The sequence below is a fragment of the Rhinoderma darwinii genome, chromosome 4 (assembly GCF_050947455.1).
Source record: "Rhinoderma darwinii isolate aRhiDar2 chromosome 4, aRhiDar2.hap1, whole genome shotgun sequence".
NCBI lineage: Eukaryota > Metazoa > Chordata > Amphibia > Anura > Rhinodermatidae > Rhinoderma > Rhinoderma darwinii.
The window spans coordinates 52044174-52116262 of NC_134690.1; the positions used below are offsets into that span (position 1 = coordinate 52044174).

The following is a 72089-nucleotide window of genomic DNA, read 5'->3' on the forward strand; positions in this document are numbered from 1 at the left end:
CCGCGGTCAGTCACGGCGGGAGCTACCCGCTACTGGCAGCCTACCCTAGGGTAAGAGTCACACTCTCGGCCCACGGGTCGCGTCGTGGGAATCAGCGACTAACGTACCTACTAGCACCGTCACGGGTCCTTGCGGAGCTATCCGCTACCTTTCATGACAACCCTCTCTCTCCTCAGTCGGTGGTCCGAACGGTGGACCCCCTAGGACGCAACTGAACTGGCGGGCTGACGCTAAGGTTTACACGAAGTCCAGCTAATAGTCCGATAAAGTTCCGTCAACCCGGCCGTTCCTTCTGCCTGCTCCTGTTCCAGCAAGATTCATCAACAACAATTCCATGCAAGTATTACAGGCGGTACTTTGTCAACAACAGTTCCATGCAAGGGTTACATGCGGTGCTTTATCAACAACAGTTCAATGCAAGGGTTACATGCGGTGCTTTATCAACAACAGTTCCATGCAAGGGTTACATGCAGTGCTTTACTCTGGAGGACACGCAGGGACAATGGCGCGGTTAATAAGCTAGCAAGTCTGCCCTGCCTTTGGGCCTAGCTCAGGATGAGTTGTTTGTCCCTTTTGGGACTAGTCTTCTGGGCGTACGGTGGCGGTAGTTAGTGAGGGACGTCACTCCAGGAAACAGTCACTGACAAGGACAAGGGCACTTTCTTTAAGACGGGACTCTAGCTCTTGGTCAGGGGTCTTAAGGTCTGGGACCGGTAACTGTGTCTGTTGCCACACTCCTTGTGCTCCGGCAGATCCTCTGTCCTTCTGAAGGGTTGTAGCAGCAACACCTGTGCTGTTCTTTTGTCCTCTGTCTCCAAGGCTGCAGTGGGGAGTCCACGTGCTGTCGGGCTCCTGCCTCCTCTCTCCCCGCGACCTTCCTTGCAGCTCACTTTCCCTGTCCGGACCCCTGTTCGGCGGTCTCTCTCTCTGGTCCGGACACCTGCTCTCTTAAAGAGGCTCTGTCACCAGATTTTGCAACCCCTTTCTGCTATTGCAGCAGATAGGCGCTGCAATGTAGATTACAGTAACGTTTTTATTTTTAAAAAACAAGCATTTTTGGCCAAGTTATGACCATTTTTGTAGTTATGCAAATGAGGCTTGCAAAAGTCCAAGTGGGTGTGTATTATGTGCGTACATCGGGGCGTTTTTAATACTTTTACTTTTACATTGCAGCGCCTATCTGCTGCAATAGCAGATAGGGGTTGCAAAATCTGGTGACAGAGCCTCTTTAAACTTCTCCTCTTGTCTCTCGTCACCTCTCCGTCCTACTCCTTTTTCGTGCCACTCGCTTGCTCCACCCCCCTCGCTTGCCGCGCTCCCTGTCATCCGGCCGTGTCCCTCCTCTTCTCTCCTCCTCCAAGTCCCGCAGCGCGAGACTTCGCCCTGTTTGCCATTGGGCGCATGCGTCATGGCTGTCGGCAGTGCAGCCGTTGCCATGACGCCCAAGATGCTCCTTCGTCCGGAGCCGACTTCTGAGCCGCCCGACAAGCCCGTATTCCTGCGTTGGCCCCCCAGGGAGAGGTAAGTACGAGTGCACCCTTACACTTCCCCCTTGGTTATCAAGTGCAGTCCTCTGCACTAAACTTCATAGTCTTGCAAATAGGCCGGTTGTGGGTTGCGAGTACACCTCTGGGGGTAACGCAGTCCACGATTCACTTCCGTTGCAGGTGTTTCCACGCACTCCGTTGGGTTCTCTGTCCCTGTCGGTCGTGACGCCCAGGGTACGCTAAGGTCGTCTGATGGAACCACCAACCACCAATCTCAGTCAATATTTGTCGGCGGAGCACTCTGCGGTTCTTCTTGCCTTGATGACGTGACGGATTCTGGTGTCCGAAAGGTACATGGCCGCAATAGGTTGCGATGCAGCCTTCTGCTCGGTCCCTGGTCACCCTCTGGTTTCACTTCATACACAGGAAGCCCGGGGTCAACGCGTTTTACCACCACATATGGTTTCTTCTCCCATCGGGGTTCCAGCTTACGGCCACGTGCCGCCCTGCGATTCCGCACCAGCACCTGATCCCCTGTATGAAATGCTTGCTGGCGTTCTTCCACGAGGGGCAAGCTCTCCGTGGGCTGAGCTTTCTCCATTTCGCCCTTCGTGGCGCTCAACCGTCGTTGATGTTCCTGTACCCATTGTGACGGTGATCGATTGACTTCCACCTCCGGCGTCTCTAACAGAAGATCCAAAGGAACTCGGCTTGGTCGGCCAAACATTAATTGATATGGTGCATACCCGGTAGTTCGATGCACAGTGTTGTTATAGACACATACCAGGACGTCCACATATTCAGGCCACCGTTCCTGTCGTTCATCCCCGATGGTCTTTAGTAGGCCGAGTAAGGTGCGATTGAATCGTTCGCAAGCCCCATTCCCTTGGGGGTGATATGGGGTCGTTCTGGATTTCCGAATTCCATGTAAGATACACAGCTCCTGGAAGAGATCAGACTCAAAATTCGGTCCTTTATCCGACAAGATGCGTCTGGGGCACCCATACGGACGGATGACATGCTTCCACAGTGCAGCCGCGGTAGTCGTCGCAGTCTGGTCCCCCGTAGGAATCACCACGGCAAATTTCGAATAATGGTCCAAGCATACTAACGCATATCGGTTCCCTGAGGTAACTTCTTGGACTGTTAAAAAGTCTATCGTCAGCAGTTCTAGGGGCTCACCCGTCACGATGGTCATGGGCCTCTCCGGCTGTTCCGTCGCTTTGTGCAAGACACACTCCGTGCATTCCTTGTAGACATCTTCCATTATTCTTTCCAAGTTTGGAGCATAGAAGTGATTCCGGATGATCTGTACAGTCTTTTGCACCGTGAAATGACCTCGGTTCTCGTGCATCCACTTGCATATGGGTTTGATGTCGGCGATGGGCAATACCAACTGCCATATGTCGCGAAATTCCCGTGGGACCCACACTCTTCTGTACAATACTCCATCATGGTGTTCCAGTCGCTCCAACTGCCGAACCAATGCTTTAGCTGGTGCTGACAACCTGCTTCGCTCCGCTTTCGTGGGCCTTCCCTGCCGACGCACCCACTTGTCGATGGTTTGGATATCCTGGTCTTGCTGCTGCCGCTTCTTCCACTCGGCCCTATCATACATCTCAATCCCTTGTATTGCTGTCACTACCCGCTGCTGCTGCAGTGGGGGATGAACCACACGTAATGGGGGTATCTCTACTTCTTCTAATTCCTCGTCCACCTCTCCGACCGGGGTCTCACACGGCTGTCGGGAGAGTGCATCTGCGTTGTTATGGTTCTTACCGGGCTTGTAACGAATGGTATAGTTGAATCGAGCCAGTCGGGCTATCCATCGTTGTTCCATCGCTCCCAGTTTTGCCGTTCCAAGATACGCCAGGGGATTGTTATCCGTGTAAATTTCCACTTGACTTCCGACCAGGTATTCGGCAAACCGTTCGGTAACAGCCCACACGATGTCCAATAGCTCGAGCCTGAACGAGCTGTAATTGGTTGGATTGCGTTCTGATGGTCGCAGACTACGACTACCATAGGCGATGACGCGTTCCATGTCCCCTTGCTGTTGGGCCAGGACTGCTCCCAGTCCCTTCAGGCTGGCGTCAGTGTACAGCTGGAATGGCTGAGCGAAGTCTGCAAAAGCGAGGATGGGTGCGGTCACCAGTCGTGCCTTCAATGCTTCGAATGCCGCTTGTTGTGGCTCCTGCCATTGTTCCACTACACTGGGGCTTCGGCTCCCCTTCTTTTGGGTGGGTTGTCCACAGGGGAGCTGATTCAGAGGACTTGCAATTTTGGAGAAGTCTCGGATGTACCTCCGATAGTAACCGACCAACCCGAGATAGGCTCGTACTTCCGTGGTGTTCTGCGGAATGGCCCACTCCTGTATGGCTTTAATCTTATCTGGGTCAGGTGCAATTCCTGTTGCATTCACGACATGGCCTAAGTATTTGATCTGCTGGTGGCCCAGTCGGCATTTGCTGGGTTTTAGTTTGAGTCCATACCTTCCCAATCGTTCCAACACGACCTGTAGATGTGTTCTGGGAAGGTCTTTGAAAAAATGACAATATCGTCCAAATAGATCAAGACTGACTCATAATTTAGATCTCCCAGACAATGCTCCATTAGCCGTTGGAATGTACTGGGCGCATTTGTTAGCCCGAACGGCATCCGATTGAATTCAAACAAGCCTGAGGGAGTGATGAACGCCGTCTTCTCCTTGTCCGCTTCCTTCATGGGTACCTGCCAGTACCCACTTGCTAAATCGAGCGTCGTGTAGTACCGAGCCTCCTGCATGGCGGTTAATGATTCTTCCACTCGGGGCAGTGGGTAGGCATCCCTATGAGTACAGGCGTTCAACTTGCGGTAATCCACACAAAACCGGAGTGACCCATCCTTCTTCCTTACCAGCACAATCGGGGCTGCCCATGGGCTCTGACTCTCTCGAATCACCTGTCCGTCTAACATCTTCTAGAGGAGCTCTTTTACCTCTCGATACAGCGCGGGGGGTATATTGCGATATCACTCTCTGATGGGCGGCGCCGCCCCCGTGTGAATCCCATGTTTGATGGTAGTGGTGCACCCAAAGTCCTCTTCATGCTGAGCGAAAACCCAGCCGAAGCGTTGCAGAAGCGTCCTCAGTTGCTCCTCTGACTTGGTATCCGGGGCTATTCCGTCCAGTTCGAGTTGGCGCCACAGTCGATCAGTCTGCTCGTTCACGTTGGCCTCACTCCCTTCATCTCTCAACGATGTCTCTTTTAACGTTTCGGCCATGTCTGGGTCCGTCACGTCCTCGGGCCTCACCATCTCAACATTAGCTAGCACCGTGCCGGTCGGTATCTCGATCACCCCTTGGGTCGGATTCAGCACTCTGACGGTCGCCATTCCTTTGGTTATCCGACACACCGTTCTTCCTACCACCCAGGGTGGCGTACTCTTGAGACTTCGCATGAGTTCCACCATGACCATGGCATCCTTTAAGCAATGATGAGTCCCTACGGAGAGGGGAATGGCGACTTCCTGTAGAGGTGGTACTTGCAGCACTGCCTTACCTGGAGCCCTCACCGGCCCTGTAGCGTCTTCAAGTCAGCCTGTCATTGGCAGATTTGATGCACCTGAAACAAAGCTTGCCGGGCGGTCTGATCGGTTGCCAGCTCCTCTCACCGGGCACCGCTCGTCTCGTTGAACATCATACCATGTAATTCCTGCAACACATTCATGCCAATTATAACAGGCATACCCGGCCTTGCACAATTATGTACTACCACAATACCAGCACGGGGAAAATTACGATTAAATACTTCTAATTCTAACCACGTAACACCGGCAATGGGAATTGGAAGGCTATTAGCCGCCGTACGTTCAATCCAAGGGGCTTCTAGAGTCTGTCGACCTTGGAACTATTCATGGAACAACTGATAAGTCATGGTGGTTACCTCCGACCCAGTGTCGATAAGGCAAGGAACGTTAACCTCCCCGATCATGGCTGTAACTACGGGGCATATTCCTGTCAAAAGTTCCACCCTTTCTTTTGGGTCCGTCGATGGAATGCCCGCTGCTTGGCCCTCAGCGAGGGGGTACCTTAGTTTAAAGGTGGCTGTTCCCGTCTTGGGTAGCGTCTCATCCTGCAATCTCTGGCGAAATGACCCAGCTGATCACACTGCCAACAGCGTCGAGGCCCTCCTTGTGTCGATCGGGGTGGACTAGAAAGATGTTCCTGTCGATCGGCCATTACTCTTAATTGAGCGACATCGGTCTTCAATTCCCGAATAGCCTCCTTGACATCCCGGGTGAATTCTATGAACACCGCTTCTGGCCGTCCGGTCTCCCTTGCAGATGGCTCGGGTGCACCCACTTTTTGCAGGGCCTTACTCGCTTCTCCCAACTCCTCTCGATGAACTTTGAGCGCTTCTCGTAACACCTCACTCATCGTGGCGGCGGGGGTTACCCGGACGAGGTCTCTTACGGCGCGCCTCAGGTTTCGGCTGTCTAGTCCGGATACAAACTGGTCTCGCACTATTCGGTCCGGCTCTGTTAAGGCTGCGCACCCCGCGGGATCCTTCCGTACTAGTCGACTCCACATTCCTTGTAATCCTACCGCAAATTGCTGGAGTGATTCCCCGTTCCTCTGTACCCTGGTATAAAATTTCTTCCGGAGGTCGGCGGCTGAGGTGACATCTCCATAGAGGGATTCCAATTGGCTGATGATTGCTTCTAGAGTGTCATTGTGTTCTAGCGGTAAAACCAAGACAGCTTGTCTCGCGTCCCCTTTGAGTGAGTTGAAGGCCAGGTCGGCTTGGTGGGTCACCGGTACCTGGAATAACCGGGCCTCAGTACGAACTCGTTCCGTCCAGTCCGCGATCGATACACTCTTCCCGTCAAACTTGGGAATGTTCATTAGGGCTGCCCCCATGGGTATCATGACAGTCGGGGTCGGCGGTAATGTCCCGCTGCTGGACGGTTCCATCGCGGCGAGGTTTCGGATCCTGCCGACTAGGCAATTTTATGTAGGAGGAACTACCGCTGTCGCTACGAAATGACAGAGACACACCTTCTTTTATACTTCTTTACTTCAGCGAGCAGATAACAGTAAATCTTCTTCTATGGAGCAGACAGGAATTCTGAGGTTGAGGACTTCGATCCCGCTGGAAGTCCCCCGGAGAGAGGTTGTGCCTAACCCCACGTTGCCGGCTTGGCTAGGGACACGCCGCGGTCAGTCACGGCGGGAGCTACTTGCTACTGGCAGCCTACCCTAGGGTAAGAGTCACACTCTCGGCCCACGGGTCGCGTCGTGGGAATCAGTGACTAACGTACCTACTAGCATCGTCACGGGTCCTTGCGGAGCTATCGCTGGGGCTGTCATCAGCCCCTGGGGCGGTCATCTGCGGCCCGCGGGACACAGAGCCGCTAGTATCGGCTCTGCTCCGAGACTATGGAATTCCCTGACATCGTTGTCCACATACGAACATCGATGTCTGGGGTTTCCCCAGAGCCGGAGTCCCGGGCAGAGCGCTAGCGTACAGGCTCTGCTCGGGGACTCGGTGGAATTCCCTGACATAGCTGCTCATATATGGACAGTGTGGGGAAGCCCCAGACATCCCCCAGACATCCGCTACCTTTCATGACAACCCTCTTTCTCCTCAGTCGGTGGTCCGAACGGAGGACCCCCTAGGACGCAACTGAACTGGCGGGCTAATGCTAAGGTTTACACGAAGTCCTACTAATAGTCCGATAAAGTTCCGTCAACCCGGGCCGTTCCTACTGCCTGCTCCTGTTCCAGCAAGATTCATCAACAACAATTCCATGCAAGTATTACAGGCGGTACTTTGTCAACAACAGTTCCATGCAAGGGTTACATGCGGTGCTTTATCAACAACAGTTCCATGCAAGGGTTACATGCAGTGTTTACTCTGGAGGACACGCAGGGACACTGGCGCGGTTAATAAGCTAGCAAGTCCGCCCTGCCTTTGGGCCTAGCTCAGGATGAGTTGTTTGTCCCTTTTGGGACTAGTCTTCTGGGCGTACGGTGGCAGTAGTTAGCGAGGGACGTCACTCCAGGAAACAGTCACTGACTAGGACAAGGGTACTTTCTTTAAGACGGGACTCTAGCTCTTTGTCAGGGGTCTTAAGGTCTGGGCACGGTACCTGTGGCTGTTGGCACACTCCTTGTGCTCCGGCAGGTCCTCTGTCCTTCTGAAGGGTTGTAGCAGCAACACCCGTGCTGTTCTTTTGTCCTCTGTCTCCAAGGCTGCAGTGGGGAGTCCACGTGCTGTCAGGCTTCTGCCTCCTCTCTCCCTGCGACCTTCCTTGCAGCTCATTTTCCCTGTCCGGACCCGTGTTCGGCGGTCTCTCTCTCCGGTCCAGACACCTGCTCTCTTAAACCTCTCCTCTTGTCTCTTGTCACCTCTCCGTCCTACTCCTTTTTCGCGCCACTCGCTTGCTCCGCCCCCCTCGCTTGCCGCGCTCCCTGTCATCCGGCCGTGTCCCTCCTCTTCTCTCCTCCTCCAAGTCCCACAGCGCGAGACTTCGCCCTGTTTGCCGTTGGGCGCATGCGTCATGGCTGTCGGCAGTGCGGCCGTTGCCATGACGCCTAAGACGCTCCTTCGTCCCGAGCCGACTTCTGAGCCGCTCGACAAGCCCGTATTCCTGCGTTGGCCCCCCAGGGAGAGGTAAGTACGAGTGCACCCTTACACGCGGGACACAGAGCCGCTAGTATCGGCTCTGCTCCGAGACTCTGTAATTCCCTGACATCGTTGTCCACATACGAGCAGCGATGTTTGGGGCTTCCCCAGAGCCGTAGTCCCGGGCAGAGCGCTAGTATCGGCTCCGCTCCGGGGCGCTGCGGAATTCCCTGACATCGCTGTCCACATATGAACAGCGATGTCTGGGGCTTCCCCAGAGCCGGAGTCCCGGACAGAGCGCTAGTACAGGCTCTGCTCCGGGACTCTGTGGAATTCCCTGACATCGCTGCCCCTATATGGACAGTGTGTCAGGGTCTTCCCCAGAGCGGAGTCCCGGGCAGAGCGCTATTATCGGCTCTGCTCCGGGACTCTGAGAAAGCCTCTGACATCGCTGTCCATACATCGACAATGATGTCAGGGGCTTCCCCAGAGCAGGAGTCCCAGGCATGTTAGGAGCCCAGCTGGAGTCCCAGGAAGAGCCTACTAGCGCTCTGCCCGGGACTCCGGCTCTGGGGAAGCCCCAGACATCGCTGTTCATATGTGGACAGCGATGTCAGGGAATTCCACAGAGTCCCGGAGCAGAGCCGATACTAGCGCTCTGCCCGGGACTCCGCTCTGGGGAAGACCCTGACACACTGTCCATATATGGGCAGCTATGTCAGGGAATTACGCAGCGTCCTGGAGCAGAGCCGATACTAGCGCTCTGCCCGGGACTCCGCTCTGGGGAAGACCCTGACACACTGTCCATATATGGGCAGCTATGTCAGGGAATTCCACCGAGTCCCGGAGCAGAGCCTGTACTAGCGCTCTGCCCGGGACTCTGGCTCTGGGGAAGCCCCAGACATCGCTGTTCGTATGTGGACAACGATGTCAGGGAATTCCAGAGTCTCGGAGCAGAGCCGATACTAGCTTCTCTGTGTCCCGCGGGCCGCAGATGACAGCCCCAGGGGCCGCATGCGGCCCGCGGGCCGCGTGCTTGAGCCCCTGATTTAAATGCTGAGAAGGAGAGAAATGGGTGCACAGCACCAAAGCCATTCGTACTCACGCCAAACTCCCGCCAATCACAGGCTGCCGCTACAGCCAATCACAGGCTGCCGCGGCGGGAAAGGTCGGACTGGAGGAAGAAGAGGGACTCGTCACCAAGACAATGACCGGGTACGTATGAAATGCTTTTTATTTTATTTTTAATCAGCAGCATGGAATTGTTGTTGATGAATCTTGCTGGAACAGGAGCAGGCAGAAGGAATGGCCCGGGTTGACGGAACTTTATCGGACTATTAGCTGGACTTCGTGTAAACCTTAGCGTCAGCCCGCCAGTTCAGTTGCGTCCTAGGGGGTCCTCCGTTCGGACCACCGACTGAGGAGAGAGAGGGTTGTCATGAAAGGTAGCAGATGTCTGGGGGATGTCTGGGGCTTCCCCACACTGTCCATATATGGGCAGCTATGTCAGGGAATTCCACCGAGTCCCGGAGCAGAGCCTGTACGCTAGCGCTCTGCCCGGGACTCCGGCTCTGGGGAAACCCCAGACATCGCTGTTCGTATGTGGACAACGATGTCAGGGAATTGCAGAGTCTCGGAGCAGAGCCGATACTAGCGGCTCTGTGTCCCGCGGGCCGCAGATGACAGCCCCAGGGGCCGCATGCGGCCCGCGGGCCACGTGCTTGAGACCCCTGATTTAAATGCTGAGAAGGAGAGAAATGGGTGCACAGCACCAAAGCCATTCGTACTCACGCCAAACTCCCGCCAATCACAGGCTGCCGCGGCCGCTACAGCCAGTCACAGGCTGCCGCGGCCGCTGCAGCCAATCACAGGAAAGAAGGTCGGACTGGAGGAAGAAGAGGGACTCGTCACCAAGACAACGACCAGGTACGCATGAAATGCTTTTTATTTTATTTTTAATCAGCAGCCTATTTTCTCTATCAGTGATTGATAGAGACAAGTGGCTGCCGATTAGTATAATATTTTTGTAATGTTTTTTCTGCCCGCCCAGGTTCGGTCAAAACGTGTTCGGCTGTACCCGGTGAAGTACGGATTCGCTGCGAAGCGAACTTTTCGCGATGTTCGGACCGAAACCGGGTCGGTTGTCCCGATTCGCTCATCTCTAATTCCATGTATTTGCCTTGACCTGTATAATCAGTGTATTATGACATCGGAAGGCACCAAATATAGAATTATAAATAGAATTGTCACGTTACATACGATTTTGATCAATCTCACAGTTCTCAACTTCATCTTCAGCCGCTCGTCCAGATCTCCTCCCTGCAATAAAATAATAAGGGCAAAATTTGTGCCATTTTAACATAGTTTACTTTAATAAATGGGACTTAATCTATGTCTCCTTGGAGACCACGCCCACTTTTTAGTCACTTTTTAAATTTGTCAAGTGACGAGAGAAGATACATTTTACACCAAATTTCTTGCATGTCACCGTTTGCAACTTTATTTGGTTAACTTACAAAATAAACTGACATAAACTACCCAGTAAATATGGGCCATAATGTATAACAAACCCCCAAATTCTCAAATATCCCACATTTTCAGATTAAATGAACATATATATTATGTACATACCTTCAATGTTTGGAGACTGCTGGCATCATGGTGGCAGATTTTCCTCCACATTACTGTTTTTCTTCTTGGTCCCAAAACCTGAAAGTAAATGACTGAACCTCCTATCACCGTGTATATAAGCCCCCGGTTTTCCTGTTGTTCTTCCCCTGCCATGCGTCTCGTGCATGAAGTTCTCCTCTTCCAGTGTTCCGGATTCCGACTGGTGACTTCACAAACATCAGAAGCTTCCGCTATTCCCTGTGAGATCCTCATGGTGAAGTATCTTGTGTCTGTTTATCTTCATATCCTGGACTGAGCAGTCGCCCCCCCCTAAACCCCAGTTCTTATAGAGTCACAGTCATTATGACATCATGCAGTGAGGTAACAATGGCCTCCTGTACTTTATCTGATGATGTCACAAATATGACCAGAAGTGACATCTCCTGCTATAGTGTTAATAATAAGTATTTACAATATCACAGTGCAGATTGGTTAGCATTGCTGCCTTGCAGTGCAGAGTCCTTAATAGTGATAAGCGAATTTACTTTTAAATCGGCCGTTCGTTTCGGTCTAAATTCGTTTTGCGTATCGCAGGTCCCCCGATAGGCCTATCAGACTATTTAACGTCTTCTAGGACTGAATCTAAGTTGGTTACAGTCCTTGAAAACATCAGAGGGTCAAACAAGGCAATCAGGGTACATGCGATTTCACAAAAATAAGAACAATCACACTCAACACATACGCTGTACTACAGTAGCGACACGTCGCTACCGGCAGGTGAGATGACGTAGCTGTCCCATGTGATCACTGCGGCCTGGGATTGGCTGCAGCGATCACAGCTACGTCATCTCACTTTCCGGCAGGGACACGTCTGGAGACCAGGGAAGGTGGTGAGTATGTTTAGTTTTTTGTTTTTTTTTTAATAATCCTCTTCTCCCCTCTTTTTTTTATATAATTGGCAAATTGGCGGAGAGCGCTCACCGGTGGCCACCATTTTGACAATTCTTGCGCTGCGAACACCAAAACTTTCACATTTTGACGAATTTTAAGCTTTTGGGAAATTTGGACCTAATGTGATAATAGGTTTGCTCATCTCAAGTCCTTTATTCTTTCATGAAACAGTTATTTTGGCCTTTAACTCCTTAGTGACCAGCCTATTTAGGCCTTAATTTCCAAGCTATTTTTTTCGTTTTTCCATCGTCGCATTTGAAGAGCTATAACATTTTTATTTTTGCATCGACATAGCCGAGGACTTTTTTTTTGTGGAATTAGTTGTATTTTTTAATAATTAAATAATTAAATAATTATTTAACGATGGAGCAAACAAGTCATTTGTAATTTTTAATGGCACCATTTCGGGTACATATAATTTTTTGATTAACTTTTATTGGAGGGGAATAGAAAAAAAAACCAGCAATTCCGCCATAGTTCTATGCTGTTTACCGTGCGGCATAAATAACATGTTACCTTTATTCTATGGGTCAGTACGATTACGGTGATACCACATATGTATAGGTTTTTTATGTTTTACGACTTTTGCACAATAAAAACACATTTGAACTGAAATTATTTGTTTTTGCATCGTCACTTTTTAATTTTCCGTCAATTTAGTAATATGTGGGCATGTTTTTTGTGGTACTTTTTGGGGGTACATGCAGGGGCGTAGCTAGGGGGGACAGGCGGGGCATGTGCACCAGACGCAACTAAGGGGGAAAGTGGGGGGGTTGCCAGGACTTCACTATCCATGACAGCGCCCTGCTACCTCTCTAAGAGGGGTGGCGGCGCCAATGTCACCAGCATCCCCTCCTGCACTGTAGGAGATGAATGGATGGGTACGTTCTGTGCCCGGCTATTCAGCGCCTTTCAACGACTCAAGCGATGTGGTTACTTCTTTGCGCCGCTTGCATTGTTGAAAGGCGCTGATTGACAGGGCAAGTCATAGTGCCCTGCCAATCACGGCCTTTCATAGACGCAAGCGGCGCGATGCTTGCGTCTATGAAAGCAACTGATTGGCAGAGCAGAATGACTTACCATGTCAATCAGCGCCTTTCAACGACGCAAGCAGCGTGAGGATGTAACTCCAGCAGACCTGCTCAGAAGATATCAGGTCTACATTGCCACTGGACGGCGTGGGAGCAGGAGTGTGTCAAGTTTTTTTTTTTATTCTAATAAAAATGTGAGTGATATTATCTACAGGGGGGGCTTTATCTACAGAGGTCAGCTCTATCTACAGGGGGGCTATATACAGAGGTCAGCTCTATCTACAGAGGGGGCTATATACAGGGGTGGGCTATATGCGGAGCACTATATGGGGAGCTATATGTGAGGCACTATATACAGGGGTTGGCCATATGCAGGGGTGGGCTATATGTGGAGCACTATATGGGGAGCTGTTAGTGAGGCACTATATACGGGGGTGGGCTATATGTGGAGCACTATAGGGGAGCTATATGTTTGGCACTATATACAGGGGTGGGCTGTATGTGGAGCACTATTTATAAGGGGTGATATATGTAGGGCACTATCTACAGGGATGGGCTATATGTTGGACACTATATGCAGGGGTAGGCTATATGTGGAGCACTATCTACAGGGAAGCTATATATGGGGCACTATCTACAAGGGGGGCTACATGTGGGGCACTATTTTCAGAGGGGGCTATATGTGGGGCAATATCTACAGTGGTGGCTATATATGGGACACTACAGGGGGCTATATGTGGGCACTATCTACAGGGGTGGCTATATGTGGGACACTATCTACATGGGGCTGTATGTGGGGCACTATCTACAGGGGCTCTACGGGATCACTATCTACAGGAAGTTCTATGTAGAGCACTATCTACAGGGGGCTCTATGGAGGGCACTATCTACAGGGGGCACGGTGTGTGTGTGTGCGTGTGTGTGTGTGGGACACAATGTATGGTGCTATTATAATTAGAGGTGCAGTGTATGGTGCTATTATAATCAGGTGCAGTGTATGGTGCTATTATATTTAGGTGTGCAGTGTCTGGCACCATGATAACTTTATCTTTGTTTATAGGTGCAGAAATGTTTGAACAGTAAGAAGCTGGAGACATGGAGTTGCAAACTGCAGAAATGGGCTGTGGCCGGGAGAAGTCATCATAGAGGTCTGGACCAGATGGGGAATAAAAGTGAAAAAGAACAACTAGAATCTGAGATCGTCACTGGTGAGTTACTTAATGTAAATGTTTATTCTGCCTCTAATCTACTGTAGTCACTGTATGATCTGCTGCAAGATGATGGGTGGTATGTTTTTTTGTGTGAAACAGCCACTCCCAGCATATCGTTAACATTGTTTGGGCCAAGCTGGGAGCTGTATACAATTTAGTGCAAACCTATACTGCAGGGGTTGCAATTAATTGAGCTGTATTTGTGCTGGTGTTGTATTTATGTACTAAGCTTTGTTCTGGCACTGTATATATGTACTGAGCTTGGTTCTGGCACTGTATATATTTACTGAGCTTGGTTCTGATGCTGTATATATGTACTGAGCATGGTTCTGGCACTGTATTTATGTACTGAGCTTGGTTCTGACACTTTATATATGTACTGATCTTGATTCTGATGCTGTATAAATGCACTGAGCTTTGTTCTGGTGCTGTATATATGTAATGAGCTTTGTTTTGGTGCTGTATATATGTAATGAGCTTGGTTCTGGTGTTGTATATATGTAATGAGCTTGTTCTGGTGTTGTATATATGAAATGAGCTTGTTCTGGTGCTGTATATATGTAATTAGCTTTGTTCTGGTGCTGTATATATGTAATGAGCTTTGTTTTGGTGCTGTATATATGTAATGAGCTTGGTTCTGGTGTTGTATATATGTAATGAGCTTGTTCTGGTGTTGTATATATGAAATGAGCTTGTTCTGGTGCTGTATATATGTAATTAGCTTTGTTCTGGTGTTGTATATATGTAATGAGCTTTGGTTCTGGTGTTGTATATAGAACAGTATTGCTTGTAAAATGTACAAATGGCTTTATGCTCGAGTTACATAAAAAAAATGTGACACCTCATTGATTGTTAGGGGAAACAAACATTGCGAGGGAGAAGGATATGTCGGGAAAGTGGTTCGGTGGGGGGGGCAAACTGAATCTTTGCCCCGGGTGCTAGAGAAACTAGCTACGCTTCTGGGTAAATGGGACTTATCTTTTCTTATCACCTTTTTGGGGGGCAATGGAAAAAAATAGCAATTCCGCCATCATTTTTTCCGTTTTTTTTTTACGGTGTTCCCCTTGCAGTTTAAATTTCATGTTAACTTTATTGTTTGGGTCATTACGGTCGTGGCGATCCAATATATGTGTACTTTTATTTCTTTTTTACATCTTTAATAAATAAAACCCCTTTTAAATGGAAAAAATGGTTTGTTGTTTTATTTACTGTAATCTTTATTAATAATTGTTATTTAACATTTATTACTTATTTTTTTTAGTCCCACTAGATCTTTTGATCGCAGATATAATGCTTTGGTATAGTCAGTATTGCATTTGCGGGTGACAGAGGGAGCTCCCTCTCTCTGTAAATGACTTGAATGCCGTGGTCGCTATTAACCGCAGCATTTAAGGGGTTAAACGGCCCCGATCTAAGTAAACTTCGATGGCTACCGTTGGAGCAAGATCCCGGCAGTCATCAGGACTTAGACTAGGCTGCCGTGAAAAAGCGGCGGCGGCCTAGTCTAAGACCCCTTAGTAGCCGCCATGAAAAGGCGTATTGGCGGTCACTAAGAGGGATGCAGTAATTATTTTATTTTTTTATCACTACGTTCCGTGGGCCATAACTTTTTAGTTTTTCTGTTTACGTAGCCATATAAGGGCTTGTTTTTTGCAAAACAAATTGTATTTTTTTATTTTATTTTTTTGATTTATTCTTTACGATATTCTTTGTGCGACAAAAATAACTATATTTTGCGGCTTGTTATAAGTATAGCGATAATTAATTTGTGTATTTTTTATTTATTTTTTAATCTCTGTTGCATATTACAACATTTTAAACCTGCGCCATTCACCCTGCTGCATAAATAATATGTTACCTTTATTCTATGGGCCAGTAAGATTACGGCGATACCAAATATGTATTTTTTTCTACTATTGCAAATAAACCCCTTCCCGCCACAGCCATTTATCGGATTTTCATTTGTGCTTTTTCCTTTCCCTCCTTCCTTAATTTTCACCATATAATGTAGTAGAAATGGAATGGAAAAAAAACAGTGATTCCTCCGCTGTTTTTTGGGTTTAGTTTTTACGGTGTTCACTATGCAATAAAAACGACATGTTAACTTTATTTTGTGGTACAATTACAGCAATAGCAAACCTATGTTGTTTTTAATGTTTTTCTACTTGGATAAAGAAAAAACGTATTGTTAAGAAAAAAATTTTTTGTGTTGCTATGTTATGAGAGCCATAACTTTTTTATTTTTCCATCAATGAAACAATGTGAGGGCTTGTTATTTGCGAAGCGAGCTATAGTTTTTATTGGGACCAATGTAGGGTACATAAATCTTTTGATCACTTTTTTTCCATTTTTTTGTGGGACATGAGGTGACCAAAACCAGTTATTCTGGCATTTTTGTCTTTTTACAGCGTTCACCCTGTGGATTAATTAACGTGAAATTGTAAGGGCATGACCAGACGTGGCGGAATTGCTCTGGAATTCCGCTGCGGACACTCCGCAGCGTAAATCCGCAGCGTACACGTTTCTCCATTGCCTTCCACAGCTTTTTAGTAGGGTTCGTTTACACGTTGCGGACAATTCCGCTGCGGAGCATAGGCTGCGGTGCGGAATTTGGTGTCCGCAGCATACAATGGTTGTTGCGGACGTGTCGCGGACTTGTTGCGGACTCATTGCGGAATTTCCCCATTGACTTCAATGGAGAGTAAAAATTCCGCAATGAAGTCCGCAGATGTTATGTGTGCTGCGGAGCGTATTGGTTTTACTAACATGACATTTCTTCATTCTATCTGGACCTATGTATTTCTAGGTCTACAGCCAGACTGAGGAAGTCAATGGGGCTCCCGTAATTATGGGTGACTACGTGTGTGCACCCGTAATTACGGGAGCGTTGCTAGGCGACGTCAGTAAATAGTCACTGTCCAGGGTGCTGAAAGAGTTAAACGATCGGCAGTAACTGTTTCAGCACCCTGGACAGTGACTTCCGATCACAATATACATCAACCTGTAAAAAAAATAGAAGTTCATACTTACCGAGAACTCCCTGCTTCTTCCTCCAGTCCGGCCTCCCCGGATGACGTTTCAGTCCAAGTGACGGCTGCAGCCAATCACAGGCTGCAGCGGTCACATGGACTGCCGCGTCATCCAGGGAGGTCGGGCTGGATGGCGAAAGAGGGACGCGTCACCATGACAACGGCCGGATAAGTATGAATTTCTTTTTACTTTTACTAGGGAAAGGACTGTAACTTCTCTCTATCCTGCACTGATAGAGAAAAGGGAAGCCCTCTTCCCCTCAATATGCAACGGCTAGTCCGCATCAACTTAATGCCCATTTTAAGCAAAGCCGCAACAGAATCTGCAATGCAGATTCTGTGCGGCATTGATGCGGACAGAGGCGGAAGAGATACGCCACGCCTGGGCATGCCCTAACAGTTCTGACTTTTACAGATGGTGATAATACCAGCTGTGTTTTTATAATTTATTTTTTACATGGCTTTTTTTAACTTTTAATAATTTTTTATACATAAAAAAACGTTTACTGCTTTTTTACTTTTTTTTATTAGTCCCCGTAGGGGACTTGAACCAGTGATCATTGGATCGTTTGCATTATATAGTGCAATAATAACCAGGGGCGTAACTAGGAAAGACTGGGCCCCATAGCAAACTTTTGACTGGGGCCCCCCTCCCCTGGGTGTCACACAACCCCCCCCCTTGTAGATAGTGCCTTTTTTACAGCCCCCCTGTAGATAACGCCATAAAGCGCCCCCTAGTAGATAACGCCATACAGCCCCCCCTGTAGATAACGCCATACAGCCCCCCCTGTAGACTGTGTGGCGTTATCTACAGGGGGGACTGTGTGGTGTTATCTACAGGGGGGACTGTATGGCGTTATGTACAGAGGGGGACTGTATGGCGTTATCTACAGGGGGGACTGTGTGGCGTTATCTACAGGGGGGACTGTGTGGCGTTATCTACAGGGGGGACTGTGTGGCGTTATCTACAGGGGGGACTGTGTGGCGTTATCTACAGGGGAGTTTGTGTGGCGTTATCTACAGGGGGACTGTGTGGCATTATCTACAGGGGTGACTGTGTGGCGTTATCTACAGGGGGGACTGTGTGGCGTTATCTACAGGGGGGACTGTGTGGCGTTATCTACAGGGGAGACTGTGTGGCGTTATCTCCAGGGGAGACTGTGTGGCGTTATCTACAGGGGAGACTGTGTGGCGTTATCTACAGGGGGACTGTGTGGCATTATCTACAGGGGGGACTGTGTGGCTTTATCTACAGGGGGACTGTGTGGCGTTATCCACAGGGGGGACTGTGTGGCATTATCTACAGGGGGGACTGTGTGGCTTTATCTACAGGGGGACTGTATGGCGTTATCCACAGAGGGGGCTGTATGGTGCTAACGCCATACAGCCCCCACTGTAGAGAACGCCATAGAGCCCCCCTGTAGAGAACGCCATACAGCCCCCCCTGTAGGGAACGCCATACAGCCCCCCCTGTAGGGAACGCCAAACAGCCCCCCCTGTAGGTAACGCCATACAGTGCCCCCCCTGTAGGTAACGCCATACAGTGCCCCCCCTGTAGGGAACGCCATACAGCGCCCCCCTGTAGGGAACGCCATACAGCGCCCCCCTGTAGGGAACGCCATACAGCGACCCCCCTGCAGGGAACGCCATATAGCGCCCCCCCCCCTGCAGGGAACGTCATACAGCGCCCCCCCCTGCAGGGAACGCCATACAGCGCCCCCCCTGCAGGGAACGCCATACAGCGCCCCCCCCTGCAGGGAAGGCCATACAGCGCCCCCCCTGCATGGAATGCCATACAGCGCCCCCCCCTGCAGGGAACGCCATACAGCGCCCCCCCCTGCAGGGAACGCCATACAGCGCCCCCCTGCAGGGAACGCCATACAGCGCCCCCCCCCCTGTAGGGAACGCCATACAGCCCCCCCCCCCAAAAAAAAATGCGACCTATAGTGTGTCCTACAAATAACATGCATCCCCTATCCACACGGATAGGGGATACTTGTGTGATCGGTGGCAGCGATAGGGAGAACGGGGGACTGAAAGTCCCCTGAAGTTCTCCATGACTAACCTCCGACTTCCGGCGTCCGTGTCGGCAGCTCAATATAAATGAAAGGAGCGCTGGTCACGCATGCGCACAAGCGCGACCGGCGCTCCATTCATTTCTACGGAGCTGCAGACACAGACCCCGGAAGTCCGAGGTTTGTGATGGAGAACTTCAGGGGACTTTCAGTCCCCCCGTTCTCCCTATCAATGCCAGCGATCACACATGTATCCCCTATCCTGTGGAGAGGGGATACATGTCTGTTGTTTAATGGCAGAGCGGGGAGATACCTCCCTGCTCTGCCGTAGTGTTCAGTGGCGTCCCGCTGTAGCAGCCATAGCGGCTGCTAGCGGAGCCTTCGGCCATGGTGGGGACCCGTACCGGCGGGCGACATGGGCCCCCTCATGCCGCGGGCCCCGTAGCAGTCGCTACGGCTGCTACGGTGGTAGTTACGCCACTGATAATAACGTATTGCAGTAAAATATGATTTTCATAGGATTCTATTAAACGCTGTCGCAGGCAGAGCTTAATAGAAGTACAAAGATGGCAGACCTGGAGGCCTTCATTTGGCCCCCAGGCTGCCATGATGACGATCTGCACCCGATGGGCTGTCAGAGGGGGCTGCCTCTCTCTTTCTAACAGCTTAGCTGATGGAGCCGTGACCCTGCTCCATACTCCCGCTTCCCGTCTATGACATAAGTATAAGTCAAATGTCGATGAAGGAGCCGGTTCGGCTCTGAAGCATGTTGCATGTTACGATATTAATAAAAGGTTAACATTTGCATGACTCCAGAGGATCATCCTTAATATCGCAAAGGAAACAGCGCCTTTGTAAAGGGTAATTTTTCACCGTCTTGCACTCAAAATATCCTAGTGCATCTCAGCATTCGATACTGATTATTCTCTGCCTGGGACACTAGTGGCTAGTAGTCCCCCGAACCAGCACTTGGACTATATAGACATCTTTTTGACTACCAGGTTGTCGTGTCCCCTGCATATACCGCCAGGGGAGTGTACACCTCTCACTTTCCTGCCTCTCCTATTTATCGTGAGATGATTCCCGCTGTTGCGCCAATGTGGGCTTTTCTTTAAAGTAATTAAGAAGTATTGGTCATGTTGCTTAAACAGTCAGTTCCCTTTTATTAAAAAGTGTTTTATTAGGTGTTACAGGTTTAGGACTTGCTTTATATTTTTATTCGGTCGCACCTGATTTAACGGTAGGTTTATGAGAATATACAAATGCAACAATGCACTAATGACATCTACAAAAGTGGGAGTGATTTTCTATAAGGAACATAATTCCCATTGTGTCAGTTATCTACTAGGGTATGGCCCTTTAATGACCAGCAAATTCAATAGTGACAAATATCAAAATGCTGCTCAGATTTTGTATGGCTGTGAAAGGGTCCAAGCACTGAGACCCCCACCAATCGCTTAAACGAAGCAGCAGAAGTGCTCATGTGAGCGCTCAGCCGATTCGTATCTGTTCGGCTTTTTCCGGAAATGAATGTATCGGAGTACAGACTCGAGAAAAATGTCTATGAGCCCGTACTTCGATACATCGGCTTTCCTGAGAAATCCGAACAGACACAAAGCAGCTGAGCACTCACACGAGGGCTTCTGCTGCTTCATTTGAGCAATTGGTGCAGATCTCAGTGCTCGGACCCCCACCAATTTAAACTTCTGACATGTCACTAAGACAGAAGTTTTTCAAACGTTTAGTTACCCTTTAACCCTGTGGTGGCACTGCAGCGAAATAAAGCCTTTCATAGATTACATCTGATCGCTGGGTTTCTCAGCAACATCGACAACCTCTTCATGTTCCTTCCAATCTCTTCCATTTTCGCTGGCCGACGGCTGAGGGGTGTGGCTTAGTAAGGGATGGGGGAAAATGGCTACTCTAGGACCCACACAGAAGAATTTCTCAGGCAAAACAGGAGCAAGTGGATTGTTTTGATTTTTATGTATTTTTTATCTTTAGGCTACATGCACACGTTGTGTATTTTACTGTGGGAAACACACAGCAAAACCTCTGGAAAAAAACACACCTGAAGGTGATGCGTTTTTCGGTGCGTTTTCTCCCATTTGATTCGTTTTTCGGTGCCTTTTCATGCTGAGAAATTTTGGTGGGATTTTCCTCTGCACTAGACAAATAGAATTTGCAAGCGGAAACGCAAGATAAAATGACATGCTGCGGATTCTAAACAATACACCACAGGTCAATTTCAGTCCCGAAAAATACCGTACCGTGTACATGAGATTTCTTGGAATCTCATTGAATATGCTGGTACTGTATTACTCTGCAGAGGTGCTGCACGCATATCCGCTCTCCAAAAAGGCACGTAATACGCATCGTGTGCATCGATCCTTAGTGTTCCTTTATAGTAGTAGCATTTATATGGATCATATGATGTATTTCTCTTCTGTATGTGTATATTATCCAATGCTTCATGGAATCAACCATATTGGATTATCAGCAGCAAAATAACCATAATAACCTCCCATAATATAAACTAATACCTGACTGCTATATAATATTGAGAAATGATGAGGAGACAGAGCTTTCATTTTTAAACACAATTTATTTAAATAAAATTCCTAACTAAAGCTATTGATCCAGAAGAAGGCAAAAACCCTGCGCACGTTTAGCCAATTTGTGCCACAGGGGAAAATTCCTTGTTGACCCCGAGAAAAGGCGATCAGTCCGAGAACCCAGGATCAGAGCTTGTAATGCAACTAACTAAAATCTTACTGATAGCTATGACATTATATGGAATAGTAAGTTATAAGAAGGTGTCCAATCCCAGATGTTCTCCACGACGTCCTGGTATCATGCAGGTCGCTCCTCCACTGATCGGACTACGGACATCACAGCTCGGCTATGGTCATCTCTGCTGGTGAAAGAGAAAGAAAACACTGCCCTCCTAGGTCACAGGAGAAGGCCAGTTCCATTATACCAGGTCCCTGATGTGGTGTAAAGCAAATGGCCGACTCCAGGAGGGCAGGGATTAGGCCTTTGGTCTGAAAGCCACTTTTTACACAATCAACTTCTTAGACTCACAATTGATGTCCTCCGTCTTTGAGTTTTTCTCCTCCTAATGGCCACATGTAACATGCAATTACCTCCTTCCCAGCTTGGATTTGCCTCACTGGTGAACATAGCATATAGCAGGTGTCTTCTGCTTTAACTATGGGAAACCATCGTTCCCTGTTATCCCATCAAAAAATAGTCATGGACCACTGAGAACTGTTCAGCCTCTATGCAGACCAAACAAGGTCCAGGGTCTAGGAGGACACAACCATGAGAGGCTATGGGATAACGTGTAAGGAATCTTAGCATGTGTGACATGGAGGAGTTATAGGAGGACATCAAACATCGGTCTTGCTAAAGTCATAATACATTCCATGTATTTACCTTGACCTGTATAATCAGTGTTTTATGACATCGGAAGGCACCAAATATAGAATTATAAGTAGAATTGTCACGTTACATACGATTGTGATCAATCTCACAGTTCTCATCTTCGTCTCCTTGGAGACCACGCCCACTTTTTAGTCACTTTTTAAATTTGTCAAGTGACGAGAAAAGATACATTTTACACCAAATTTGTTGCATGTCACCGTTTGCAACTTTATTTGGTTAAGCTTACAAAATAAACTGACATAAACTGCTCAGTAAATATGGGCCATAATGTATAACAAACCCCCAAATTCTCAAATATCCCACATTTTCAGATTAAATGAACATATATATTATGTACATACCTTCAATGTTTGGAGATTGCTGGCATCATGCCGGCAGATTTTCCTCCACATTACTGTTTTTCTTCTTGGTCCCAAAACCTGAAAGTAAATGACTGAACCTCCAGAAGAGGCCGTACCGAAAGAAGAAAAAAGGAATAAGGGAAGGCCTCCATGACTAAAATAGATGGGAGGGACACAGAGTTGGCTGGCCTATGAGAGGAAAGGGGGGGGGGACAGCAGGAGGGCTTGAGTGAGAAGGGGTGGGGATTGAAGGGGATGTACCTGTTTCCTGTTTGTGCTCTCCCTCTCTTCGCCAGGACACAGAAGCAGGAACATGTTTGTTACCCCTGCTGCGTCTGATGAGGAGGCTATGGAGCTGTTGCGGGCCGCAGCAGCCTCTCAGGGTCCTGGATGGCTCGGAGCACGAGTAGCGACGCTGCTGCAGGGACAATCGGGCGCTCCGGTCCAGGAGCGAGCAGAGTCGGCTGGAGCAAGCGGGGAGCGCTCTGTCATGCCGGTGGTCGCGGGGCTGCTGGAGCAGGCCGAGGTACAGGACCGGCGTACCAGGGGGTCGGGCAGGAGAAGAGGAGAGCCCGTTTCCCCCATGACTCAGGCCAGGGCTGGCACTCCCGGCGTGACGCGCAGCACGAGGCGCTCGCGCCCGCCCGCAAGGCTGAGTCCTGAAGACATCCCGCGGGCGCGGCGGCGCAAGAGGAGCCCATCAGTGGACCCTGCAGGCCAGACCCCAGGGCGGCCTGCCGCTGCTCTTTCGTCTGGTCCTGGGAGGAATCCCAAAACGCGGCAGCGCCCGGCGGCAGCGGCGAGGAGGACGCGGCCTTCACTTCCGGTCACATCCTCTCCTTCTTCAGCACGTGGCGGAAGGGCAACGGCGACCCTGCATGGTGATGTGCCAGCCAGAGGGTCGGCTCATGGTGTCATCGAGGTGGAAACGACCAGAGGTCGCAGGATGAGGTCGGTGGTTGGAGTGCCAGGGACGGAACAGCTTGGAGCTGGTTCAGCGGGACGGATGAGGCATGAACTGGACCTCGGCCAATTGGATGATGCGATGTCACCCCCCCCTTTACTCAGACGAAAATCGGAATTCCCCGTGCACACATTGCCAATGCGGACAGCGCCAGAGGGAGTCCGGAGCATTGGAGGACGGTGAGCGGCGGGCCTCTCCACGTGGACATGGGGGTCCGGCTGACGGGTTCACAGCCCCTGGGCAGCCTGGTGAGTTGACACCTACGTTACCATTTCCAGCTTTATTGATGTCGGGTATCGGTGTAGAGGGTGTCGAGGCGGTGGGCGTCGCGGCGGAGTCGGGGGTCCCGTCGCTACAGGCGGGTGCGGGGGATAGTTTGGCGGAGTTAGTGGGATGTTTAAAAGTGTTAGTGGGGCGGCTAGGTGGTTCCCCTTCCCAAGAATCGTCAGGTGTGGCGCCGGCCGCGGTGTGGGGGGGCAGTGTTGGAAGCGCTCCGGTTCGTCAAAACGGTGGGGGGTTGAATGCCGGGGCAGCGGTGGCAGTGGCGGCGGCGGTTCAAACAGACTCGCCAAAGGAGGTTGATAGGGTGCGTCTTGATGATCGTGCGCGCGGGGAGGTTTATGTTTGTTATGAGGGCCCGTTAGGGGCGCATTTAAAGCAGGAGGTAAAGGAAAGGATTTGGAAGGACGAGTATGTGGAGATTTTTTCCTTGCTTCCGCTGGAGAAGTTTAATTTAGATAAGGTGAAGCGGGATGAAACAAAAAAGGATGAGGAAGAAAAGAGACGGTACAGGTTGATTCCAAAAACGTTCGTCAATTGGATGCAGGCTTTTGCAATTTTGGCGAGCGTTATTGGGGAAAAGGCGCCAGATAATTGTTCCGGCTTGTTTTGTTATTTGGATGCGGTGGGGGAGGCGCATCGGGTTTATGGGGGCCAGGCCTGGCTTCGTTACGATGAGCAGTTTCGGCAGAGGAAAGCGGTGCGGCCGAATATACGGTGGGACCATAAGGACATAGCCTTATGGTTGAAAGTGACGGCACTTTATAAGCAGGGGCAGTCCTTTCCCGGGAGCGGGAATGCAGCAGGAACTTCCGGCGGGGGTAGTCAGGCCTCAGGTTCAAAATTTGGGACGTGTTGGCAGTTCAATGAGGGGCAGTGCAAATTTGGAGCGACGTGTAAATTCAAGCATGCGTGTTCACATTGCAGCGGGCAGTCACATGGAGCGTCTAAATGTTTTAAGAAGGGTAAACGACAAGGGGGAGCCAGCGGTGCGTCTGGTTATGGGGGAGACTCCGGTGAAACTCATAAAGATGGCCCCCTTTCTAAGTAGGTACCCCAATAAGGAGGGGGCGCGGTTGATTAGTTTAGGTTTTGGTTACGGTTTCATTATTCCGCCCCCTTTGCATGAGGTCCCTTTCACGCAGCGCAACCTTAAGTCGGCATATCAGCATGCGGGGGTAGTCTCGGAAAAAATCCGGAAGGAGATTGATCTGGGCAGAATGGCGGGCCCCTTTAGCACGATCCCAGTTCCAGGTTTGGTGGTGTCACCGTTGGGGGTGGTTCCAAAACGAGAAGGTAACAAATTCCGGCTTATTCAGCATTTGTCCTTCCCGAAGGGGGCGTCGGTTAACGATGGCATTGACCAGGATCTCTGTTCTGTGGTCTACACGTCGTTTGATGCGGCGGTAGCGTTGGTACGTGGTTACGGAAGAGGGGCTCTGATGGCAAAAACTGATATTCAAGCGGCATTTCGTTTGTTGCCGGTTCATCCGGACAGCCAGAGGTTATTGGGATGTTATTGGGAAGGGGATTATTACATTGATCGATGCCTTCCCATGGGTTGTTCGTTGTCGTGCGCGTACTTTGAGGTGTTTAGTTCTTTTTTGGAATGGGTAGTCAGGGAGGTCGCGGGGGTGGAATCAGTTATTCACTATCTCGACGATTTCTTGTGCGTTGGCCCGTCGTGTTCGGGGGTTTGCGCAAATTTGTTGGAGACGGTCAATTGGGTGTCAAGGGAGTTCGGTGTACCCTTGGCTGTGGAAAAAACTGAGGGTCCGGTGACGACCATTTGTTTTTTGGGAATTACTATCGACTCCGTAGCAATGGAGTGCAGATTGCCGGAGGATAAGTTGGGGGATTTGCGGTTGGTAGTGGAGCGAGCGTGTCGGATTAGGAAAATTACGCTACGTGAATTGCAGTCCTTATTGGGGAAGTTGAATTTTGCCTGCCGCATCATGCCGATGGGCAGGGTTTTTTGTCGGCGGTTGGCAGCGGCGACGGCGGGGGTTCGGGAACCCCATCATTTCATTCGTCTGGCTGCAGAGCACAGGGAAGATTTACAGGTCTGGCTCCATTTTCTGGCACAGTATAATGGGCGCTCTCTGTGGATGTCCCGGGCGTTAGATAGCTTCGATTTGGAATTGTTCACTGACGCGTCTGGGGCGGTGGGGTTCGGGGCGTTCTTTAAAGGTCAATGGTGCGCGGGAAAATGGCCGGTTGCATGGGTGGAGGCGGGACTGACGCGTAACTTGGCCCTACTCGAACTGTTTCCCATCGTGGTGGCAGTCACCATTTGGGGAGACAGGTTCCGGGACAAAAAAGTGCGTTTTCATTGCGACAATTTGGGGGTGGTGATGGCTATAAATAATACTTCGGCGTCGTCCCCTCCAGTGGTTCGCTTGTTGCGTCAGTTGGTGCTTTCCTGTTTGAGTTTAAATGCATGGGTGGTGGCGGTGCATGTTCCCGGGGTAGAGAATTGTATTGCTGACGCGCTTTCTCGCTCGCAGTGGGATCGTTTCCGGCAGCTGGTCCCGGACGCGGAGTTAACAGGGGTGGACTGTCCCAGTCATCTGTGGGAGCTGGTATCCAGGCGGCAGGTGCATTGATTAAACGTTCACTGGCCAGTGCGACGTGGTCGTCGTATGCGGCTGGATGGAGGCAATGGGAGGAGTGGGTGAGATCGTTGGGAGATGTGTGCTCGGATGATGATAGGATGGTGGCCTTGCTGTTTTGGTTGGGGGATGCGTTCGCCCGGGGTTGCACGGTCGCTAAGGTTAATCGCTTTGTGGCGGCCATTGCTTTCGGTTGTAAGTTACGGGGGTTGGCAGATATCACGAAGCGGTTTTTGGTGGGCCAGGCATTGAAAGGGCTGAGACGGGGTGTAGTGGTGAGGGATAAGAGGCGTCCCGTGTCATTTCAATTGTTGTGTTCCCTGGAGGTGGTGGTGCGGCAGGTGTGTCGTTCAGAGTATGAGCGCAAGCTTTTCCGGTTGGCTTTTGCGTTAGCCTTTTTTGGAGCTTTTCGGGTAGGGGAATTGGTTTCCCCCAGTTCGGTGAGAGCGGGGGGCTTGTTGCAGGATAATGTCGATTTGTATGAAGACAGGGTGGAGATAGTGTTGCGAAGGTCTAAAACGGACCAAGGAGGGGCAGGACGTCGAGTGGTTTTGCTGGCGGTCCCAAAGAATCCGGTTTGTCCAGTGTTGTGTGTCAAGGAGTACTTGGCTGGTTTAGATCTCTCAGACGGGCCGTTGCTGCGGCACGAGGATGGCTCGTTTCTGTCGCGGTATCAGTTTATTTCGGTTTTCAGAAAGTGTCTGGTGGCTAGCGCGGTGCAGGCAGAGCAATACTCGTCTCATTCTTTCCGTATAGGGGCAGCGACGGAGGCGGTGAGATGGGGTTTAGATGATGCAGGCGTGCAGCGGATAGGGCGTTGGGAGTCGGCGCGTTTCCGTTCTTATGTGCGCTTGAACATGTTGTGATATATTGATGTATAGCATGTTCCGGGTGCGTGCGTTTCCGCCTGAGTATTAATGGTACGCGGCAGCAAGAGGTGGTGCGTGTATGTTCTTCATTTGTTTTGCAGGCCGTGACTCATGCATGGTGTGGATTATGGGGCATTCTTTTGTGTACTGGGGTGCCCTTCGCGCGGATGTACGGCCGGACGGTCGACAGCTCAGGATTCCGCGGGATGCGGCGGTTGTGAGGTGGATGGGTATACGGGGAATGACATGGAACAGGGTATTGCCCGAGTTTCACAATTTTGTACTGCTTGACAGGGCGCCGGAGGTACTGGTGTTGCATGTGGGAGGCAACGATTTGGGTATACGCCCTTTCCGGGAGTTGGTACGGGACGTCAAGCATGATTTGCTCTGCTTATGGGCAACTTATCCTAAATTGGTGACGGTGTGGTCCGAGATGGTCCCTAGGAAGAACTGGCGGATGGCCCGTTCTGTGGGAAAAATTAACAAGGCTCGCATTAAGGCTAATAGGGCCATATCGAGCTTCGTGACGCGTAATGGTGGGGTTGCGGTGCGCCACTGGGATCTGGAGGCTGGGACAGGCAGCTACTGGAGAGAGGACGGTGTGCACCTCAATGAGGTGGGGATGGATATGTGGAGTCTGGCTTTGACCGATGGAATTGAGCGAGAGGTGGGAGTGTGGAGGAGCTCGCAGGCGTGAGGTGGTCAAGGCCTGTTTCGCTTTGGCGGGGGGGAGTCCTTGAAGTAGGTCGTAAAAAGTGGTGGGGGGGAATGCATCACGGGATGCACCCCCAATTTGTCGGCTTCTTAGGGTGTTACCCCTTTTGAAAGCTGGGTTATATATATTTATATATATATGGTGGTCATCTGCAAAAAGGTAATTTGGTGCTCCTGGGCCGGGTTACGGCTGGGGGTAAGGTATTTGTGGGCAGATGGCCAAAATTAAGTATCGGTGGCTTCAAGGACTTGCCCCTGTCATTCTGGTTGGTTTATAATGTTATGACCCTGATAGGGTCGCAGTGGGTTATTTGTTGTTATGATGTATCCCCTTTTTTGGGGATTCAAAAATTATGGTATTTAAAGTTATTGTTATTTAAATAATAAACGGCTGCTGTGGCCATTAAAATCCAACTCTGTTTCAGTGTCTGCTTTGGGAGGGTAGATTTACATAAGGGGAGAAGCGACTCGACTTATTTGAGTCATGCAACTTTATTTGGTTAAGCTTACAAAATAAACTGACATAAACTGCTAAGTAAATATGGGCCATAATGTATAACAAACCCCCAAATTCTCAAATATCCCACATTTTCAGATTAAATGAACATATATATTATGTACATACCTTCAATGTTTGGAGATTGCTGGCATCATGGCGGCAGATTTTCCTCTACATTACTGTTTTTCTTCTTGGTCCCAAAACCTGAAAGTAAATGACTGAACCTCCTATCACCGTGTATGTAAGCCAAAGCCCCCCGGTTTTCCTGTTGTTCTTCCCCTGCCATGCGGCTCGTGCATGAAGTTCTCCTCTTCTATTGTTCCGGATCCCGACTGGTGACTTCACAAACATCAGAAGCTTCCGCTATTCTCTGTGAGATCCTCATGGTGAAGTATCTTGTGCCTGCTTATCTTCATATCCTGGACTGAGCAGTCGCCCCTCCTAAACCCCAGTTCTTATAGAGTCACAGTCTTTATGACATCATGCAGTGAGGTAACAATGGCCTCCTGTATTTTATCTGATGATGTCACAAATATGACCAAAAGTGACATCTCCTGCTATAGTGTTAATAATAAGTATTTACAATATCACAGTGCAGATTGGTTAGCATTGCTGCCTTGCAGTGCAGAGTCCTTAATAGCGATTAGCAAATTTTCTTTTAAATCGGCCGTTCGTTTCGGTCCAAATTCGTTTTGCGAATCGCAAGTCCCCCGATAGGCCTATCAGACTATTTAACGTCTTCTAGGACTGAATCTAAGTTGGTTACAGTCCTTGAAGACATCAGAGGGTCAAACAAGGCAATCAGGGTACATGCGATTTCACAAAAATAAAAACAAACACACTCAATACATACGCTGTACTACAGTAGCGACACGTCGCTACCGGCAGGTGAGATGACGTAGCTGTCCCATGTGATCACTGTGGCCTGGGATTGGCTGCAGCGATCACAGCTACGTCATCTCACTTTCCGGCAGGGACACGTCAGGAGACCAGGGAAGGTGGTGAGTATGTTTCGTTTTTTTAATCCTCTTCTCCCCTCTTTTTTTTATATAATTGGCAAATTGGCGGAGAGCGCTCACCGGTGGCCACCATTTTGACAATTCTTGCACTGCGAACACCAGAACTTTCACATTTCGACGAATTTTAAGCTTTTGGAAAATTTGGACCTAATTTGATATTTGTCGAATAGGTTTTCTCATCTCAAGTCCTTTATCCTTTCAGGAAATAGTTATTTTGGGCTTTAACTCCTTAGTGACCAGCCTATTTTAGGCCTTAATTTCCAAACAATTTTTTTCGTTTTTCCATCGACGCATTTAAAGAGCTATAACTTTCTTATTTTTGCATCGACATAGCCGAGGACTTTTTTTTTGCGGCATTAGTTGTATTTTTTAATGGCATAATTTCGGATACATATCATTTTTTGATTAACTTTTATTGGAGGGGAATAGAAAAAAACACAGCAATTCCGCCATTGTTCTATGCTGTTTACCATGCGGCATAAATAATAATTACCTTTATTCGGTGGGTTGGTACGATTACGGTAATACCACATACGTATAGTTTTTTTTTTGTTTTTTTTGGGAAAATAACATTTTATTGAGGTTTTACAGAAAGGCAAAATGCGAATTACAATATGCATAAGCGCCACAGTACATACAATATACGAGTAATTGTTAGAATTCACAATAAGAAGACACGTATGTACAATGCGTTATCTCAATATTAAACAGAACATATTATACAAACCGAACAATAAGGAAGTATGAGCTTCCTGGCGTATGTTCACACCACTTGCACCAACGTCAAGGGGAAGGGGGTAAAGAAGGAGGGGATAGAAAAGGAGGGAAAAGAAACGTGCAAGGAGAGAGGTCTCCAAGGACATCAGACCTTTCGGGAAAGTTTAGAAAGTAGTCCCAAACTAGAATAACAATCGTCCTTATCCAATGCAGTGGGAGTCTGCACCCCAGAGGTGTTGAAAGGAGTCATTTTTGCAGAATTCAAACCAGGGTGCCCAGATCTTTCGGTACTTGGCATGAGAGTGATACTCAAGATGCGAGAGCTCCTCCATTCTCGCCAGCTGGGCTCCATCCTAAGCCAATGACTTATTCGTGGCACAACCTCGGTCTTCCAATACAACAGTAATAGAGATTTGGCCGCCGCGAAGAGATGTAACCATAGCTCCCTGGGGGCCCCCCCAGGGAATGTTGGCCATAGGTTTAGGAACACTACACGAGGGGAAATGACAATAGAGGAATGAGTTATAGTATTGAGGACAGTTTGTATCTCGGCCCAAAAGGGGGAGATTTTCTCACACTCCCACCACAAATGTAAATATGTTCCCGGGTTTTTATGACACCTCCAACAATCTGGGGAAATTTCGTTACACATTTTATGCAATACCCAGGGAGTCTTGTACCACCTAGATGTCAGTTTGTATGAGGATTCTTGAGGTACCAAGGGAGTTTCGAAAAACTGCCCTGGTGTCCTCGTCAGAAAAAGTAGTCTTAAGTTCCAACTCCCAAGCTTTAAGAAAAGAGGGCTGTATGGACGAATTCATCTTAATGAGATTATTATAATATCGTGTAATAAACGCTCCCAGGTAACACCTTTTGAGGTGAGTGTAAGTGAGAAAATTGACAGACGAGAAACCAGGTTGAGCCTGCAATTCAGTGAGGGTAGGAACAGCCCCGTTAGTCAATATGGAATCGTACGTGCTGCAGGATGCCTTTCCAGGCAGGGAAGAACAGTCTCGAAACCTCTGTCTGCGACTGCACAAGGTCACGAACCGTCATCAGGGGAGACAAAATTTTGTGCAGAGATTTCATCCGCTCACCTTTCATCCATGTTTGATATGAAGCAGAGGTAAGGGAGTTGCGTGACTTAAAAAGGGCTGCGTTGGGTTTGTTAAGCCACAGAAGGGAGGTAAGGGACATGCCTATGGTGGCCTCCTCCACGAGAACCACAAGTCTAATTGAGGCATTATCAAACCACTCAGTTATCCTGGCTAATTGTACGGAGTGGTATTCGGATTCAATATCCGGAAGCCCTCTCCCCCTGAACGTTTTGTACGAATAAGAGTGTGAAATGCTATTCTGGGTTTAATATTATTCCAAATGTATTTAGAAAACTGTTGTCTAATGGTAGCAAAAAAGGCTCTAGGGAGGGGAATCGGGAGAGTTTGGAATAGATAAAGGAGTTTGGGGAGAATAATAATTTTAAGTATGTTGGTTCTACCAATCCATGAAATATATGGGATATGCCAAGACAGGATAGTGGCTTTAATCTCGGAGAGTAAAGGTGTGTAATTGTATTGATACCAGTGTTCAAGTGAGGGAGTTAAATTAATTCCTAGGTATTTTATACTATCTGAACGCAGTAGGAAGGGGGAGCTGAGTTTCAGAGACTTTAATAGAGCCGGAGTGCAGGAGACACATAGTCCCTCGGATTTGCTAGAAATAATTTTGAAATTGGATAAGTCACCAAAATGGATAAACATCTCTTGAAATCGGGGTAGGGCTGTGGAGGGATTGGTGATGAAAATAAGCAAGTCATCGGCAAATGCCGCTGTGCAATGCACTCTGTCACCAATGGCGACCCCCGACAGAAGTGGCTCCTGACGCAGACTCTGGATCAAAGTCTCAATTGTGAGGACAAAAAGGAGGGGAGAGAGTGGACAACCCTGTCTTGTTCCATTCATGATCTGGAAAGGCCTCGATAGGTGGCCATTTACTCAATCCTTAGCATGTGGGGAAGTGTACAGAGACAGGATTTTGTGAACGAAGAGTTGTTGAAAGCCGAAACGGGAAAGCGACTTGACCATAAAGGTCCAGTCCACCCAGTTGAAAGCTTTCTCTGCATCAGTAGACAACTGAACAAAAGGGATATTTCTTGACCTGGTGTACTGGATCAGATGGAGAACTCGCGTAGTGTTGTGTTTACCTTCTCTCCCCTTAACAAAACCCATCTGCACTGGGTCAATTAGGAATGAGAGTAAGGATTGCATCCTGTTAGCTATGATTTTGGCATATAATTTAACATCCACATTCAAAAGTGATATAGGGCGATAACTACCGCATAGCGAAGGGTAATACCGAAATATGTGCTTCAAGCGCTGAAGGAGAGAAATGTTGAGAAGCGTTAAGAGAGTTACATACTCTGAGGAAGAATGGCAGCAGGACGTCTCCAAACTGTTTATAGTATGAGGCCGGAAAACCGTCAGGACCTGGGGACTTACTATAGGACATACTGGAGAGCGCATCACGGATTTCTTTAAGTGTAAAAGGGGATTCTAGTTGGGTTTTTTGCGTAGCAGTTAAGGTACGAAGAAAGAGGGAGTCAAGGAAAGATTCAATCAGCTCAGTTCTGTCCGCACGCTCCTTGGGTGTCTCTCCAGGACGTAGGTCATACAGTATTTGATAGGAGCAAAACTCAGCCGCAATGTCATTGGTATCCTCAAGTACAGCTCCAGTAGGAGACCTGATTTTGGGGATATAGTTCTGCTGTCTTCTCTTTTTAGCTAGATAAGCCATGAGTTTGCTCCCCTTATCACCATGCATGTAGTGTTTGTGAGCAGCAGAGGTATATGCCTTTGCCGTGCGCAAATTCAAACATTGTTTGAGTATTTCTCTGGAAAGTATAAGCGAGGAGAGAACACCTTGAGCCGCGGACCGTTTATGCTGGTTTTCAAGGTCAGATATTCGGGAAAGAAGGTCATAAATCTCTCGGTTCCTCTCTCTCTTCATAAACGAACCCATGATTATGAGTACTCCTCTGATCACTGGCTGATGGGCTTCTCAGATAGTGCTAGTGGAGACATCCTGCGTATTATTCTCAACAAAGTAGGTCTTCAGCGCCGCCTCAACTCGCTGCTTATTGCGCGACGAGTAGAGGAGAGTTTCATTAAGTCTCCAGTTATATTGCCTAGGCAAAAGGCTGTGTATTGTATGTTGAGAAACATGGACATTGGGGCATGGTCAGACAGGAGAATGTTGCCTATAGAGGGGGAATCTATTAAAGGGAGTTGGCTATCCATGATGAGCAGGTAATGTAGTCTTTGGTAAGAATGATGGGGGTGGGAGTAGAAGGTATAGTCCCTATCCGTGGGGTGGAAGAATCTCCACACATCCATCAATCTTAAAGATGTGAGGAGTCTACGGATTTTCCTCAGAGCTGAGTAGCTGTGAGCAGAGGTTCCCGTGGAGGAGTCCAGAAGGGGCTCAAGCACAATGTTGAAGTCCCCTCCCAGAAACGTTAGGCCCTCAGAGAACTGAGAAAACTTGTCTAGAGTCGCAGATAGCCAAGGAATCTGGCCCGAGTTCAGGCTTAAATATTCCCAATGGTAGTCAGGGTGTTCGCCACTTTACCTTTTATGAAACGAAAGCGGCCTGCGCCATCAGCAATCTGGGAGACAAATTCAAAGGGAATGTCAGACCGTAGAGCTATACTGACACAGTTACGTTTGCCACTATCATTGCATGAATGGAACCATGTAGTGTAAGGTCATTTAGGAAGGTTTGGAATTTTACCTTTCAAGTGGGTTTCCTGTAGCAGCAGCACAGACGAATCCATTTTTTTAAGGGAGTGTTTGACCTGGGAGCGTTCAGTAGGGGAGTTGAAGCCCTTGACATTCAATGTCGTACCCTGAATACGTGACATAAATGCACCAGTATGAAGAGAGAAAGAAAGAAAAGATGAGAAACACAGAAAAGAGAACAATAAGAAGTAATTGTTTTCAAATGCTGTAGTAAAGATATTTGCACTGATCCACAGTGCGGTATTAGTCAGTTAAGCACTGACTGACAGAGAGGCGTGGCGGCGGAGAGAAGAGTGAACGAGTGAATAAGAATATGCACCCCTCATCCCGGCACCCAAACAACAAAAATTCAAGGCAGACTGTAGCTAAACATTTTTAAAGCACAGATTTTAAACCACCTAAAGAGAAAAAGTAAAGACAATAAACCTGTACACAAACATATCTCTAGACAGACATAGAATGGATGCAAATAAAACACAATCCTAAGCAGGGCCGCAAGTCTGTCAGAGAGGATTATTTGCTGGTCTCTTCTTAGTCGGACGGGGTCTGGGATTCAGCCAGACATCAGGCTTAGGCAGAGAGGGAAGAGAGGCTACATCTGTGTAAGGTTTCCAAAAGGGGATGGCGGTATGGTCGAGGTCTAGTGGAGGGCAAGCATTCTCTAGGTCTTCCGCTGAATGAACAATGGACAACCGACCTTGGAAATGATAGGATAGTCCAAAAGGGAAGAGCCATTTCTACGGTATTTCTAGAGATCGGAGACGATCCGTGACGATCCCAAGAGACCTACGTTTGGATAGGGTGGTCGGGGAAATATCCTGAAAAAAAGTCATTTTATGACCCTCAAACATAAGGTCAGGTATATCGCGTGTCTTGCGGAGTACCGCTTCTTTGACAGGAAAAGACAGTAGCTTGCATACAATATCCTTTGGTGGTTCACCTTCTTTGGGTTTTGGACTAGAGCCCTATGAGCTCTTTCAATCTGTAGGTCTGGGGGTGAATCAGGGCTGAGGACAAAGTCTGGAGGGAAGTTTTCCGGCATTCCCCTTATCCGCAGATTATTGCGCCTCCCCTATTATCCTGATCTTCCAGATAGGTGTGAAGAGAATTCAGATGAGTTTGGACAAGCCTGACGTGCCAAGGAGGTCGCATCTCCGTGAGTAAGAAGAGCAGTTTGGGTTTCTTCAAGTAACTCAACTCTAGCTCCAATGTGGTGGACTTCCTGCTTAATATCGTCAAGTTCTCGCATTACAGGTTGTAGGGCTTTCTCGATAATCTTTTGCAAGCCTTTAGTAGAAATGGAGATCATAGAAGGTGGGTCAGGTGCCACTTCTTCCTCCATGTAACTTTCAGCATCAGAAGTGTCACGATGATCGTTAGGCAGCAATGACCGTTTAGTGGAAGATGTAGATCATTGGGGGTGAGTCTCAGTGTTTAGCCTGACCAATTTTCACCATCTTGCTTTGTATATGTCTCTGAGGGAGCCGGGGATGGGAAGGCCACGCTCCAATCACATTTGCTAGCAAAGATTCAACAAATACGTGGAAGTGAGATCAGCCTGAGCGAAGCAATGATCTAAGCGGTGGGAGGGTACCCCAGTGTCTAGAAGGCAAGGCAGCCGTGTAGCGTATGAAGGCCTGCGTAGAGACTAGATGCGGCACTCAAGCAGGTCTAGGCAGGAAAAGATACTCCTGTGGACAGGAAAGGGCAGGGGTTGCCCACTGTAAGGAATGCCAAGCCGAGCAGGCGTGTTAACAAGGGTCCTCTTGGGGTACCCCCCAGTTGGGAAAACGGGGGCAGTTACACTTACCCCCTAACATGCAGGACTAGAAAGCTGCACGCTGGAGGCAGGGATGGGGGAGGCTGGTGTGGTACGCCACCTGTATCCCAGAAGCAGGTGAAGCCTCCTGGTTAGTGTTGAGGTCTGAAGCAGCAGTTCAGTATAGTGAGGCAATCCTCCTCCAACTGCTTTTTTGTGTTGCTATGTTATGAGAGCCATAACTTTTTTATTTTTCCATCAATTAAACAATGTGAGGGCTTATTATTTGCAGAACGAGCTATAGTTTTTATTGGTACCAGTGTAGGGTACATAAATCTTTTGATCACTTTTTTTCCATTTTTTTGTGGAAGATGAGGTGACAAAAACCAGCTATTCTGGCATTTTTGTCTTTTTACAGCGTTCACCCTGCTGATTAAGTAACGTGAAATTGTAATAGTTCGAACTTTTACAGATGGTGGTAATACCAGCTGTGTTTTTATAATTTATTTTTTACATGGCTTTTTTTAAATTTTGAATAACTTTTTTGGACATAAAAAAACTTTAACCGTTTTTTTACTTTAATCCCCCTAGGGGCTTGAACCAGTGATCATTGGATCGTTTGCATGATATAGTGCAATCATAACGTATTGCAGTAAAACTTGATTTTCATAGGATTTTATTAAACGCTGTTGCAGGCAGAGCTTAATATGAGTACAAAGATGGCAGACATGGAGGCCTTCATTTGGCCCCCAGGCTGCCATGATGACGATCTGCACCCGATGGCCGCCTCTCTCTTTCTAACAGCTTAGATGATGGAGCCGTGAGCCTGCTCCATACTCCCGCTTCCCGTCTATGACATAAGTATAGGTCAAATGTCGATGAAGGAGCCGGTTCAGCTCTGAAACATGTTGCATGTTACGATATTAATAAAAGGTTAACATTTGCATGACTCCAGAGGATCATCCTTAATACCGCAAAGGAAACAGCGCCTTCGAAAAGGGTAATTTTTCACCGTCTTGCAGTCAGAATATCCTAGTGCATCTCAGCATTCGATACTGATTATTCTCTGCCTGGGACACTAGTGGCTAGTAGTGCCCCGAACCAGCACTTGGACTATATAGACATATTTTTGACTACCAGGTTGTCGCGTCCCCCAACACAATACCGCCAGGGGAGTGTACACCTCTCACTTTCCTGCCTCTCCTATTTATTGTGAGATGATTCCCTCTGTTGCGCCAAAGAGGGCTTTTCTTTAAAATAATTAAGAAGTATTCGTCGTGTTGCTAAAACAGTCCGTTCCCATTTATTAAAAAGTGTTTTATTGGTTGTTACAGGTTTAGGACTTGCTTTATATTTTTATTCGGTCGCACCTGATTTAACGGTAGGTTTATGAGAATATACTAATGCAACAATGCACTAATGACATCTGCAAAAGTGGGAGTGATTTTCTATAAAGAACATAATTCCCATTGTAGCAGTTATCTTGTAGGGTATGGCCCTTTAATGACCAGCAAATTTAATAGTGACAAATATCAAAATGCTGCACAGATTTTGTATGGCTGTGAAAATGGTGAGAAAATGCAATAACTAGAATTTGGAGGATCAGCGCGTTCTCGCATTATACCGAAAGCCCATAGTTTTGAACTTTGTAAGTCATTGCATTAAAGGGTAACTTAAACGTTTGACAAACTTCTGACATGTCATAGTGACATGTCAGAAGTTTTGATTGCTGGGGGTCCAAGCACTGAGACCCCCTCCAATCGCTAGAACGAAGCAGCTGAAGCGCTTGTGTGAGCGCTCAGACGCTTCATGTCTGTTCGGCTTTTTCCAGAAATAAATGTATCGGTGTACGGACTCAATAAAAAGTCTATGAGCCCGTACTCCGATACATCGGCTTTCCCGGAAAAAAGCCGAACAGACACGAAGCAGCTGAGCGCTCACACGAGGGCTTCTGCTGCTTCGTTCTAGCGATTGGTGGGGGTCTCAGTGCTCGAACCCCCACCAATCAAAACTTCTGACATGTCACTATGACATGTCAGAAGTTTTTCAAACGTTTAGTTAACCTTTAACCCTGTGGTGGCACTGCAGCGAAATAAAGCCTTTCATAGATTACATCTGATCGCTGGGGTTCTCAGCAACATCGACAACCTCTTCATGTTCCTTCCAATCTCTTCCATTTTCGCTGGCCGACGGCTGAGGGGTGTGGCTTAGTAAGGGATGGGGGAAAATGGCTGATCTAGGACCCACACAGAAGAATTTCTCAGGCAAAACAGGACCAAGTGGATTGTTTTGATTTTTATGTATTTTTTACCTTTCGGCTACATGCACACGTTGTGTATTTTACTGTGGAAAACACACAGCAAAACCTCAGGAAAAAAACACACCTGAAGGTGATGCGTTTTTCAGTGCGTTTTCTCCCATTTGATTAGTTTTTCGGTGCCTTTTCATGCTGAGAAATTTTGGTGCTATTTTCCTCTGCACTAGACAGATAGAATTTGCAAGCGGAAACGCAAGATAAAATGACATGCTGCGGATTCTAAACAATACACCACAGGTCAATTTCAGTCCCGAGAAATACCGTACCGTGTACATGAGATTTCTTGGAATCTCATTGAATATGCTGGTACTTTATTACTCTGCACGCATATCCGCTCTCCAAAAACGCACGTAATACGCATAGTGTGCCATCGATCCTTAGTGTTCCTTTATAGTAGTAAAATGTATATGGCTCATATGATGTATTTCTCTTCTGTATGTGTATATTATCCAATGCTTCATGGAATCAACCATATTGGATTATCAGCAGCAAAATAACCATAATAACCTCCCATAATATAAACTAATACCTGACTGCTATATAATATTGAGAAATGACGAGGAGACAGAGCTTTCATTTTTAAACACAATTTATTTAAATAAAATTCCTAACTAAAGCTATTGATCCAGAAGAAGGCAAAAACCCTGCGCACGTTTAGCCAATTTGTGCCACAGGGGAAAATTCCTTGTTGACCCCGAGAAAAGGCGATCAGTCCGAGAACCCAGGATCAGAGCTTGTAATGCAACTAACTAACTAACATCTTACTGATAGCTACGACATTATATGGAATAGTAAGTTATAAGAAGATGTCCAATCCCAGATGTTCTCCACGACGTCCCGGTATCATGCAGGTCGCTCCTCCACTGATCGGACTATGGAGATCACAGCTCGGCTATGGTCATCTCTGCTGGTGAAAGAGAAAGAAAACACTGCCCTCCTATGTCACAGGAGAAGGCCATTTCCATTATACCAGGTCCCTGATGTGGTGTAAAGCAAATGGCCGACTCCAGGAGGGCAGGGATTAGGCCTTTGGTCTGAAAGCCATTTTTTACACAATAAACTTCTTAGACTCACAATTGATGTCCTCCCTCTTTGAGTTTATCTCCTCCTAATGGCCACAAGTAACATGCAATTACCTCCTTCCCAGCTTGGATTTGCCTCACTGGTGAACATATCATATAGCAGGTGTCTTCTGCTTGAACTGTGGGAAACCATCGTTCCCTGTTATCCCACCAAAAAATAGTCATGGACCACTGAGAAATGTTCAGCCTCTATGCAGAACAAACAAGGTCCAGGGTCTAGGAGGACACAACCATGAGAGGCTATGGGATAACGTGTAAGGAATCTTGGCATGTGTGACACGGAGGAGTTATAGGAGGACATCAAACATGGGTCTTGCTAAAGTCATAATACATTCCATGTAGAGATGAGCGAACTTATGAAAAGTTCGGTTCGGCTGGTTCGCCGGATTTCACGAAAAAGTTCGATTCGGACCGAACTAGTTCTGACCGAACCTGAAATTTCCGTGCGCCGAGCATGGTACTGTCCAGGGTGCTGAAAGAGTTAATGGGCTGCACTAACTCTTTCAGCAACCTTGACAGTACCATGCTCGGCGCGCGGAAAATAAAATTTTAATGTGATAAAAAAAAATACGTTCATACTTACATTCCTCCTGTCCGGCCTCCAGCAATGACGTTTCATCCATGTCACCGCTGCAGCCAATTACAGGCTGTAGTGGTGGTCACGCACGTCACGTGACCGCCTCTGCAGCCAATCACAGGCTGCCGTGGCCTCTGCAGCCAATCACAGGCTGCCACGGCCGCTGCAGCCAATCAATAAAAAGCATGCCGCGGCTGCTGCAGCCAATCACAGGCTGCCGCTGCAGCCAATCACAGGCCGAAAAAAAATAAAATGTCTCTCTTCAGGAAACATACAGAAGTTAGGTTCATGTTTAAAGGTGGGTCATGAGATATTCATGACCTTGTGGCTAACGCAGTATTGAAACATGTACATATACACCAGGGGTCTCAAGTACGCGGGCCGCATGCGGCCCCTGGGGCTGTCATCTGCGGCCTGCGTGTAGGAGGAACTACCGCTGTCGCTACGAAATAACAGAGACACACCTTCTGGCGGGCTAACGCTAAGGTTTACACGAAGTCCAGCTAATAGTCCGATAAAGTTCTGTCAACTTGGCCGTTCCTTCTGCCTGCTCCTGTTCCAGCAAGATTCATCAACAACAATGCCATGCAAGAGTTACATGCGGTGCTTTATCAACAACAGTTCCATGCAAGGGTTACATGCAGTGCTTTACTCTGGAGGACACGCAGGGACACTGGCGCGGTTAATAATCTAGCAAGTCCGCCCTGCCTTTGGGCCCAGCTCAGGATGAGTTGTTTGTTCCTATTGGGACTAGTCTTCTGGGCGTACAGTGGCGGTAGTTAGCGAGGGACGTCACTCCAGGAAACAGTCACTGACTAGGGCAAGGGCACTTTCTTTAAGACAGGACTCTAGCTCTTGGTCAGGGGTCTTAAGGTCTGGGCACGGTACCTGTGGCTGTTGGCACACTCCTTGTGCTCCGGCCGGTCCTCTGTCCTTCTGAAGGGTTGTAGCAGCAACACCCATGCTGTTCTTTTGTCCTCTGTCTCCAAGGCTGCAGTGGGGAGTCCACGTTCTGTCAGGCTCCTGCCTCCTCTCTCCCGGCGACCTTCCTTGCAGCTCACTTTCCCTGTCCGGACCCCTGTTCGGCGGTCTCTCTCTCCGGTCCGGACACCTGCTCTCTTAAACCTCTCCTGTTGTCTCTCGTCACCTCTCCGTCCTACTCCTTTTTCGCGCCACTCGCTTGCTCCGTCCCCCTCGCTTGCCGCGCTCCCTGTCACCCGGCCGTGTCCCTCTTCTTCTCTCCTCCTCCAAGTCCCGCAGCGCGAGACTTCGCCCTGTTTGCCGCTGGGCGCATGCGTCATGGCTGTCAGCAGTGCGGCCGTTGCCATGACGCCCAAGACGCTCCTTCGTCCGGAGCCGACTTCTGAGCCACCCGACAAGCCCGTATTCCTGCGTTGGCCCCCCAGGGAGAGGTAAGTACGAGTGCACCCTTACACTTCCCCCTTGGTTATCAAGTTCAGTCCTCTGCACTAAACCTAATAGTCTTGCAAATAGGCCGGTTGTCGGTTGCGAGTACACCTCTGGGGGTAACGCAGTCCACGATTCACTTCCGTTGCAGGTGTTTCCACACACTCCGTTGGGTTCTCTGTCCCTGTCGGTCATGATGCCCAGGGTACGCTAGGGTCGTCTGATGGAATCACCAACCTCCAATCTCCGTCAATATTTGTCGGCGGAGCACTCTGCGGTTCTTCTTGCCTTGATGACGTGACAGATTCTGGTGTCAGAAAGGTACATGGGCGCAACAGGTTGCGATGCAGCCTTCTGCTCGGTCCCTGGTCACCCTCTGGTTTCACTTCATACACAGGAAGCCCGGGGTCAACGTGTTTTACCACCAAATATGGTTTCCTCTCCCATCGGGGTTCCAGCTTATGGCCACGTGCCGCCCTGCGATTCCGCAACAGCACCCGATCCCCTGTATGAAATGCTCGCTGGCGTTCTTTCACGAGGGGCAAGCTCTCTGTGGGCCGAGCTCTCTCCATTTCGCCCTTCGCGGCCCTCAACCGTCATTGATGTTCCTGTACCCATTGTGACGGTGATCGATTGACTTCCACCTCCGGCGTCTCTAACAGAAGATCCAAAGGAACTCGGCTTGGACGGCCGAACATTAATTGATATGGTGTATACCCGGTAGTTCGATGCACAGTGTTGTTATAGACCCATACCAGGTCGTCCACATATTCAGGCCACTGTTCCTGTCGTTCATGCCCGATGGTCTTTAGTAGGCCGAGTAAGGTGCGATTGAATCGTTCGCAAGCCCCATTCCCTTGGGGGTGATATGGGGTCGTTCTGGATTTCCGAATTCCATGTAAGATACACAGCTCCTGGAAGAGATCAGACTCAAAATTCGGTCCTTGATCCGACAAGATGCTTCTGGAGCACCCATACGGAAGGATGACATGCTTCCACAGTGCAGCCGCGGTAGTCGTCGCAGTCTGGTCCCCCGTAGGAATCACCACGGCAAATTTTGAAAAATGGTCCAAGCATACTAACGCATATCGGTGCCCTGAGGTAACTTCTTGGACTGTTAAAAAGTCTATCGTCAGCAGTTCTAGGGGCTCACCCATCACGATGGTCATGGGCCTCTCCGGCTGTTCCGTCGCTTTGTGCAGGACACACTCTGTGCATTCCTTGTAGACATCTTCCATTATTCTTTCCAAGATTGGAGCATAGAAGTGATTCCGGATTATCTGTACAGTCTTTTCCACCGTGAAATGACCTCGGTTCTCGTGCATCCACTTGCACACGGGTTTGACGTCGGCGATGGGCAATACCAACTGCCATATGTCGCGAGATTCCCGTGGGGCCCACACTCTTCTGTACAATGCTCCATCATGGTGTTCCAGTCGCTCTAACTGCCGAACCAATGCTTTAGCTGGTGCTGACAACCTGCTTCGCTCCGCTGCCGTGGGCCTTCCCTGCCAACGCACCCACTTGTCGATGGTTTGGATGTCCTGGTCTTGCTGCTGCCGCTTCTTCCACTCGGCCCTATCATACATCTCAGTAAGATCCTCAATCCCTTGTATTGCTGTCACTACCCGCTGCTGCTGCTGCAGTGGGGGATGAACCACACGTAATGGGGGTATCTCTATTTCTTCTTGTTCCTCGTCCACCTCTCCGACCGGTGTCTCACACGGCTGTCGGGAGAGTGCATCTGCGTTGGTATGGTTCTTACCGGGCTTGTAACGAATGGTATAGTTGAATCGAGCCAGTCGGGCTATCCATCGTTGTTCCATCGCTCCCAGTTTTGCCGTTCCAAGATACGCCAGGGGATTGTTATCCGTGTAAATTTCCACTTGACTACCGACCAGATATTCGGCAAACCGTTCGGTAACAGCCCACACGATGGCCAATAACTCGAGCCTGAACGAGCTGTAATTGGTTGGATTGCGTTCTGACGGTCGCAGACTACGACTACCATAGGCAATGACGCGTTCCACGTCCTCTTGCTGCTGGGCCAGGACCGCTCCTAGTCCCTTCAGGCTGGCGTCAGTGTACAGCCGGAATGGTTGGGCGAAGTCTGCAAAAGCGAGGATGGGTGCGGTCACCAGTCGTGCCTTCAATGCTTCGAATGCCGCTTGTTGTGGCTCCTGCCATTGTTCCACTACACTGGGGCTTCGGCTCCCCTTCTTTTGGGTGGGTTGTCCACAGAGGAGCTGATTCAGAGGACTTGCAATTTTGGAGAAGTCTCGGATGTACCTCCGATAGTAACCGACCAACCCGAGATAGGCTCGTACTTCCGTGGTGTTCTGCGGAATGGCCCACTCCTGTATGGCTTTAATCTTATCTGGGTCAGGTGCAATTCCTGTTGCATTCACGACATGGCCTAAGTATTTGATCTGCTGGCGGCCCAGTCGGCATTTGCTGGGTTTTAGTTTGAGTCCATACCTTCCCAATCGTTCCAACACGACCTGTAGATGCCGCAGGTGTTCTGGGAAGGTCTTTGAAAAAATGACAATATCGTCCAAATAGATCAAGACTGACTCATAATTTAGATCTCCCAGACGATGCTCCATTAGCCGTTGGAAAGTACTGGGCGCATTTGTTAGCCCGAACGGCATCCGGTTGAATTCGAACAAGCCTGAGGGAGTGATGAACGCCGTCTTCTCCTTATCCGCTTCCTTCATGGGTACCTGCCAGTACCCACTTGATAAATCGAGCGTCGTGTAGTACCGAGCCTCCTGCATGGCGGTTGATGATTCTTCCACTCGGGGCAGTGGGTAGGCATCCCTATGAGTACAGGCGTTTAACTTGCGGTAATCCACACAAAACCGGAGCGACCCATCCTTCTTCCTTACCAGCACAATCGGGGCTGCCCATGGGCTCTGACTCTCTTGAATCACCTGTCCGTCTAACATCTTATGGAGGAGCTCTTTTACCTCTCGATACAGCGCGGGGGGTATATTGCGATATGGCTCTCTGATGGGCGGCGCCGCCCCCGTGTGAATCCCATGTTCGATGGTAGTGGTTCACCCAAAGTCCTCTTCATGCTGAGCGAAAACCCAGCCGAAGCATTGCAGAAGCGTCCTCAGTTGCTCCTCTGACTTGGTATCCGGGGCTAGTACGTCCAGTTCGAGTTGGCGCCACAGTTGATCAGTCTGCTCGTTCACGTCGGCCTCACTCCCTTCATCTCTCGACGATGTCTCTTTTAACGTTTCGGCCATGGCCGAGTCCGTCACGTCCTCGGGCCTCACTATCTCAACATTAGCTAGCACTGTGCCGGCCGGTATCTCAATCACCCCTTGGGTCGGATTCAGCACTCTGACGGTCGCCATTCCTTTGGTTATCCGACAGACCGTTCTTCCTACCACCCAGGGTGGCGTACTCTTGAGACTTCGCATGGGTTCCACCATGACCATGGCATCCTTTAAGCGATGATGAGTCCCTACTGAGAGGGGAATGGCGACTTCCTGTAGAGGTGGTACTTGCAGCACCGCCTAACCTGGGGCCCTCACCGACCCCACTCGGCCCTGTAGCGTCTTCAAGTCAGCCTGTCGTTGGCAGATTTGATGCACCTGAAATAAAGCTTGCCGGGCGGTCCGATCGGTTGCCAGCTCCTCCCACCGGGCACCGCTCGTCTCGTTGAACATCATACCATGTATTTCCTGCAACACATTCATGCCAATTATAACAGGTATACCCGGCCTTGCACAATTATGTACTACCACAATACCAGCACGGGGAAAATTACGATTAAATACTTCTAATTCTAACCACGTAACACCGGCAATGGGAATTGGCAGGCTATTAGCCGCCGTAAGTTCAATCCAAGGGGCTTCTAGAGTCTGTCGACCTTGGAACTGTTCATGGAACAACTGATAAGCCATGGTGGTTACCTCCGACCCAGTGTCGATAAGGCAAGGAACGTTAACCCCCCCCCCCGATCATGGCTGTAACTATGGGGCATTTTCCTGTCAAAAGTTCCACCCTTTCTTTTGGGCCCGTCGATGGAATGCCCGCAGCTTGGCCCTCAGCGGCGGGGTACCTTAGTTTAAAGGTGGCTGTTCCCGTGTTGGGTAGTGTCTCATCCTGCAATCTCTGGCGAAATGACCCGGCTGATCACACTGCCAACAGCGTCAAGGCCCTCCTTGTGTCGATCGGGGTGGACGAGAAAGATGTTCCGGTCGATCGGCCATTAGTCTTAATTGAGCGACATCGGTCTTCAATTCCCGAATAGCCTCCTTGACATCCCGGGCGAATTCTGTGAACACCGCTTCTGGCCGTCCGGTCTCCCTTTCAGATGGCTCGGGTGCACCCACTTTTTGCAGGGCCATACGCGCTTCTCCCAACTCCTCTCGATGAACTTCGAGCGCTTCTCGTATACACCTCACTCATCGTGGCAGCGGGGGTTACCCGGACGAGGTCTCTCGCGGCGCGCCTCAGGGTCCGGCTGTCTAGCCCGGATACAAACTGGTCTCGCACTATTCGGTCCGGCTCTGTTTAGGCTGCGCACCCCGCGGGATCTTTCCGTACTAGTCAACTCCACATTCCTTGTAATCCTACAGCGAATTGCTGGAGTGATTCCCCATTCCTCTGTACCCTGGTATAAAATTTCTTCCGGAGGTCGGCGGCTGAAGTGACATCTCCATAGAGGGATTCCAATCGGCTGATGATTGCTTCTAGCGTGTCACTGTGTTCTAGCGGTAAAACCAAGACTGCTTGTCTCGCGTCCCCTTCAAGTGAGTTGAAGGCCAGGTCGGCTTGGTGGGTCACCGGTACCTGGAATAACCGGGCCGCAGTACGAACTCGTTCCGTCCAGTCCGCGATCGATACACTCTTCCCGTCAAACTTGGGAATGTTCATTAGGGTGGCCCCCATGGGTATCATGACAGTTGGGGTCGGCGGTAATGTCCCGCTGCTGGACGGTTCCATCGCGGCGAGGTTTCGGATCCTGCCGACTACGCCAATTTATGTAGGAGGAACTACCGCTGTCGCTACGAAATGACAGAGACACACCTTCTTCTTTTATACTTCTTTACTTCAGCGAGCAGATAACAGTAAATCTTCTTCTATGGAGCAGACAGGAATCCTGAGGTTGAGGACTTCGATCCCGCTGGAAGTCCCCCGGAGAGAGGTTGTGCCTGACCCCACGTTGCCGGCTTGGCTAGGGACACGCCGCGGTCAGTCACGGCGGGAGCTACCCGCTACTGGCAGCCTACCCTAGGGTAAGAGTCACACTCTCGGCTCAGCTAATAGTCCGATAAAGTTCCGTGAACCCGGCCGTTCCTTCTGCCTGCTCCTGTTCCAGCAAGATTCATCAACAACAATTCCATGCAAGTATTACAGGCGGTACTTTGTCAACAACAGTTCCATGCAAGGGTTACATGCGGTGGTTTATCAACAACAGTTTCATGCAAGGGTTACATGCAGTGCTTTACTCTGGAGGACACGCAGGGACACTGGCGCGGTTAATAAGCTAGCAAGTCCGCCCTGCCTTTGGGCCTAGCTCAGGATGAGTTTTTTGTCCATTTTGGGACTAGTCTTCTGGGCGTACGGTGGCAGTAGTTAGCGTGGGACGTCACTCCAGGAAACAGTCACTGACTAGGGCAAGGGCACTTTCTTTAAGACGGGACTCTAGATCTTGCTCAGGGGTCTTAAGGTCTGGGCATGGTACTTGTGGCTGTTGGCACACTCCTTGTGCTCCGGCCGGTCCTCTGTCCTTCTGAAGGGTTGTATCAGCAACACCCGTGCTGTTCTTTTGCCCTCTGTCTCCAAGGCTGCAGTGGGGAGTCCACGTGCTGTCAGGCTCCTGCCTCCTCTCTCCCTGCGACCTTCCTTGCAGCTCACTTTCCCTGTCCGGACACCTGTTCGGTGGTCTCTCTCTCCAGTCCGGACACCTGCTCTCTTAACCCTCTCCTCTTGTCTCTCGTCACCTCTCCGTCCTACTCCTTTTTCGCGCTACTCGCTTGCTCCGCCCCCTCCCTTGCCGCGCTCCCTGTCATCCGGCCGTGTCCCTCCTTTCCTCTCCTCTTCCAAGTCCCGCAGCGCGAGACTTCGCTCTGTTTGCCGTTGGGCGCATGCGTCATGGCTGTCGGCAGTGCGGCCGTTGCCATGACGCCCAAGACGCTCCTTCGTCCGGAGCCGACTTCTGAGCCGCCCGACAAGCCCGTATTCCTGCGTTGGCCCCCCAGGGAGAGGTAAGTACGAGTGCACCCTTACACGCGGGACACAGAGCCGCTAGTATCGGCTCTGCTCCGAGACTCTGGAATTCCCTGACATCGTTATCCACATACGAACAGCGATGTCTGGGGCTTCCCCAGAGCCAGGGTCCCGGGCAGAGCGCTAGTACAGGCTCTGCTCTGGGACTCGATGGAATTCACTGACATAGCTGCCCATATATGGACAGTGTGTCAGGATCTTCCCCAGAGCGGAGTCCCGGGAAGAGCGCTAGTATCGGCTCTGCTCCGGGACGCTGCGGAATTCCCTGACATCGCTGTCCACATATGAACAGCGATGTCTGGGGCTTCCCCAGAGCCGGAGTCCCGGACAGAGCGCTAGTACAGGCTCTGCTCCGGGACTCTGCGGAATTCCCTGACATCGCTGCCCATATATGGACAGTGTGTCAGGGTCTTCCCCAGAGCGGAGTCCCGGGCAGAGCGCTATTATTGGCTCTGCTCCGGGACTCTGGGAAAGCCTCTGACATCGCTGTCCATACATCGACAATGATGTCAGGGGCTTCCCCAGAGCAGGAGTCCCAGGCATGTCAGGAGCCCAGCTGGAGTCCCAGGAAGAGCCTACTAGCGCTCTGCCCGGGACTCCGGCTCTGGGGAAGCCCGAGACATCGCTGTTCATATGTGAACAGCGATGTCAGGGAATTCCGCAGCGTCCCGGAGCAGAGCTGATACTAGCGCTCTGCCCGGGACTCCGCTCTGGGGAAGACCCTGACACACTGTCCATATATGGGCAGCTATGTCAGGGAATTCCACCGAGTCCCGGAGCAGAGCCTGTACTAGCGCTCTGCCCGGGACTCCGGCTCTGGGGAAGCCCCAAATATCGCTGTTCGTATGTGGACAACAATGTCAGGGAATTCCAGAGTCTCGGAGCAGAGCCGATACTAGCGGCTCTGTGTCCCGCGGGCCGCCAATGACAGCCCCAGGGGCCGCATGCGGCCCGCGGGCCGCGTGCTGGAGACCCCTGATTTAAACGCTGAGAAGGAGAGAAATAGGTGCACAGCACCAAAGCCATTCGTACTCCCGCCAATCACAGGGTGCCACGGCCGCTACAGCCAATCACAGGCTGCCGCAACCGCTGCAGCCATCACAGGCTTGTGCGGCCGCTGCAGCCTATCACAGGCTGCCGCGGCCGCTGCAGCCAATCACAGGCTGCCGCGGCAGGAAATAAGGTCGGACTGGAGGAAGAAGAGGGACTCGTCACCAAGACAACGACCGGGTACGTATGAAATGCTTTTTATTTTATTTTTAATCAGCAGCCTCTTTTCTCTATCAGTGATTGATAGAGACAAGTGGCTGCCGATTAGTATAATATTTTTGTAATGTTTTTTCTGCCCGCCCGGGTTCGGTCAAAACGCGATGTTCGGACCGAAACCGGGTCGGATGTCCCGATTCGCTCATCTCTACTTCCATGTATTTGCCTTGACCTGTATAATCAGTGTATTATGACATCGGAAGGCACCAAATATAGAATTATAAATAGAATTGTCACGTTACATACGATTTTGATCAATCTCACTGTTCTCATCTTCATCTTCAGCCGCTCGTCCAGATCTCCTCCCTGCAATAAAATAATAGGGGGAAAATTTGTGCCATTTTAACATAGTTTACTTTAATAAATGGGACTTAATCTACGTCTCCTTGGAGACCACGCGCAATTTGTTGCATGTCACCGTTTGCAACTTTATTTGGTTAAGCTTACAAAATAAACTGACATAAACTACCCAGTAAATATGGGCCATAATGTATAACAAACCCCCAAATTCTCAAATATCCCACATTTTCAGATTAAATGAACATATATATTATGTACATACCTTCAATGTTTAGAGATTGCTGGCATCATGGCGGCAGATTTTCCTCCACATTACTGTTTTTCTTCTTGGTCCCAAAACCTGAAAGTTAATGACTGAACCTCCTATCACCGTGTATATAAGCCAAAGCCCCCGGTTTTCCTGTTGTTCTTCCCCTGCCATGCGGCTCGTGCATGAAGTTCTCATCTTCCAGTGTTCCGCATTCCTAATGGTGACTTCACAAACATCAGAAGCTTCCACTATTCTCTGTGAGATCCTCATGGTGAAGTATCTTGTGTCTGCTTATCTTCATATCCTGGACTAAGCAGTCGCCCCCCTACACCCCAGTTCTTATAGAGTCACAGTCATTATGACATCATGCAGTGAGGTAACAATGGCCTCCTGTACTTTATCTGATGATGTCACAAATATGACCAGAAGTGACATCTCCTGCTATAGTGCTAATAATAAGTATTAACAATGTCACAGTGCAGATTGGTTAGCATTGCTGGCTTGCAGTGCAGAGTCCTTAATAGTGATGAGCAAATTTTCTTTTAAATCGGACGTTCGTTTCAGTCCAAATTCGTTTTGCGAATCGCAAGTCCCCCGATAGGCCTATCAGACTATTTAACGTCTTCTAGGACTGAATCTAAGTTGGTTACAGTCCTTGAAGACATCAGAGGGTCAAACAAGGCAATCAGGGTACATGCGATTTCACAAAAATAAAAACAAACACACTCAACACATACGCTGTACTACAGTAGCGACACGTCGCTACCGGCAGGTGAGATGACGTAGCTGTCCCATGTGATCACTGTGGCCTGGGATTGGCTGCAGCGATCACAGCTACGTCATCTCAATTTCCGGCAGGGACACGTCAGGAGACCAGGGAAGGTGGTGAGTATGTTTAGTTTTTTTGTTTTTTTTAATCCTCTTCACCCCTCTTTTTTTTATATAATTGGCAAATTGGCGTAGAGCGCTCACCGGTGGCCACCATTTTGACAATTCTTGCACTGCGAACACCAAAACTTTCACATTTTGACGAATTTTACATTTTGGGAAATTTGGACCTAATTTGATATGTGTCTAATAGGTTTGCTCATCTCAAGTCCTTTATCCTTTCAGGAAACAGTTATTTTGGGCTTTAACTCTTAGTGACCAGCCTATTTTAGGCCTTAATTTCCAAGCAATTTTTTTAGTTTTTCCACCGTCGCATTTAAAGAGGTATAACTTTTTTATTTTTGCATCGACATAGCCGAGGACTTTTTTTTGCGCCATTAGTTGTATTTTTTAATGGCATCATTTCGGGTACATATCATTTTTTGATTAACTTTTACTGGAGGGGAATCGAAAAAACCCCAGCAATTCCGCCATTGTTCTATGCTGTTTACCATGCGGCGTAAATAATAATTACCTTTATTCTATGGTTTGGTACAATTACGGTAATACCACATATGTATAGTTTTTTTTTTGTTTTTTTTTGGAAAATAACATTTTATTGAGGTTTTACAGAGAGGCAAAATGCGAATTACAATATGCATAAGCGCCACTGTACATACAATATACGAGTAATTGTTAGAATTCACAATAAGACACGTATGTACAATGCGTTATCTCAATATTAAACCGAACATATTATAGAAACAGAACAATAAGGAAGTATGAGCTTCCTGGCGTATGTTCACACCACTTGCACCAACGTCATGGGGAAGGGGGTAAAGAAGGAGGAGATAGAAAAGGAGGGAAAAGAAACGTGCAAGGAGAGAGGTCTCCAAGGACATCAGGCCTAGTGGGAAAGTTTAGAAAGTAGTCCCAAACTAGAATAACAATCGTCCTTATCCAATGCAGGGGGAGTCTGCACCCCAGAGGTGTTGAAAGGAGTCATTTTTGCAGAATTCAAACCAGGGTGCCCAGATCTTTCGGTAATTGGCATGAGAGTGATACTCAAGATGCGAGAGCTCCTCCATTCTCGCCAGCTGGGCTCCCTTCCTAAGCCAATGACTTATTCGTGGCACAACCTCGGTCTTCCAATACAACGGTAATAGAGATTTGGCCGCCGCGAAGAGATGTAACCATAGCTCCCTGGGGGCCCCCACAGGGAATGTTGGCCACAGGTTTAGGAACACTACACGAGGGGAAATGACAATAGAGGAATGAGTTATAGTATTGAGGACAGTTTGTATCTCGGCCCAAAAGGGGGAGATTTTCTCACACTCCCACCACAAATGTAAATATGTTCCCGGGTCTTTATGACACCTCCAACAATCTGGGGAAATTTCGTTACACATTTTATGCAATACCCAGGGAGTCTTGTACCACCTAGAGTTCAGTTTGTATGTGTATTCTTGAGGTACCAAGGGAGTTTCGAAAAACTGCCCTGGTGTCCTCGTCAGAAAAAGTAGTCTTAAGTTCCAACTCCCAAGCTTTAAGAAAAGAGGGCTGTATGGGTAAATTCATCTTAATGAGATTATTATAATATAGTGTAATAAGCTTCAAGGTGGTTGCCGAAGGAGGAGGGTTGCTTCCAACCAGGATAGCGGGCGGTCTATTGGTCCCTGCCTAAACGCTCCCAGGTAACACCTTTTGAGGTGAGTGTAAGTGAGAAAATTGATAGACGAGAAACCAGGTTGTGCCTGCAATTCAGTGAGGGTAGGAACAGCCCCGTTAGTCAATATGGAATCGTACGTGCTGCAGGATGCCTTTCCAGGCAGGGAAGAACAGTCTCGAAACCTCTCAGTCTGCGACTGCACAAGGTCATCAACCGTCATCAGGGAAGACGAAATTTTGTGCAGAGATTTCATCCCCCCACCTTTCATCCATGTTTGATATGAAGCAGAGGTAAGAGAGTTGTGTGACTTAAAAAGGGCTGCATTGGGTTTGTTAAGCCACAGAAGGGAGGTAAGGGACATGCCTATGGTGGCCTCCTCCACGAGAACCCCAAGTCTAATTGAGGCATTATCAAACCACTCAGTTATCCTGGCTACTTGTACGGAGTGGTAGTCGGATTCAATATCCGGAAGCCCTATCCCCACTGAGCATTTAGGACGAATAAGAGTGTGAAATGCTATTCTGGGTTTAATATTATTCCTGTTAAGGATCTGCCAGGCACAGCTCCTGTATCTACGCCCATAGGTAATCAGTCTGCACCTGCTTCTATGTCTGTGAGACTGACTCCATCTTCCACCACTTAGGGTGGCAGGCTTAGGAGTGGGAGAGCCTATCACAGCCTGGCCAGACGGAGCTAGCTCCCGCCCTCTGTCTATTTATACCTGCCTTTCCTGTTCCTCCTTGCTTGTGATTCTTCTCGTTTGGTTTCCTTGCCCTGCTGCAGCTTCTTGTACTATTTGACCCTGCTTCATATTGACCCTGGCTTACTGACTACTCTCCTGCTCTGCGTTTGGTACCTCGTACACTCCTGGTTTAACTCGGCTTGTTCACTACTCTCCTGCTCTGCGTTTGGTAACTCGTACACTCCTGGTTTGACTCAGCTTGTTCACCACTCTTGTTGCTCACGGTGTTGCTGTGGGCAACTGCCCCTTTTCCCTGCTTCTGTGTACCCTTGTCTGTTTGTCTGTCGTGCACTTATTGAGCGTAGGGACCGTCGCCCAGTTGTACCCCGTCGCCTAGGGCGGGTCGTTGCAAGTAGGCAGGGACTGAGTGACGGGTAGATTAGGGCTCACTTGTCTGTTTCCTTACCCCCATCATTACAATTCCAAATGTATTTAGAAAACTGTTGTCTAATGGTAGCAAAAAAGGCTCTAGGGAGGGGAATCGGGAGAGTTTGGAATAGATAAAGGAGTTTGGGGAGAATAATCATTTTAAGTAAGTTGGTTCTACCAATCCATGAAATATATGGGATATGCCAAGACAGGATAGTGGCTTTAATCTCGGAGAGTAAAGGTGTGTAATTGTATTGATACCAGTGTTCAAGTGAGGGAGTTAAATTAATTCCTAGGTATTTTATACTATCTGAACGCAGTAGGAAGGGGGAGCTGAGTTTCAGAGACTTTAATAGAGCCAGAGTGCAGGAGACACATAGTCCCTTGGATTTGCTAGAATTAATTTTGAAATTGGATAAGTCACCAAAATGGGTAAACATCTCTTGAAGTCGGGGTAGCGCTGTGGAGGGGTTGGTGATGAAAATAAGCAAGTCATCGGCAAATGCCGCTGTGCAATGCACTCTGTCACCAATGGCGACCCCCGACAGAAGTGGCTCCTGACGCAGACTCTGGATCAAAGTCTCAATTGTGAGGACAAAAAGGAGGGGAGAGAGTGGACAACCCTGTCTTGTTCCATTCATGATCTGGAAAGGCCTCGATAGGTGGCCATTTACTCAATCCTTAGCATGTGGGGAAGTGTACAGAGACAGGATTTTGTGATCGAAGAGTTGTTGAAAGCCGAAACGGGAAAGCGCCTTGACCATAAAGGTCCAGTCCACCCAGTCGAAAGCTTTCTTTGCATCAGTAGACAACTGAAGCAAAGGGATATTTCTTGACCTGGTGTACTGGATCAGATGGAGAACTCGCGTAGTGTTGTGTTTACCTTCTCTCCCCTTAACAAAACCCGTCTGCACTGGGTCAATTAGGAATGAGAGTAAGGATTGCATCCTGTTAGCTATGATTTTGGCATATAATTTAACATCCACATTCAAAAGTGATATAGGGTGATAATTACCGCATAGCGAAGGGTAATACCGAAATATGTGCTTCAAGCGCTGAAGGAGAGAAATGTTGAGAAGCGTTAAGAGAGTTACATACTCTGAGGAAGAATGGCAGCAGGACGTCTCCAAACTGTTTATAGTATGAGGCCGGAAAACCGTCAGGACCTGGGGACTTACTAGAGGGCATACTGGAGAGCGCATCACGGATTTCTTTAAGTGTAAAAGGGGATTCTAGTTGGGTTTTTTGTGTAGCAGTTAAGGTACGAAGAGAGAGGGATTCAAGGAAAGATTCAATCAGCTCAGTTCTGTCCGCAAGCTCCTTGGGCGTCTCTCCAGGACGTAGGTCATACAGTGTTTGATAGGAGCAAAACTCAGCCGCAATGTCATTGGTGTCCTCAAGTACAGCTCCAGTAGGAAACCTGAATTTGGGGATATAGTTCTGCTGTCTTCTCTTTTTAGCTAGATAAGCCATGACTTTGCTCCCCTTATCACCGTGCATGTGGTGTTTGTGAGTAGCAGAGGTATATGCCTTTTCCGTGCGCAAATTCAAACATTGTTTGAGTCTTTCTCTGGAAAGTATAAGCGAGGAGAGAACCCCTTGAGCCGCGGACCGTTTATGCTGGTTTTCAAGGTCAGATATTCGGGAAAGAAGGTCATCAATCTCCCGGTTCCTCTCTCTCTTCATAAACATACCCATGATTATGAGTACTCCTCTGATCATTGGCTTATGGGCTTCTCAGATCGTGCTAGCGGAGACATCCTGCGTATCATTCTCAACAAAGTAGGACTTCAGCGCCGCCTCAACTCGTTGCTTATTGCGCGACGAGTAGAGGAAAGTTTCATTAAGACTCCAGTTATATTGCCTAGGCAAAAGGCTGTGTATGTTAAGAAACATGGACATTGGGGCATGGTCAGACAGGAGAATGTTGCCTATAGAGGGGGAATCTATTAAAGGGAGTTGGCTATCCATGATGAGCAGGTAATCTAGTCTTTGGTAAGAATGATGGGGGTGGGAGTAGAAGGTATAGTCCCTATCCGTTGGGTGGAAGAATCTCCACACATCCATCAATCTTAAAGATGTGAGGAGTCTACGGATTTTCCTCAGAGCGGAGTAGCTGTGAGCAGAAGTTCCCGTGGAGGAGTCCAGAAGGGGCTCAAGCACAATGTTGAAGTCCCCTCCCAGAAGCGTTAGGCCCTCAGAGAACTGAGAAAACTTGTCTAAAGTTGCAGATAGCCAAGGAATCTGGCCCGAGTTCAGGCTTAAATATTCCCAATGGTAGTCAGGGTGTTCGCCACTTTACCTTTTATGAAACGAAAGCGGCCTGCGCCATCAGCAATCTGGGAGACAAATTCAAAGGGAATGTCAGACCGTAGAGCTATACTGACACAGTTACGTTTGCCACTATCATTGCATGAATGGAACTATGTAGTGTAAGGTGATTTAGGAAGGTTTGGAATTTTACCTTTCAAGTGGGTTTCATGTAGCAGAAATGAATCAGGAATAGGGGAGGGGGAAAAGAATGTGGTTTGTGGGTTAATTAATATTTAACTTTTATTAATATGCATGATGTATTGAAGTAGCTGCGCTCAGCTGTCACCGCTTCTCGGCTGACAGCTGAGCGCGGCTACTTCAATACATCACGGCTGCTCTCACAACAGAGTCCAACTGTGGGACGGCTCCCTTACACCGCTTCCCAGCTGACAGCTGAGCGCGGCTATAGCATATATTGCGGCTGCTCCCCATGCTGCTGCTCTGGATCGCAGGGACACCAGCGTGAGGGTGCAGGTGTAAACTAACTGTTCACACTGTGCCGCAACAACATCGCATGGCAGTGCAATTGGCAAAATTTGCGCTCACTCATTGCACTGTCATAATCTGACATTAATACTCACTGCACGGCAAAGTTCAATTTTGCTGTTTTGAGATCGATTTACTGCTACACAATACAGCCCACTGGCTTAATTTAATGTCACTTGCCATGTAATTTGGCATCTAGACAGTATAGAAACCTATGTGTTTCTCACTAGAGCAATACTGACAGCATAATTATTCTTTATTTCAATACAATATTCTATTATACAACATATGGCCAATAGGTATGTGAGCTTGGGGGTCACTCACACATACCAGGTTGCACCAATGGACTTTTAACTAATTTTCTATCTTAATGAATATTAATAAAAGTTAAATATTAATTAACCCACAGACCACATTCTTTTCCCCCTCCCCTATTCCTGATTCAATTCTGCTCATCAAGGTGGTGTACACCAATGTGGTCTCCCTTATACAATATACATTTGTGTGATAGGCGATCTTTCCCAATATTTGGTTTCCTGTAGCAGCAGCACAGACTAATCCAATTTTTTAAGGGAGTGTTTGACCTGGGAGCGTTCAGTAAGGGAGTTGAAGCCCTTGACATTCAATGTCGTAACCTGAATACGCGACATAAATGCACCAGTATGAAGAGAGAAAGAAAGAAAAGATGAGAAACACAGAAAAGAGAACAATAAGTAAATTGTTTTCAAATGCTGTAGTAAAGATATTTGCACTGATCCACAGTGCGGTATTAGTCAGTTAAGCACTAACTGACAGAGAAGCGTGGCGGCGGAGAGAAGAGTGAACGAGTGAATAAGAATATGCACCCCTCATCCCGGCACCCAAACAACAAAAATTCAAGGCAGACTGTAGCTAAACATTTTTAAAGCACAGATTTTAAACCACCTAAAGAGAAAAAGTTAAGACATTAAACCCGTACACAAACATATCTCTAGACAGACATAGAATGGATGCAAATAAAACACAATCCTAAGCAGGGCCGCAAGTCTGTCATGGAGGATTATTTGCTGGTCTCTTCTTAGTCGGACGGGGTCTGGGATTCAGCCAGACATCAGGCTTAGGCAGAGAGGGAAGAGAGGCTACATCTGTGTAAGGTTGCCAAAAGGGGATGGCGGTATGGTCGAGGTCTAGTGGAGGGCAAGCATTCTCTAGGTCTTCCGCTGAATGAACAATGGACAACCGACCTTGGAAATGATAGGATAGTACAAAAGGGAAGAGCCATTTCTACGGTATTTTTAGAGATCGGAGACGATCCGTGCCGATCCCAAGAGACCTACGTTTGGATAGGGTGGTCGGGGAAATATCCTGAAAAAAAGTCAGTTTATGACCCTCAAACATAAGGTCAGGTATATTGCGTGTCTTGCGGAGCACCCCTTCTTTGACAGGAAAAGACGGTAGCTTGCATACAATATCCCTTGGTGGTTCACCTTCTTTGGGTTTGGGACTAGAGCCCTATGAGCTCTTTCAATCTGTAGGTCTGGGGGTGAGTCAGGGCTGAGGACAAAGTCCAGGATTTTCTCAGTCATGGACATGGTCTCATGTGGAGGGAAGTTTTCCGGCATTCCCCTTATCCGCAGATTATTGCGCCTCCCCCTATTATCCTGATCTTCCACATAGGGGTGAAGAGAATTCAGATGAGTTTGACAAGCCTGAAGTGCCGAGGAGGTCGCATCTCCGTGAGTAAGAAGAGCAGTTTGGGTTTCTTCAAGTAGCTCAACTCTAACTCAAATGTGGTGGACTTCCTGCTTAATATCGTCAAGTTCTCGCATTACAGGTTGTAGGGCTTTCTCGATAATCTTTTGCAAGCCTTTAGTAGAAATGGAGATCATAGAAGGTGGGTCAGGTGCCACTTCTTCCTCCATGTAACTTTCACCATCAGAAGTGTCACGATGATCGTTAGGCAGCAATGACCGTTTAGTGGAAGATGTAGATCTTTGGGGTGAGCGTCTTTTCAGGAATTTATCCATGTCCGGTTGGGATTTCTTTTGTTTGGGAGTAGTAGGCGGGTCTCCATGTTTAGCCTGACCAATTTTCACCATCTTGCTTTGTATATGTGTCTGAGGGAGCCGGGGATGGGAAGGCCACGCTCCAATCACATTTGCTAGCAAAGATTCAACAAATACGTGGAAGTAAGATCAGCCTGAGCGAAGCAATGATCTAAGCGGTGGGAGGGTACCCCAGTGTCTAGAAGGCAAGGCAGCCATGTAGCGTATGAATGCCTGCGTAGAGACTAGATGCGGCACTCAAGCAGGTCTAGGCATTAAAATATACTCCTGTGGGCAGGAAAGGGCAGGGGTTGCCCACTGTAAGGAATGCCAGGCCGAGCAGGCGTGTTAACAAGGGTCCTCTTCGGGTACCCCCCAGTTGGGAAAACGGGGCAGTTAAACTTACCACCTAAGATGCAGGACTAGAAAGCTGCACACTGGAGGCAGGGATGGGGGAGGCTGGTGTGGTACCCCTGCCACCTGGATCCCAGAAGCAGGTGAAGCCTCCTGGCTAGTGTTGAGGTCTGAAGCAGCAGTTCAGTATAGTGAGGCAATCCCCTCCAACTGCTTTTTTGTGTTGCTGTGTTATGAGAGCCATAACTTTTTTATTTTTCCATCAATTTAACAATGTGAGGGCTTGATATTTGCGGAGTGAGCTATAGTTTTTATTGGAACCATTGTAGGGTACATAAATCTTTTGATCACTTTTTATTCCATTTTTTTGTGGGAGATGATTTGTGGATCGTTTGCATGATATAGTGCAATAATAGCAACGTATTGCAGTAAAACGTGATTTTCATAGGATTTTATTAAACGCTGTTGCAGGCAGAGCTTAATATTAATACAAAGATGGCAGACCTGGAAGCCTTCATTTGGCCCCCAGGCTGCCATGATGACGATCTGCACCCGATGGGCTGTCAGAGGGGGCCGCCTCTCTCTTTCTAACAGCTTAGATGATGGAGCCGTGAGCCTGCTCCATACTCCCGCTTCCCGTCTATGACATAAGTATAGGTCAAATGTCGATGAAGGAGCCGGTTCGGCTCTGAAACATGTTGCATGTTACGATATTAATAAAAGGTTAACATTTGCATGACTCCAGAGGATTCGTAAAGGGTAATTTTTCACCGTCTTGCACTCAAAATATCCTAGTGCATCTCAGCATTCGATACTGATTATTCTCTGCCTGGAACACTAGTGGCTAGTAGTCCCCCGAACCAGCACTTGGACTATATAGACATCTTTTTGACTACCAGATTGTCGTGTCCCCCAGCACAATACCGCCAGGGGAGTGTACACCTCTCACTTTCCTGCCTCTCCTATTTATCGTGGGATGATTCCCGCTGTTGAGCCATTGAGGGCTTTTCTTTAAAATAATAAAGAAGTATTGGTCATGTTGCTAAAACAGTCCGTTCCCATTTATTAAAAAGTGTTTTATTAGATGTTACAGGTTTAGGACTTGCTTTATATTTTTATTCGATCGCGCCTGATTTAACGGTAGGTTTATGAGAAAATACAAATGCAACAATGCACTAACGACATCTGCAAAAGTGGGAGTGATTTTCTATAAGGAACATATTTGCCATTGTAGCAGTTATCTACTAGGGTATGGTCCTTTAATGGCCAGCAAATTTAATAGTGACAAATATCAAAATGCTGCTCAGATTTTGTATGACTGTGAAAATGGTGAGAAAATGAAATAACTAGAATTTGGAGGATCGGCACGTTCTCGCATTATACCGAAAGCCCATAGTTTTGAAGTGTGTAAGTCATTGCCTTAAAGGGTAACTTAAACGTTTCACAAACTTCTGACATGTCATAGTGACATGTCAGAAGTTTTGATTGCTGGGGGTCCAAGCACTGAGACCCCCTCCAATCGCTAGAACGAAGCAGCTGAAGCGCTTGTGTGAGCGCTCAGACGCTTCATGTCTGTTCGGCTTTTTCCAGAAATAAATGTATCAGTGTACGGACTCAATAAAAAGTCTATGAGCCCGTACTCCGATACATCGGCTTTCCGGAAAAAGCCGAACAGACACGAAGCAGCTGAGCGCTCACACGAGGGCTTCTGCGCCTTCGTTCTAGCGATTGGTGGGGGTCTCAGTGCTCGAACCCCCACCAATCAAAACTTCTGACATGTCACTATGACATGTCAGAAGTTTTTCAAACGTTTAGTTACCCTTTAACCCTGTGGTGGCACTGCAGCGAAATAAAGCCTTTCATAGATTACATCTGATCGCTGGGGTTCTCAGCAACATCGACAACCTCTTCATGTTCCTTCCAATCTCTTCCATTTTCGCTGGCAGACGGCTGAGGGGTGTGGCTTAGTAAGGGATGGGGGAAAATGGCTGATCTAGGACCCACACAAAAGAATTTCTCAGGCAAAACAGGAGCAAGTGGGTTGCTTTGATTTTTATGTATTTAGTACCTTTAGGGTACATGTTGTGTATTTTACTGTGGGAAACACACAGCAAAACCTCTGGAAAAAAACACACCTGAAGGTGATTCGTTTTTCGGTGCCTTTTCATGCTGAGAAATTTTGGTGGGATTTTCCTCTGCACTAGACAAATAGAATTTGCAAGCGGAAACGCAAGATAAAATGACATGCTGCGGATTCTAAACAATACACCACAGGTCAATTTCAGTCCCGAAAAATACCGTACCGTGTACATGAGATTTCCTGGAATCTCATTGAATATGCTGGTACTGTATTACTCTGCAGAGGTGCTGCACGCATATCCGCTCTGCAAAAACGCACGTAATACGCATCGTGTGCATCGATCCTTAGTGTTCCTTTATAGTAGTAGCATTTATATGGATCATATGATGTATTTCTCTTCTGTATGTGTATATTATCCAATGCTTCATGGAATCAACCATATTGGATTATCAGCAGCAAAATAACCATAATAACATCCCATAATATATACTAATACCTGACTGCTATATAATATTGAGAAATGACGAGGAGACAGAGATTTCATTTTTAAACACAATTTATTTAAATAAAATTCCTAACTAAAGCTATTGATCCAGAAGAAGGCAAAAACCCTGCGCACGTTTAGCCAATTTGTGCCACAGGGGAAAATTCCTTGTTGACCCCGAGAAAAGGCGATCAGTCCGAGAACCCAGGATCAGAGCTTGTAATGCAACTAACTAACTAACTAACATCTTACTGATAGCTACGACATTATATGGAATAGTAAGTTATAAGAAGGTGTCCAATCCCAGATGTTCTCCACGACGTCCCGGTATCATGCAGGTCGCTCCTCCACTGATCGGACTACCGAGATCACAGCTCGGCTATGGTCACCTCTGCTAGTGAAAGAGAAAGAAAACACTGCCCTCCTATGTCACAGGAGAAGGCCAGTTCCATTATACCAGGTCCCTGATGTGGTGTAAAGCAAATGGCCGACTCCAGGAGGGCAGGGATTAGGCCTTTGGTCTGAAAGCCACTTTTTACACAATCATCTTCTTAGACTCACAATTTATTTCCTCCCCCTTTGAGTTTTTCTCCTCCTAATGGCCACATGTAACATGCAATTACCTCCTTCCCAGCTTGTATTTGCCTCACTGGTGAACATAGCATATAGCAGGTGTCTTCTGCTTGAACTATGGGAAACCATCGTTCCCTGTTATCCCACCAAAAAATAGTCATGGACCACTGAGAACTGTTCAGCCTCTATGCAGACCAAACAAGGTCCAGGGTCTAGGAGGACACAACCATGAGAGGCTATGGGATAACGTGTAAGGAATCTTGGCATGTGTGACACGGAGGAGTGATCAATCTCACAGTTCTCATCTTCGTCTCCTTGGAGACCACGCCCACTTTTAGTCACTTTTTAAATTTGTCAAGTGACGAGAAAAGATACATTTTACACCAAATTTGTTGCATGTCACCGTTTGCAACTTTATTTGGTTAAGCTTACAAAATAAACTGACATAAACTGCTCAGTAAATATGGGCCATAATGTATAACAAACCCCAAATTCTCAAATATCCCACATTTTCAGATTAAATGAACATATATATCATGTACATACCTTCAATGTTTGGAGATTGCTGGCATCATGGCGGCAGATTTTCCTCCACATTACTGTTTTTCTTCTTGGTCCCAAAACCTGAAAGTAAATGACTGAACCTCCTATCACCGTGTATATAAGCCAAAGCCGCCGGTTTTCCTGTTGTTCTTCCCCTGCCATGCGGCTCGTGCATGAAGTTCTCCTTTTCCAGTGTTCCGGATTCCGACTGGTGACTTCACAAACATCAGAAGCTTCCGCTATTCTCTGTGAGATCCTCATGGTGAAGTATCTTGTGTCTGCTTATCTTCATATCCTGGACTGAGCAGTCGCCCCCCCCTAAACCCCAGTTCTTATAGAGTCACAGTCATTATGGCATCATGCAGTGAGGTAACAATGGCTTCCTGTACTTTATCTGATGATGTCACAAATATGACCAGAAGTGACATCTCCTGTTATAGTGTTAGTAATAAGTATTTACAATATCACAGTGCAGATTGGTTAGCATTGCTGCCTTGCAGTACAGAGTCCTTAATAGTGATGAGCGAATTTACTTTTAAATCGGCCGTTCGTTTCGGTCCAAATTCGTTTTGCGAATCGCAGGTCCCCCGATAGGCCTATCAGACTATTTAACGTCTTCTAGGACTGAATCTAAGTTGGTTACAGTCCTTGAAAACATCAGAGGGTCAAACAAGGCAATCAGGGTACATGCGATTTCACAAAAATAAGAACAATCACACTCAACACATACGCTGTACTACAGTAGCGACACGTCGCTACCGGCAGGTGAGATGACGTAGCTGTCCCATGTGATCACTGCGGCCTGGGATTGGCTGCAGCGATCACAGCTACGTCATCTCACTTTCCGGCAGGGACACGTCTGGAGACCAGGGAAGGTGAATAATCCTCTTCTCCCCTCTTTTTTTTATATAATTGGCAAATTGGCGGAGAGCGCTCACCGGTGGCCACCATTTTGACAATTCTTGCGCTGCGAACACCAAAACTTTCACATTTTGACTAATTTTAAGCTTTTGGGAAATTTGGACCTAAAGTGATATGTGTCTAATAGGTTTGCTCATCTCAAGTCCTTTATTCTTTCATTAAACAGTTATTTTGGCCTTTAACTCCTTAGTGACCAGCCTATTTAGGCCTTAATTTCCAAGCTATTTTTTTCGTTTTTCCATCGTCGCATTTGAAGAGCTATAACATTTTTATTTTTGCATCGACATAGCCGAGGACTTTTTTTATGTGGAATTAGTTGTATTTTTTAATAATTAAATAATTAATTAATTATTTAACGATGGAGCAAACAAGTCATTTGTAATTTTTAATGGCACCATTTCGGGTACATATAATTTTTTGATTAACTTTTATTGGAGGGGAATAGAAAAAAAACCCAGCAATTCCGCAATAGTTCTATGCTGTTTACCGTGCGGCGTAAATAACATGTTACCTTTATTCTATGGGTCAGTACGATTACGGTGATACCACATATGTATAGGTTTTTTATGTTTTACGACTTTTGCACAATAAAAACACATTTGAACTGAAATTATTTGTTTTTGCATCGTCACTTTTTAATTTTCCGTCAATTTAGTAATATGTGGGCATGTTTTTTGTGGTACTTTTTGGGGGCACATGCAGGGGCGTAGCTAGGGGGGGCAGGCGGGGCATGTGCCCCGGACGCAACTAAGGGGGAAAGTGGGGGGTTGCCAGGACTTCACTATCCATTACAGCGCCCTACTACCTCTCTAAGAGGGGTGGCGGCGCCAATGTCACCAGCATCCCCTCCTGCACTGTAGGAGATGAATGGATGGGTACGTTATGTGCCCGGCTATTCAGCGCCTTTCAACGACTCAAGCGATGTGGTTACTTCTTTGCGCCGCTTGCATTGTTGAAAGGCGCTGATTGACAGGGCAAGTCATAGTGCCCTGCCAATCACGGCCTTTCATAGACACAAGCGGCGCGATGCTTGCGTCTATGAAAGCAACTGATTGGCAGAGCAGAATGACTTACCATGTCAATCAGCGCCTTTCAACAACGCAAGCAGCGCGAGGATGTAACTCCAGCAGACCTGCTCAGAAGATAGCAGGTCTACATTGCCACTGGACGGCATGGGAGCAGGAGTGTGTCAAGTTTTTTTTTTTATTCTAATAAAAATGTGAGTGATATTATCTACAGTGGGGGGCTTTATCTACAGAGGTCAGCTCTATCTACAGGGGGGCTATATACAGAGGTCAGCTCTATCTACAGAGGGGCTATATACAGGGGTGGGCTATATGCGGAGCACTATATGGGGAGCTATATGTGAGGCACTATATACAGGGGTTGGCCATATGCAGGGGTGGGCTATATGTGGAGCACTATATGGGGAGCTGTTAGTGAGGCACTATATACGGGGGTGGGCTATATGTGGAGCACTATAGGGGAGCTATATGTTTGGCACTATATACAGGGGTGGGCTGTATGTGGAGCACTATTTATAAGGGGAGATATATGTAGGGCACTATCTACAGGGATGGGCTATATGTTGGACACTATATGCAGGGGTAGGCTATATGTGGAGCACTATCTACAGGGAAGCTATATATGGGGCACTATCTACAAGGGGGGCTACATGTGGGGCACTATTTTCAGAGGGGGCTATATGTGGGGCAATATCTACAGTGGTGGCTATATATGGGACACTACAGGGGGGCTATATGTGGGCACTATCTACAGGGGTGGCTATATGTGGGACACTATCTACAGGGGGCTGTATGTGGGGCACTATCTACAGGAAGTTCTATGTAGGGCACTATCTACAGGGGGCTCTATGGAGGGCACTATCTACAGGGGGCACGGTGTGTGTGTGTGTGTGTGTGTGCGTGTGTGTGGGACACAATGTATGGTGCTATTATAATTAGAGGTGCAGTGTATGGTGCTATTATAATCAGGGACAGTGTATGGTGCTATTATAATTAGAGGTGCAGTGTATGGTGCTATTATATTTAGGTGTGCAGTGTCTGGCACCATGATAACTTTATCTTTGTTTATAGGTGCAGAAATGTTTGAACAGTAAGAAGCTGGAGACATGGAGTTGCAAACTGCAGAAATGGGCTGTGGCCGGGAGAAGTCATCATAGAGGTCTGGACCAGATGGGGAAAAAAAGTGAAAAAGAACAACTAGAATCTGAGATCGTCACTGGTGAGTTACTTAATGTAAATGTTTATTCTGCCTCTAATCTACTGTAGTCACTGTATGATCTGCTGCAAGATGATGGGTGGTATGTTTTTTTGTGTGAAACAGCCACTCCCAGCATATCGTTAACATTGTTTGGGCCAAGCTGGGAGCTGTATACAATTTAGTGCAAACCTATACTGCAGGGGTTGCAATTAATTGAGCTGTATTTGTGCTGGTGTTGTATTTATGTACTAAGCTTTGTTCTGGCACTGTATATATGTACTGAGCTTGGTTCTGGCACTGTATTTATGTACTGAGCTTGGTTCTGGCACTGTATATATTTACTGAGCTTGGTTCTGATGCTGTATATATGTACTGAGCTTGGTTCTGGCACTGTATTTATGTACTGAGCTTGGTTCTGACACTTTATATATGTACTGATCTTGATTCTGATGCTGTATAAATGCACTGAGCTTTGTTCTGGTGCTGTATATATGTAATGAGCTTTGTTCTGGTGCTGTATATATGTAATGAGCTTTGTTCTGGTGCTGTATATATGCACTGAGCTTTGTTTTGGTGCTGTATATATGTAATGAGCTTGGTTCTGGTGTTGTATATATGTAATGAGCTTGTTCTGGTGTTGTATATATGTAATGAGCTTGTTCTGGTGCTGTATATATGTAATGAGCTTTGTTCATGTGTTGTATATATGTAATGAGCTTTGGTTCTGGTGTTGTATATAGAACAGTATTGCTTGTAAAATGTACAAATGGCTTTATGCTCGAGTTACATAAAAAAAATGTGACACCTCATTGATTGTTAGGGGAAACAAACATTGCGAGGGAGAAGGATATGTCGGGAAAGTGGTTCGGTGGGGGGGGCAAACTGAATCTTTGCCCCGGGTGCTAGAGAAACTAGCTACGCTTCTGGGTAAATGGTAGAAACAGATAAAACAGACACGGCGCCAGAAGGTGCAAAGAAACGATAAAAGAACCAAGGGGCAAATAGATGGAAATTTGCTCACCTAGGGTCGTGGACACCGGTTAGGATGTCGTAAACGTATGAGAGCTGCTGCCAGGTCCGTGCACAAACAAAGCAAGTTTGTTGTCAAGAGGTAATGCAAATCCAACGGAGAAAAAGGGGACCAAACGGCGCTGCTCCAGAAGGATGTCAGATGAAAGGAGATTGTGAATAAATAATAAATTTATTAGGAATGAGGTAGGCTACGCGTTTCGACGCCGGACCGGCGTCTTCATCAGGCCAATGCATACAGTGCGATATTTGCTCCTTTATATACATGGAGGAATTGACAAAAGGTTGGCTGAGGAATTAGTGAAAAAAACCGCCAACATAGGCGGATCAGAGGTCACACAGAGCGTTTGCCTGATGTATACAAACATATTTTAAGATTTACATAAAAACATAAAAATATAATGACATAAATGTATTAAAAGATGCCTCTAAGGAGAAAAACACAAAATGAACCTTGTATGGAACGTGAGCATTTCTAAGGAGAGTATTTATCTAAAGGACGGCTGGTGACACGCAGAGTTTGAACCGCACAACAGTTCAACATGTAGGAAATGAGCCGCACGATGGAACGCAACAAGCAGGGTCGATTTGTGAATGAATGGACTATAAAACACACCAGACCACAAACAGTGGGTCACGTGGGGCATGGAAGGGGACCGCAAAATGCAAAGGCGATTGGACCGGAGCAGAGTACGTAATTAAAAAGTTTTTTCTAATTGATTAAAAGTAATGTCAGAAATGTGTAATTCGGACCGTAATAGTATAAAATTATTGTGTTTGTTTGATGGGTGGGTAAGTAGAAACATAGAAAGAGAACGTGAAAAGGAATGATTGATCATGAGATTATATATATATATATATATATATATATATATATATATATATATATATAAAATTATAGACATATATATATATAGTGCGTGGATGGTAATGTGATAAAAAGGAAAAAAGCCTGAGGGTGTAAACATACTACCATTGGATAGCCAAAAACTTTGGAAACATGACAGGGACATGAAGCATTTTAATCTAAGGACGTTTCTATGAGGTCATTCAGGCCATTTGGGCGCAGGGTCTCCAATTTGAAGATCCAAAAATTCTCTCTCTGTTTGAGTTTTACAAACCTATTAGGGGTATCCACTGGGATCTGTTCGATCGGGGTAACAACTAAATCATCAAATTTGCAGTTATGTTTGAGGGCACAATGGTGTGACACACTCTGTTTTAAAAAACCTTGCTTGACATTGGATCTATGTTTATTAATTCGGTTTCTTAACGTTTGGGTGGTACAACCTACATATTGCAGGTTGCATGTACACTGCAGTAGGTACACAACATAAGTGCTGCCACAATCTAAATGACTTTTGATAGGATAGTTTATATTGCTTTTTAAGGAATAAAATTGTATAGATTTCTTTGCGATATTTTTACAGCACAGGCACCTAGCATGATTACATGAAAAAGAGCCATTTTGCGTTAAAGGATCCACAGCCTTCTTTTTGTTACTATGTAGCCTGCTGGGGGCTAAAAGATTCTTCAATGTTTTCGCTCTTCTAAAGGTGATTAAAGGTTTCGCAGGGAGTAATGTTTTTAAAAAAGGGTCGTTGGTTAAAACGTGCCAATGTCTTCTAAAAATGGACATAATATTCTTACTACTTTTGTTAAATGAGGTGATGAAATTTACATTCTGTTTATTATATTTGTTTTTTATAGTTTTTTCAACAACATCAATATTGGCCGGTATTGATTTTTTGATGCATTCAGATTGGGTCATACCTCTTGCTCTTATCTCTGCGCCCTTGATTAGGCTCCTAGGGAAGCCTTTTTCTACGAACCTCTTGTTGAGAATGTTACATTCTTTGTCAAAACTAACATCATCAGAACAATTTTTTCTTATCCTCCGATATTGTCCAAACGGGACATTTTTCAACCATGGTGTGTGGTGTGCACTTTTAAAATCCAAATAACTATTTACATCCACACTTTTAAAATGGGTGCTAGTAGAAAAATGGTTCCCATTATTTTTAATAGTTATGTCTAAAAAGTCAATGGTAGTAGCTGAATAAGTATGTGTGAAAGTGAGGCCAAATGTATTTTTGTTTAAAAGATCAATAAAAGCATTGGCAGCAGATATGTCCCCTCTCCAGATAAAAAACAGATCATCTATATAACGTTTGTAGTAAATAATATGGTTTGTGAATATATGTTCGTTCAGGATAAGAGATTCCTCAAAGGACCCCATATAGAGGTTTGCATATGATGGTGCAAAACGGGTCCCCATTGCGCAACCCTTAATCTGTTTATAAAAATCGTCCTCAAAGGTAAAAACGTTATGTGTTAAAATAAAATCGATACAATCGATAATAAAATTCAGTTGACTATTTGGAAAACGGGGGTCTAGCGCAAGGAAAGAGGAAACAGCCTCCATACCCTGTGTGTGTGGAATGTTTGTATATAGCGAGGACACATCTGCAGTAAGAAAACTCAAATCGGATAAATTATATAAAGATTGTAGTTCTAATAATTCCCTAATTAACTGTGTTGAGTCTTTCAGGTAAGAAGGTAATTTTAAAACCAACGGTTGGAGATGGATATCAATAAAATGTGATAGATTATTAGTTAAGGACCCTATCCCTGAAATAATGGGTCGGCCCGGGGGGTTAGACAGATTTTTATGTATCTTTGGCAGATGATACATGAAAGGGGTTGCAGGGAAAGGGACCGTGAGAAAAACTTTTTCTTTTTTACATAACAAATCATCATTAAAAGCAGACTCGATAAGGGATTTGTATTCGGTTTCATATTTCGGAATGGGATTAAAAGTTAATTTCTCATAAAATAGTGTATCGGAAAGTAGTCTTAATGCTTCATTGACGTAGTCTGCTCTGTCCTGTACCACGATACCCCCCCCTTTATCCGCGGACCGTATTACTATATTGAGGTTTTGGTAAATGGGACTTATCTTTTCTTATCACCTTTTTGGGGGGCAATGGAAAAAAAATAGCAATTCCGCCATCATTTTTTCCGGGTTTTTTTTCCGGTGTTCCCCTTGCAGTTTAAATTTCATGTTAACTTTATTGTTTGGGTCATTACGGTCGTGGCGATCCAATATATGTGTACTTTTATTTCTTTTTTACATCTTTAATAAATAAAACCCCTTTTAAATGGAAAAAATGGTTTGTTGTTTTATTTACTGTAATCTTTATTAATAATTGTTATTTAACATTTATTACTTATTTTTTTTAGTCCCACTAGATCTTTTGATCGCAGATATAATGCTTTGGTATAGTCAGTATTGCATTTGCGGGTGACAGAGGGAGCACCCTCCCTCTGTAAATGACTTGAATGCCGTGGTCGCTATTAACCGCAGCATTTAAGGGGTTAAACGGCCCCGATCTAAGTAAACTTCGATGGCTACCATTGGAGCAAGATCCCGGCAGTCATCAGGACTTAGACTAGGCTAAGACCCCTTAGTAGCCGCCATGAAAAGGCGTATTGGCGGTCACTAAGAGGGATGCAGTAATTATTTTATTTTTTTATCACTACGTTCCGTGGGCCATAACTTTTTAGTTTTTCTGTTGACGTAGCCATATAAGGGCTTGTTTTTTGCAAAACAAATTGTATTTTTTTATTTTATTTTTTTGATTTATTCTTTACGATATTCTTTGTGCGACAAAAATAACTATATTTTGCGGCTTGTTATAAGTATAGCGATAATTAATTTGTGTATTTTTTTATTTATTTTTTAATCTCTGTTGCATATTACAACATTTTAAACCTGCACCATTCACCCTGCTGCATAAATAATATGTTACCTTTATTCTATGGGCCAGTAAGATTACGGCGATACCAAATATGTATTTTTTTCTACTATTGTACATAAACCCCTTCCCGCCATAGCCATTTATCGGATTTTCATTTGTGCTTTTTCCTTTCCCTCCTTCCTTAATTTTCACCATATAATGTACTAGAAATCTAGAAAAAAATTCTTTGTGGGTTGGAATGGAAAAAAAACTGTGATTCCTCCGCTGTTTTTTGGGTTTCGTTTTTACGGTGTTCACTATGCAATAAAAACGACATGTTAACTTTATTTTGTAGTACAATTACAGCAATAGCAAACCTATGTCGTTTTTTATGTTTTTCTACTTGGATAAAGAAAAAACGTATTGTTAAGAAAAAAATTTTTTGTATTGCTATGTTATGAGAGCCATAACTTTTTTATTTTTCCATCAATGAAACAATGTCAGGGCTTGTTATTTGCGGAGCGAGCTATAGTTTTTATTGGGACCATTGTAAGGTACATAAATCTTTTGATCACTTTTTTTCCATTTTTTTGTGGGACATGAGGTGACCAAAACCAGTTATTCTGGCATTTTTGTCTTTTTACAGCGTTCACCCTGTGGATTAATTAACGTGAAATTGTAAGGGCATGACCAGACGTGGCGGAATTGCTCTGGAATTCCGCTGCGGACACTCCGCAGCGTAAATCCGCAGCGTACACGTTTCTCCATTGCCTTCCACAGCTTTTTAGTAGGGTTCGTTTACACGTCGCGGACAATTCCGCTGCGGAGCATAGGCTACGGTGCGGAATTTGTTGTCCACAGCATACAATGGTTGTTGCGGACGAGTCGCGGACTTGTTGCGGACTCATTGCGGAATTTCCCCATTGACTTCAATGGAGAGTAAAAATTCCGCAATGAAGTCCGCAGATGTTATGTGTGCTGCGGAGCGTATTGGTTTTACTAACATGACATTTCTTCATTCTATCTGGACCTATGTATTTCTAGGTCTACAGCCAGACTGAGGAAGTCAATGGGGCTCCCGTAATTACGGGTGACTACGTGTGTGCACCCGTATTTACGGGAGCGTTGCTAGGCGACGTCAGTAAATAGTCACTGTCCAGGGTGCTGAAAGAGTTAAACGATCGGCAGTAACTGTTTCAGCACCCTGGACAGTGACTTCCGATCATAATATACATCAACCTGTAAAAAAAATAGAAGTTCATACTTACCGAGAACTCCCTGCTTCTTCCTCCAGTCCCGCCTCCCCGGATGACGTTTCAGTCCAAGTGACAGCTGCAGCCAATCACAGGCTACAGCGGTCACATGGACTGCTGCGTCATCCAGGGAGGTCGGGCTGGATGGCGAAAGAGGGACGCGTCACCATGACAACGGCCGGGTAAGTATGAATTCTTTTTACTTTTACTAGGGAAAGGACTGTAACTTCTCTCTATCCTGCACTGATAGAGAGAAGGGAAGCCCTCTTCCCCTCAATACGCAACGGCTAGTCCGCATCAACTTAATGCCCATTTTAAGCAAAGCCGCAACAGAATCTGCAACGCAGATTCTGTGCGGCATTGATGCGGACAGAGGCGGAAGAGATACGCCACGCCTGGGCATGCCCTAACAGTTCTGACTTTTACAGATGGTGGTAATACCAGCTGTGTTTTTATAATTTATTTTTTACATGGCTTTTTTTAACTTTTAATAATTTTTTATACATAAAAAAACGTTAACTGTTTTTTTACTTTTTTTTATTAGTCCCCGTAGGGGACTTGAACCAGTGATCATTGGATCGTTTGCATTATATAGTGCAATAATAACCAGGGGCGTAACTAGGAAAGACTGGGCCCCATAGCAAACTTTTGACTGGGGCCCCCCTCCCCTGGGTGTCACACAACCCCCCCCCTTGTAGATAGTGCCTTTTTTACAGCCCCCCCTGTAGATAACGCCATAAAGCGCCCCCCTGTAGATAACGCCATACAGCCCCTCCTGTAGATAACGGCATACAGCCCCCCCTGTAGACTGTATGGCGTTATCTACAGGGGGGACTGTGTGGTGTTATCTACAGGGGGGACTGTGTGGCGTTATCTACAGGGGGGACTGTGTGGCGTTATCTACAGGGGGGACTGTGTGGCGTTATCTACAGGGGAGACTGTGTGGTGTTATCTACAGGGGGGACTGTGTGGCGTTATCTACAGGGGGGACTGTGTGGCTTTATCTACAGGG

General features: G+C 47.3%; 1 protein-coding gene across 1 annotated transcript; it reads right to left on the minus strand.

The window, feature by feature from the left end:
- Nucleotides 1-1761: 1761 nt before the first annotated feature.
- On the minus strand, nucleotides 1762-44401 carry LOC142760411 (uncharacterized; the record flags this gene model as incomplete). The annotated part of the gene is given in 10 exon segments (XM_075863595.1): nucleotides 1762-2468; nucleotides 3327-4010; nucleotides 4013-4463; nucleotides 4518-4969; nucleotides 5248-5374; nucleotides 5710-6467; nucleotides 10355-10414; nucleotides 41580-41649; nucleotides 41957-42982; nucleotides 43076-44401. Coding segments are annotated over 10 exon segments (5661 nt in total), but the record flags the coding sequence as incomplete, so codon positions are not given.
- Between the last annotated feature and the right edge of the window lie 27688 nt (nucleotides 44402-72089).